Source organism: Pyrus communis, chromosome 11 (assembly GCF_041283825.1).
Source record: "Pyrus communis isolate YQ-2024b chromosome 11, ASM4128382v1, whole genome shotgun sequence".
NCBI lineage: Eukaryota > Viridiplantae > Streptophyta > Magnoliopsida > Rosales > Rosaceae > Pyrus > Pyrus communis.
The window spans coordinates 27628117-27699363 of NC_142575.1; the positions used below are offsets into that span (position 1 = coordinate 27628117).

At 36.1% G+C, this 71247-nt stretch overlaps 6 protein-coding genes and 1 pseudogene across 11 annotated transcripts in view; 5 read left to right on the forward strand and 2 right to left on the reverse strand.

The window, feature by feature from the left end:
* The first annotated feature begins 6083 nt into the window (after positions 1-6083).
* LOC137743319 (E3 ubiquitin-protein ligase RMA3) lies at positions 6084-8975 on the forward strand. 2 transcript variants are annotated; one of them, XM_068483185.2, is made up of 2 exons: positions 6084-6328; positions 8113-8975. In XM_068483185.2, exon 2 carries the CDS (start codon positions 8124-8126, stop codon positions 8877-8879), a length of 756 nt encoding a protein of 251 aa, XP_068339286.2. In that variant the 5' UTR covers positions 6084-6328; positions 8113-8123; the 3' UTR covers positions 8880-8975. The 2 variants fall into 2 exon arrangements, with proteins under 2 accessions (XP_068339286.2, XP_088535026.1); XM_088678900.1 differs by lacking the exon at positions 6084-6328 and adding an exon at positions 6354-6476.
* A 2753-nt stretch (positions 8976-11728) lies between these two features.
* LOC137741586 (expansin-A12) lies at positions 11729-13670 on the forward strand. Its single transcript, XM_068481282.2, has 3 exons — positions 11729-11927; positions 12540-12849; positions 13348-13670. The coding sequence occupies exons 1-3, from the start codon at positions 11789-11791 to the stop codon at positions 13661-13663; spliced, it is 765 nt and encodes a 254-aa protein (XP_068337383.2). The 5' UTR covers positions 11729-11788; the 3' UTR covers positions 13664-13670.
* Positions 13671-18594: 4924 nt separating this feature from the next.
* On the reverse strand, positions 18595-21906 carry LOC137743626 (pentatricopeptide repeat-containing protein At4g21705, mitochondrial). Of its 3 annotated transcripts, none has more exons than XM_088678918.1 (3): positions 21519-21906; positions 19850-21102; positions 18595-19077 (listed from the first exon to the last, which is right to left on the reverse strand). In XM_088678918.1, the coding sequence occupies exons 1-2, from the start codon at positions 21780-21782 to the stop codon at positions 19873-19875; spliced, it is 1494 nt and encodes a 497-aa protein (XP_088535044.1). In that variant the 5' UTR covers positions 21783-21906; the 3' UTR covers positions 18595-19077; positions 19850-19872. The 3 variants fall into 3 exon arrangements, with proteins under 3 accessions (XP_088535044.1, XP_088535045.1, XP_088535046.1); XM_088678919.1 differs by having other exon boundaries at positions 18595-18952; positions 21519-21888; XM_088678920.1 differs by having other exon boundaries at positions 21497-21872.
* A 544-nt stretch (positions 21907-22450) lies between these two features.
* On the forward strand, positions 22451-26273 carry LOC137742682 (uncharacterized). 3 transcript variants are annotated; one of them, XM_088679989.1, is made up of 9 exons: positions 22462-23106; positions 23227-23272; positions 23469-23518; positions 23666-23707; positions 24405-24518; positions 24849-24927; positions 25040-25111; positions 25200-25252; positions 26069-26273. In XM_088679989.1, exons 1-8 carry the CDS (start codon positions 22550-22552, stop codon positions 25245-25247), a joined length of 1008 nt encoding a protein of 335 aa, XP_088536115.1. In that variant the 5' UTR covers positions 22462-22549; the 3' UTR covers positions 25248-25252; positions 26069-26273. The 3 variants fall into 3 exon arrangements, with proteins under 3 accessions (XP_068338710.2, XP_088536115.1, XP_068338711.2); XM_068482610.2 differs by having other exon boundaries at positions 22463-23106; positions 26058-26273; XM_068482609.2 differs by lacking the exon at positions 26069-26273 and having other exon boundaries at positions 22451-23106; positions 25200-25539.
* Positions 26274-30494: 4221 nt separating this feature from the next.
* On the reverse strand, positions 30495-32912 carry LOC137743593 (linamarin synthase 2-like). Its single transcript, XM_068483516.2, has 2 exons — positions 32317-32912; positions 30495-31582 (listed from the first exon to the last, which is right to left on the reverse strand). The coding sequence occupies exons 1-2, from the start codon at positions 32870-32872 to the stop codon at positions 30669-30671; spliced, it is 1470 nt and encodes a 489-aa protein (XP_068339617.2). The 5' UTR covers positions 32873-32912; the 3' UTR covers positions 30495-30668.
* A 17809-nt stretch (positions 32913-50721) lies between these two features.
* LOC137742825 (uncharacterized) lies at positions 50722-53924 on the forward strand (annotated as a pseudogene).
* A 12000-nt stretch (positions 53925-65924) lies between these two features.
* The window catches only part of LOC137742857 (choline transporter protein 1), a 6707-nt gene continuing 1384 nt past the window's right edge, over positions 65925-71247 (forward strand). Inside the window, exons 1-8 of the mRNA XM_068482802.2 lie at positions 65925-66345; positions 67201-67559; positions 67775-67920; positions 68250-68433; positions 68971-69044; positions 69131-69244; positions 70080-70436; positions 70869-71129. Coding sequence (XP_068338903.2) covers positions 66161-66345; positions 67201-67559; positions 67775-67920; positions 68250-68433; positions 68971-69044; positions 69131-69244; positions 70080-70436; positions 70869-71129 — 1680 coding nt within the window. The 5' untranslated portion in view covers positions 65925-66160. The remainder of the gene's footprint in view (positions 66346-67200; positions 67560-67774; positions 67921-68249; positions 68434-68970; positions 69045-69130; positions 69245-70079; positions 70437-70868; positions 71130-71247) is intronic.

A 71247-nucleotide genomic window follows, 5' to 3' on the forward strand; every position in this document is an offset into this window, starting at 1 on the left:
GACTCACGTTCCATATGATAGTCATTTATAGAATTTGTTTAGCAAAATAATGTGGAACACGCACAACGTATCATTACAAGAAGCGGCGGAGTTAGACTTTTAGAGGTTGGGAGCTTCACCTACTCTCTACTAAGGCGTTTGCTGCAACGTTTTTTTTCAACTATTTTTTTTTATGTTGTGAAAATGGGAGAGGAAATTGATGATTCTTGAACCCTTCTGGACCTAAGGTGGCTTCGTCATAATATAAGATGTGTTGTCAAAATGAAATCTGAAGCACATGTTGAGGAAAAAAACCAACGTAATCGCTTCTTTAAGCAATGGTTTGAAACTTCGAGAAGTCTTTGCATCTCAAAAACTTTGAACTCTAGTCACAAGAAACTTGTGGAATGGCGACCCACACAGCCAAAGGTTTAGGGCATCAAAACCGTGTCCGACAAGCAAACCACTTGCATAGGGCAACTACTCGTTTCTTGCTTCTCAAACCGTGTCCGATAAGCAAACCACGTGCATAGGGCAACTACTCGTTTCTTGCTTCTCAAAATAATTAATTAGTGGCTAAGTCCACCTCGTATGTGTAGAAACTAAGACTAATTAGTGTTTTTTTTAATTAATTAAAGGCTTAAATGTTGAAGTGGTCCTATGTTTTATCTCTCCAACTCATTTGGTTCTCTGTGTTTTCAATTTCGTTAATTTGGTCACTGTGTTCAATTCAGTTAGTGATTGTGCTCTTTTCCGTCCAATTGTTGTTTACAAATTTACAAATATATTTTGAAATCGATTAAAAAATAATATAAAATAAGAAAAATGAAAAAAGAAAAAAAAAAGAGAGAATAAAATATAAAAAAATCTCACAACAAAAGATTGAAAGCTTCCTGCCTCATACCTCCATGAGGCTCCACCCTAATCCTAGCCACCACCATCACCGAACTGACCCAAGCCAACACCCCAACCACCATGAATACCCTGAGCAACCAGCCATTCTACTTATTTTAAGAAATCTTCACAACACCGTCCCATATCTGCCATCGAGTTTTGTTTCATTTCTCCATATATACGTCATCGTTGCCTCCATGGGTACGTCGCCCATACGTCGATCTCCACCTTCTTCTCCCCTGCGCCAGTGTTGACCCCATACGAACCCTACCTTCACACTCTCATCGACCACCATCCCAGCAGTGTCAGTTCCTTTTTATTTTATTTTATTTAAATCGTATTTTTATTTTTAAATTGATCTTTTTATATTTATTAAGTATTTAGAGTTTTAATTAATTTAAAATGAAAATTTTAACAGTAAATTAAACGAATGGACCATATTAACTAATAAAATAAAACACAAAGATTAAATTAGCCAAATTAAAAATCCTTAAACTAAATTGGCCAAATGAGCAAAGCACAAGAACTATTTTGACATTTAAGACTTTACTAAAATGACTAATTAGAGCTAAAGACAGTTGTAGATGAACTTTAATCCTTGAAGTTGATTAAAATTTAATAAAAATCTGGTGTTAGATTGGATATTGATTTTAGTCCTTCAAGTACTTAATTCAAATTCATATTATATTATTATTTTTTAATATTTAATACATTAAATTTTAAATTTATTATACCAAAATGTCCGTAGCTAAATATATTGTAGTGAATTAGTGGCACATAAAAAAATATGCAAAAACATAAGTGTACCGAAAATTTTGTATCTAAATATATGATACTAAACTAGTGTACCAAAATGTCAGTACCTAAATATATTATATTAAACTAGTGTAACGAAATGTCCGTACCTAAACATATTATACTAACCTAGTGTACCGAAATGTTTGTACCTAAATATATTGTAATGAATTAGTAGCACATAAGAAAATATGCAAAAATATAAGTGTACCAAAAAAATCTTTACTAAAATATTTTCTATATAAGATACTTACCATAATGAGAATTAAAATTTATAATTATGAACACCATAAAATTATAAATAAAAAAAGAGAGACATTGAATACATATGGCGGCATTAAATAGAGTTTGGGGACTAAAATCAAATTTTAATCTTGTATAAGACATTTTTCTAAACGTCATCTTATTTAAGGATTAAAATCTAAATTTCTATTGTAGATATTAGACAGGTCTAGTCAGCATAATCACCAACCCTATATTTTTCATTAAACTATAGTTAATTAGCTGGTCACATTCTTCTGGATGGTCAACGTGCAAAAGTAAAATCTCCATCGACTCCCTTAATCTTCATTAACTTCAAATTTTTACTTGCTTAATTGATTTGTTACAATTTTCCGCATTTCAAAAATTGTAAACAAATGAAAAGCTGATTTGGTCAAGAAAATGAGATGTCATGTTTACTGATTTAATCGTAGTTTCTAGTTGCACAGATTTTTGACACAAATGTGAATTTTGGTGCATGTGATGTAGCTATTTATATGGAAAGTGGTTCTATTCATATATAGCATTTTACATCTTACACATCTTATGTTGATTTATGTCATTTGATTTTTTTCAATTCATTTGAGCCGAAGGCCGGAAATTAAGAAAATGTATAAGAAAAAAAAAAAGGATGTGTGAATATCATCAACTTATTTGTAAGGACGTACGTGGATCATATTTTGTTCTAATCCAAGAGGCACTATCCCATTTTCTTCTTAAGAAGAATGATGAGATTACTTGATAAACAAGACTTGTTCTAGAAGGGGCTTTTTGACTCAAGTGCCCTTCCCCTTGCCTCTAGGGGGCTACTTCAGCTTGACTAGAAGTTAAGAGAGTTAGTAAGAAGTCAAGATATGAAATTTATTGAATTAAGTAATAATATACGTGTTTTCTGTTGTTGTAGTGCATTGTTGCATGAAATTTTTATTAAAAACATAATTGTCCTTTTTTGATTAATTAAGAAACAAAATTGTGTTATAATATGGCCGGTAAGTACTCTTTAGTATATGTTGTTTATTGATGCATATCGATATTGTATTCCTAGAAAGTATGCCAATGTGTTATATGACAATAAGTCTGCCATCTTTTAGGAATTGTTAGTTCTTAAGAACACATTAATGTAAACTATCATTATATGGAATTATAGGGAGAGGGATGAAGTGAAAGTCAACCACACAACCTTAGTAAGATGACGATCAATTGTATGACCAAAGGATTTCTCTAAAAGCAAATTTAGAGGAGTATGTGACTACAAGTTGGAATTATCTAGATGTTGCAGTCGGGGCATGCGGTATAGGCATTGGAAGGATTTCGAGGATGCCTGAAATGAAAAATTTGATGAGACTCTATCTGATTGGTTGGTCGGATAAAAGATATAGGGGCCCTAGCGAGGTAACAAAGCTATAACAGATCTTCTTGTATGTAAAATTGTCAAACACATCAAGTTCGACTTTGTATAATATCTTGGCGTATAATGTGTAAAGTCATGGATTAAGTGTATCGAGGAAAGCCTCATGATTGGTTTAGGAGGAAGTACTTGATCGAAATTTCAATGCATTTCAAGTTGGACTTGGCTGAAGTCGCCATTAATACTAGGTATAGATGGTATTTTCTTGGAACAGAGTAATGGTACCATTTTACTTGAAAGATTAGTAAAATGGAGTTGCTGGTACAAGTGTAGTTAGTAATAGTGGTCAAAGCATGCGCATTTATAAGCTGAACCACGGATTGAGGACAATTTACAAATATTTGTAAACTACAGTTGGAAAGTTAAGAGTACATAGGATTTGATACTTGGTAATGATATCCAATCTGTGTAGCCAACAAGATTTTATATCATCACAATCAAGTGGGAGATGTTAGAATATGATCACGATGATGTTGGCTTTAATGACTATGTGTGTATTTGATGTATGAAGGTGCACCGTAAGATTGGTGTACTAATAACATTTAACCAAAAATGTGATAAGAAGTATGACTTATCATAAGGGTTATCTTGCATAAGCAATGTGTCTTATTATGAATAAAATCATAAGACTATTCATAGAAATACAACTCTCTGGATTAATCCTCTAGATAAATCATTCAACGTGAAACAAAATTCTCCTCTTCCCCTTGGTGTGCTATTTCTCCCTTGGCACTACCACATACTAATCAATAGTAACGACATTAGAGTTCGATTCTGTGACAATCATGTGAAAGCCTAACGAAGACTATCTATTTAAACCAAATTTACAGACCATATGACGTAGTTGTTTATGATTAGATTATTACTTAAATGTTAATTAACGTGCTTATTTCATATTATTTTTTATTATTAAGATGCGCCGTCCAACCTGCTGTCAACTTATCAATTCAAAACACACTGGTCTGCTACTGCTAGGGCAACTACTCATTTTTTGCTTCTCAAAATAACCAGGCTGCTGATAATTAATCAGCAGCTAATTCCACCTGGCACGTATAGAAACTAAGACTAATTAGAGTTAATTAATTTATTTATTTGTTAAAATGACTAATTAAAGATAAAGACGGTTGCGGGTAACGGTCTAGTCAGCAAAACCTCCAACATCCAACCCTATATTTTTCATTAAAATATAATTAATTTGCAAGTCGCATTCTTCTGGATGGTCAATGTCCAAAAGTAAAATCTCCATCGACTCCCTTAATCTTCATCAACTTCAATTTTTCCCTTGCTTAGTTATAACCAATGAAAACCCTAATCAGCTTTGCTTGCTTACCAGCCAAATATTTTTCTTCGGTCAAGAAAATGAGGTTTCGTTTTCACTGGTTTAGTCGTAGTTTCTAGTTGCTTCTTCTAAATTCATAGCTAGGAACCAGGAACGTTCCTCTGTTGTTGCCGGCCCTTGCCAAACACCAATAGCAAGGCTGCACAGGTTTTTGATCTAAATGTGAATTTATTGGTGCATGAGATGTAGGTACGTAAGGACGTACGTGGATCATATTTTGTTCTAATCCAATTCAATGATCCGGTTCATAACAGATAATTCAGTTCAAGAAAAGAGACCTCCTAGAGTTTGAAACTCTTTTCTAGTAAATTACAATAATTTTAAAATAAAACATTGTCTTGTTAATGCGGATGTAGTATTTTTCATCCTTAAAAAATAATTTTAGAGATTTGTATAGACTATATTCAAGATATTCATATCCAGTCCACAATAAAAAATCGTTAAGTATACGTATCTTTAATCAAATACACAAAAAGTGATTGAAACAAGACCAATTAAAACTGAGCCAATATATTGACAAAAAAAAGAAAAAAATAGAGCTAAGAAACTGATTTTATAAGGTTACCAAAAAAATAAGTAGTTTACTTTTTACACAAAGAATTTAAGATCTTATAAGCTTAAACACTTCACTGTAAGCTCGTTCTAATTTACCTTCTTGCCACATCAATGACATGTGGCAAGAAAACTCATTTCTAACCTCAATCAAACCCAGGTTTTTTACTGTATTAGGAGATATTTTTCATGGTGTAGGGAATATGGCTCAGTATATTAAGTGTATTGAAAATTAAAAAAAAGTTTCAACCAATTATATTATTATATTAAGTGTATTAGAATGTGTTTATGACACATGGAAAAATTTCTCCTCTATTAGAAGACAAGCGATACACTATGTGCAATAATAAAGTGGAAGGATAATGAGAAAATATTTCTTAAAAGTAGAGAACAACTAACCTGACACACGTACATCGCAAATTGCGTCCCTTGCCAACAAAACAAAGGCATGTGAATGCTAAGGAGACTCTTAAAGTAAGACTCTTTATAGATTCTCTATTACTTTACTGTTTAACATTAATTCACATGCCAATATTATAAAATGTTGTACAAAAAATATAAGGTAATAGAAAGTCTATAAAGAATCCTACTTTTTTGAAATTTTCTTAACATTTCTCTTATTTCAATGTTACATAACATTACAATAACAATGTGATTATGTCATGTAAGTGTGTATCATGTTGTGCTCGGAATACATACAAAAATTCGTCCAAGCAAACAGAGAAAATAAAAGAGGGGTAAAGGAAAAAAAGGGATCATGGCGTTGAATTGATTTGAACTACCATAATAAATCCATTCATACGTGGATTGAAGAGCCGACGCGGTTGAACTCGTTGTAAATATATATATTCACATCTTGCATGACATTTGAGCCCCAAAACAACATTACACCAAAATACAATACTCAAAGATCTCTTTCTTGTTTTGTATTTATACAACCTACACCTCAACCCTTTCGCTCTCAACCATTTCACCTCTCCTCTCTGTCGCCAACAATCAAACCCACCACCTCTCTCTCTCTCCTCTGTTTCGTAACCTGTAAGATTCGGAGCTTGTTTTTGATTGCCACCTCGATCCCTTCCAGCTTTTTCTCTTCCTCGGTATGCATTATCTCTACCTCTCGCTCTCTCTTAATTTTCTTTTTCATATTATTTGTTTCTGGACTTTGTCTGTGAAAGTTCTTGAATTTGTTGGTTTTATTTGATGGGTTTCTCTTTAATTTTGATTTCACGTTTAGAACAATGATGGGTTGGTTCCTTTTCTCCTCCTTTTTTCTGTGTTGGGGTTTCAATTGCCATGTTTTAATGTGATTTTATTATGTCTGTGATTTCTAATCCCTTGAAAATATAACTGTTTCATGTAGTCCTGGATAATTAGGAGTTTTTGTTTTATTTTTTCCCCATCTTCTGAGTTCTATTTGCTTGGGAGAAGTTGTTTCTGGAACCTAAGGTTTATATCTTTGCATGTGATTTTCCATAGAGGAATTTATTAATGGAAGTGAGTGGCGGTGGCAATTTCTGCCATTGTAATTCTCCCACTGGCGATTTTTCGGTTTCAACTGATTTACATCCTACAAAAAAACATGTTTCAATTGCTAAACATTAGCTGTTAGTGGGTTGTTTGATCAATATTACAAAGAACTGGGAATTTTCTTGAAGGAATGTGTAAATTTTTTGTTAGGCTTACTTTAGCTGCCCTGAATCCTAAAAATTGAGCATCTTACACTATAGTTCTTATGAAGGCCAATCTTCACAAATGATTAGGCATCCTCATGGTACTAATTTGTTCTCTTGAAATTAAATTGTCCTCTAGAATTCCCTCTGAATATCTATAAACCTGTTCCGTTTTGGAGACTAAGCTTTTGAGTTTTGCTATCCTTGCAAGCTTAGAAGCCTTCACCTTGCACCCAAGGTCCTGACTTCAATTCCCCCCTCCCCTGTATCGTTTGTAGAAAAAAAAGAAAGTTTTTGCTATTCTTTTCGCTTTGATTTGGCATATGCGATTTCTGATTAATTTTGTGATCGTAAATCCCTCATAATTTCATAATCCACTCTTGCAACATTGTTTCTTCTTCCAAAACATTTTTTTTTTGTGGATACTTTTGGCTTGATTTGAAGTCCTGAATCAAGATCTGTAGGTTTTGGAACCTGGATTACTGAAATCTTTAATCTTGTAATCCTCTGGGGTTCTTAAGATCTATTCTTGAGAGTTATTTTATTTATTACTGAATCGTCAAGAAACCGAAATTAAACATTGTAGGCTTAACAGTTAACATTGAGTTGTTTTGGAGGTGAGAGGTGAAAAAGGGGGGAGAACATGATCCTGGCATGTTAGTCATACTCATCTTTTCAATTGTTTAGGATTAAGATGGGTAGAGGTCATTTATGTTCTTCTTATACATGATTAGTGGGTTTAAAACCCTTGTTCTTTTCGTCCTCCAATAGAGGCTAAGTGATATTTCTGTATCCTTCTGTCTTTGTCGCTTTAAAGTTAACTAAACACTAAACACTATTTTCTATGTTGGTTCCTTTGTTTTATTCATTTGTGGTTTTTCTAAATGCTTAGTGTCTATTTAGATAGAATTCGGATTTGTTTTATTCATTTGTGGTTTTTCTAAATGCTTGGTGTCTATTTAGATAGAATTCGGATTGAGGAAGTTGTCAGTGACATTGTTAAGATTGATTATAAAAGCTTTTAGTCGAGGTCATAAGATTTAGGGACAGTTTCTTTTGTACTCTCGAAATTCCTTGCTTGTAGTATTTATTAATGGAATCTCTCTTCTTTCTGTCAGATGCGCAAACATTTGCACGCACTTGAGTTGTTTTGTTTTACTGGTGTGTAATGGCAATTTATGCTTACTAATAAACAAACCCTTTTGTAACAGAACATATCGCTATGGAACAGAACTTTTATGAGCCTGAGACACACTTTGTTTCAGTTGGAGATGTTTCTGTCAAGAAGTGGAATTCAGTCTCATCCCCAACTACAGTCTCGGACAACGACACTGGCTGCTTTGAATGCAACATATGCTTAGATTCAGCACATGAACCTGTGGTGACTCTCTGCGGCCACCTGTACTGCTGGCCGTGCATTTACAAGTGGCTTCAGGTACCAACTGCCTCTGATGAACAATCCCACCTGCAGCAAACTTGTCCTGTCTGTAAGGCTAACATCACCCCTTCTTCAGTGGTTCCCCTCTACGGTCGGGGCTTATCCTCTTCAGATTCTGACGGAAAGAAATCTCAGTTGGATCTGGTCGTACCACGTAGACCCCCACCGATTACTGCTACTACCGCCACATCAGTGCCAAGACAGCAACTTCATCCAAATTTTTTGCAAAGGCATTCAGAGTCTGTTCACGATCAGTACTATCCCGCTTATGGTGGTTATGCTACAAACTCAGATTCAGCTTATCTCGGGGGTACAACGATGACAAATTTATCCAATCCAACGATTGGAATGGTTGGAGAGTTTGTGTTTGCAAGGATGTTTGGGAACTCAAACACTAATTTGTTTACTTACCCGTATCCGAATTCGTACACCCCAAGTAGTCTTAGGATGAGAAGGCAGGAAGTAGAGCTGGACAAATCTCTCAATAGAGTAACCATCTTTCTTTTCTGCTGTTTTATGCTGTGCCTTCTCTTGTTCTGAACATATTCTTTATATAGCTTCACTCTTGTACAGTTGTAAGAAATGACCATCATACAGAATATATACACCATATGCTGGTAGAGATTTTGTATTTTACTAGTATTATACAGTATAGCCCTTTTGTTTTTTGGATGCATCTAGGGGCCAGGCCCAAAACATCTTAGAGCTCTTTCGAAGTACTTTAATAAAAAACAATTTTGCTCGAAAGCGCTTTCAATAAATACATTTTTATTAGAAGCACATAGCATGTCTTGTATAAGGCACTACAGTTGCTATTTTTTAGTATGTAATCACTTTAAAAGATGGTTAAAAACATTTTTGATAATCTGAAATCATTTTTAGTCATTTTAAAAGTAATTTAAACCAAACTTGCTAAATCAAACCGGGCGTAGAAACCAAATATATGTTCAATAAGCGCGTGATCAATCTGTTAAGCTTCTATACTAAGTGGTTGACAATAAGGGAGTTATGTGCGGGCTGGTTTAGGAGTTGTCCAACTTGATCATATGGTTAAGGTTCAAAATTGGTGTTGTGTTACGAGTGGGTCAAAATGACCCATGAGACTACTCAAAATGACTTGAACGATGGTATTGGTACTATTTGTTTGTTTGTTTGTTTTTTTTTTTTTTTTCAAGTGGTAGAGAACGTTTATAAAAGAAAGTCCAAATGGGACAAAATACAACGTACGCAGTCCTCGAATGGTCGGCATGAAAAAATAAGAGCTACTTATACAAACAAAGTATGAGTAATGGTTCTTCTTTACAGCAATTTCAAAGAGTACATAAAAGAAATAACATAAAAGAGTTTTACCCCCCAAAAAAGATTATCCACAAGGTCTCAAATAGTAGAGGCCCAAAAGTGGCTAATAGAGAGAAACTTAGAAGCCTAGATGAGGGATGACTTGTCGCAGCTACCCGAAATCAGAAGTGGCCGACAACCCACATTGTCAATTCCACACCATAAAATTATCCATCCATACATCGTACCACATACAAACCTTCAATTGCCCCAATAAAAATCAATGGCAAACCACATACCAATAGCATCATAAAACCCAAAGCAAAACTGACAATTATCACCAATTAACTTGCAAGCCAAAAGAAGCAACCAAACCTCACTATATCCACTGCCCGGAGATCAGCAAGAACATAGTTCAAACTTCAGTGAAGTAGGACATGAATTCATAACCACAAAAGGAGGCAGGGCAAAACTTTGTGCCGAACTCAAATGCTTTTCGCACACCTTCAACTGAATGAGTGGCGATTCACCCTAGAGTGGGCAATGGGCACAGGAACTTGGTCAGACTTCTCAATTGAAAACTGGTAAATTGATGGCAAAAGAAAGTATTGAGGGTTGGATCTGTGGTATGGGTTAGGAAATTGAGGTTCATTTGGGGCTAAATGAAATTTGGCACATGTTGGAACCAAATTTGCACCGTCGTGAGTGGTGGCAGTGCACAAACATCGAGCAATTTGTAAAACAGTAAACAACCATGAGCAAGCTTAAGACCGAGGGAGGGGGTGTCAGCTAAAGGCTCTCCGACGGTCACGTTAGTGAATAATTTTAGACTTAAGCAGTGGACAAGTGAATTGAAGTGTTTAGATTGCGTTACCAGATATGAACACCAGATGAGTGTATTTATACTGTGTGAAAGAGAGCTTTTTTAGGATATAATCTTTGTTCTAAGCTAGGAGAATCTTAGAGGATATCTAGGAGTAGATATTGCACCCTCTTAGAAGTTTGTGATTACTGGAAATCCAAGACTTATTCGATCTGATTAAGTTCATATCAGGATCAGCTCGCGTGTCTTGCGAAACAAGCATGATCATCCGAAGGAATTGCTTGGACTCCGTCTATTGCCCTAGAATAGGGTGATAGTATCCTCGGTACTATCCAGCTCCGCCCGAAATTGATGAATCCACGACCGTCATTGAAAGAATTTATGAATCTGCCACATAGTTAAAAAGAGAGTTCCGGTAATTACAAAGATCAATATGAAAAACAATGAGCAAAATATCAAGGCAAGAAAAAGAACTTAATAGAGACTTAACTCATTTGTGACAATCATTTGATAACAAGAAGTTTGAGTAACTTGGGGCGCAAGTAATCAACTTAAAACACACTTGTTCTACATCTGCTATATTGAGATAGCAGTGGCATGCCTAGCACTTAGTTAGTTTTGATTGCAAGCTTCAATGCCTACACCTAAGGTCCCACAAAGGCACCTTTTAGAACTAACTTTGTTCTCTTCTTGTAGCATCTCAACAAGCAAGAGCCCGACTACACATCCAAAGTGCCAATCCCTTGAGAAGCTGTGCTGAGGTCCAAGGAGCCTTCTCTAGAGAAATCTTTACCTGAACACACATATTAATTAACCCAACTCATTTGAAGTCGCCACCACCAAAACATATTCATATTGTTCGGTTTAGCAGTAGATCGATCGTGCCCATATTCGAGTTTGTATTAATTAATAATGGTAAACTCATATTTGCTAGCTTCATGCATGTTTCGTATCATTGAATTTGATCACCGACAAAATCACCGACATGTTACTCTGAAAAAATAGAAGATCGCACAACTAGTTGTGATCACATGTATTTGCTCTATCATGTCTCAAAAAAACGTCATTCCCTTATCGTACACTGTCTTTCCGTACTTCATAGGACGTGGGAAAACGCGTTTTGCAAATACTAATTTTGTAAAGTAAATACATATATATACGATACCATGCATGCATTAATGCTAATTTTCATTTTATTTTAATTTAGTCACCGACGATCCTGTTTTGATCAGTCTATAAAATACTAAATGGAAGCCTGCTTCTTCAAGAAAGTGAAAGAACTTGAGAGTTTGTCTGGTAACAAGTACAGAAAAATCGATCCGGGGGTTTAATTTACAGAGAAATTATAATGGTGCCTCTTTTCTGGCATATTTTCTTGTTCGTTTGTATAGTTTTGGAGGGCATTATCCTCACCAATGTTGAAGCCGATGGATGGCTTAGTGGTCATGCAACTTTCTACGGGACCAACCAAGACCCAGCCACCCTTGGTAACTCACTTTTATTTTGATGAGAAAATAATGTTCCTTCACTTGTGTAACTTTACTACTTATTTCTTTATTATTTTTCCAAAGTTGTTTGTTGACGCTTTAAAAAAATGATCATGCACTCTTCCATGAATGTTCTCTTTCATGCTTTCACAAATGAGGAGTGCAATATAACTTTTCAAGTGTGCCAATAATATGTTTTCTTATTAATTTCTAATTATGTATTCTAAAAATGTCATTCTACCTCACATCTTTTCTTTTATATCCGTTTATATACCTAATATGTTATAGGACTGTCAATAACAAAGGCGCAAATTTTAGCGCACGTTATAATTTTTTTTTAATTAACTTTTGTGTACTTGACATATGCTCGAATTGGTTGTTATGGGCGCCACCATTTTTCTTTTGTTTGTGCAATATGCGGTGACCATCACTTAAAATTTTCAATTAAAATTGAACATTAATAACATTGTCAATGATTGCTGGTCTAGTGACATGCAATCTTCCTTCACTTCGTTGTAAGAGATTTTGATTCAAATCTCATATATTATAGTTCTAAGTTTTAAAGAAATGATCTTAAGAACAATATTGTTGATTTACATTATGTGTACGTAGGTGGTGCTTGTGGTTACGATAATACCATCCATTCGGGGTTTGGAGTGAACACAGCTGCCGTGAGTAGCACACTTTTCAGAGGAGGTGAGGCGTGTGGGGCTTGTTTCCAAGTAATGTGCAACTACAACACAGATCCAAAGTGGTGCCTTCGAGGTCGATCTGTGACGGTTTCCGCCACCAATTTCTGCCCCCCAAACAACAACGGCGGGTGGTGCAATTTTCCCCACCAACACTTTGACATGTCCATGCCTGCTTTTCTTCGCATTGCCCGACAAGGCAATGAAGGCATAGTTCCTGTCATTTACAGAAGGTAGCAACAATATTATATGGCTAAAATACATTATTACACAACATAACAATTCACGAGTTTATAGTCAGTGCCCATTCAAAAGTCCTAATATAGTAAATCCCAACATGCATGCACTATCTTTCCGGCCCGAACATATACTTGAGGTCTAATAAAGAAAATTTTATATATATGAAAAAGGAGACTCGAACTTGTGCAGTCTTAATTGTTGAATTATAATCTAATTTAATTTACATTATTGATCGATGTGTTGAATTGATATATTATGAAATCTGCTATTGGTAGTCCAAAAATGTTATTATACCGTACTTCTCTTTTATCAAAGCATAAGAGAGAAAATATACATGAATTAATGCATGATGACATTTTTAGACTATTAATAATTGCTCCCTATGTTATACATAATGTAACTTTCAAGTAATTTTTGGTGTGACGGTAGTCTGAAACATTATAACAAACCTTGATCATCGTCTTTGCAATTAATGTGTGTATGGACTAAAGAGTGTCCTGCAAAAGAAGAGGCGGAGTCCGATTCACCTTGAAGGGACAGTCGAGCTTCAACATGGTGATGATCTCCAACGTCGGCGGAAGTGGGGACGTGAAGGCTGCATGGATTAGGGGGTCGAGGATGAGAAGAGGAACGTGGCTGGCCATGCACAGGAATTGGGGTGCAAATTGGCAAAGCAGCGTTGACCTTCGAAACCAGAGACTCTCTTTTAAGCTCACACTGGTTGATGGAAGAGCACTTGTATTTTCTAATGTGGTTCCTTCCACTTGGGGATTTGGACAAACATTTTCATCCCGCAACCAGTTCTGAACTTACGTACGACTAACTAATTCATCAAAACAAGTTGGGAAACATTATTGTATTTGTATGTTTATTCAACCATATTAATAAATATATTATTACAATTACATTTCTTCTTTTGAATTTTTATGTACAAAGTTGCAACATCAATGTTCACCTGGTTGTGGTTAACTATTTTACCATACAAATGTCATAAAATCGTATCCTATAAGTTGAATTTATATATGGAAAACAATAAACAATAGATATTTAGAGTATCACATTCCATTTTAGCCTAAATACAGTAGTTATTACGACAATCATGACTTATCTGTTATGCATGAATCTGAACCATATCGCTTTGTCGAATGTCTTTGAAATATGAATACAGTGTATGGATCCTACTTAAAACTGGCCAACCTCTTAATTTTCAAAAAGACAACATTCTATAAGGGGCATTGCCAAAAATAAAAATTCTAAAAATTGTTGTATTGTTGTTACTTCGATCCATTAGGCTTACTACATAAGAATTGGCTCCACTTTTCATACCTTGCCCACAATTATTTGATCCCCTACAAAGTAAGTGCTAAAAATTTTCATGGTTGTTTGTTCAATGCTAGAACAAATTAGTGGAGGGACTTACGAAAAAATGAAACATTGTTTTTAACAAGAAAAATTTTAAATTATATACAACAAAACTTGGGCTCTATTCAGTTTGGAATCTGCCGTATGACTTTGTTGCGAAATATACATATTCCACTTTTAAAAGAGAAAGTCTTAAGTACAACGGCAAACGCAAAAAACTATCTACCTCTCAATTAGTTTGTATTTGTAAATTCATTTTCAAGTTTTGTGGATGCAGATATGCGCTAAACAACATACTAAGTCTAAGATTTGGGAATAAGGATTGGATGTGATTAAGTTTGTTTGATAATAGTTGCATCTAGTTATGTTGGTGGTAAGTCTTTTGAGTTTAGCGACACCTATTGTTTTTTATTCATAATTTGCTTGTGTTTTTGTGACAAGGTACAAACTTTAAAGAAATCTTTAAACCAAAAATTAAGACTCAATAGAAAAAATCAAGGCCAACTTCGCGAATCTAATAGCTATCATATTGACAGATTTGTATGTGTGACAAGTAGGAGAAGAAACAAAAGAACCCAACCATATAATTCCAAAGTCAAAAGAACTTCAATTATGACAACTAGAAATTGAATTGGTTCATAACTCGATACATGGGGATAACGCACAAAACTGCAACATAACTAATTAAGGAACACTCTTTGAATACAAATGATGACCATCGAGTACTATATGAGATGGATCTAATTAAGTTGGTGGTAATTGCTGAAAATTTATTGACACTTAATGTAAAAATTAAATATTTATTTAAATTGGTACGAAAAAATAAACACTAAAGTATAATATGACCTTCATTAGTGAATAGAAACTTAGGTAAGTTTAGGAGAGAGAAGACTAGAAGAAAAGATCAAATTTTGGATGAAAACTTCTATTTTTATCATCTATTTGTTTCATTATTTATACTATTTCTCTAAAAGTAGAACTTTTTTTTTTCTAATTGATACAAGTGATATTAATGAGGATCCTCCTTGTGAGGATCTTGGGGATCCTAAAATCATATCCGTTCATGCGGTTATAAATTATTTTAAATATTTTTTTATTTAAAATTAAACATGAACAACGAAAACTGACTACATGATGTACGATGAATGGATACGATTTATCTTCGGGATCCTCACAAAGAGGATTTGGAGAGGATCCTCATTCCAAGTGATATTAGAGAACAAGAAAATAAAACGCAAACGTTGACTCTTCATTGGGAACTTCTTTCGCATAAAATTTATACGCCTTAGTTGGATGAGCACCATGTTGAACTGATCCACTCGAAGCACTTGTGCTCCCAGTGGGGAATCGAATGGGGTAGGGCTTGGACAACTAGCACTCACAGTAAAGGGATTGTTCTGTCCAAGAAGATGAGTTGCTCTCAAACGTAACACTATTTAACCAAGTCAAGACCTGTAAAGGCTTGAATCTTTTCTCAAAACTTGTTGCTTCTTCCAGTTTCCTTTTTCTTGTATTGGACCTCATATGCCCCGCATGGCACTCCAGATTGCAAGCGTTTTGCCACACTCTGAAGCACTTACGCTCGCTCTCGAGTTGGGCCGGTGGTGATACCATTTTTATTGTTATTGCTGTCTTCTTGTTATTGTTGTTGTCTTCTGCTGTTGTTGCTGTCTTTTGTTATTATTGTTGTTGTTGTCGTCGTCGTTGTAGTGTTGCTCTCCTTAGCAGCAGGACGAGGTTGAGGCTGATGATGATCTTCAGCTTGGTTGGTAGCAGTTGTTGGCCTTCTGCCAAAATTTATATTGGATGAGATCAGTGATGGAAGTCTAAATCCAGTACTAGTCCTAGGCACGACATGATTAGGACTAGTATTTGGAAGATGATTGGTTAGCGATGAACTTTGTGGACTGCTTAGGGTTGGTGGTTGAAATGTTAAAGGATTCTGATTTAGTGGTGTTGTATGGAAATAATGGGCGGGTTGATGGTACTTGAATTGGATTCGATGGATTTTGAGTTCCCCCTCCCAAGTGTTGAGACAGCCCACGACCATCGAATATTCCAAAACCTGGAAAATGAGATGTGGTTGAAATATCATCGTGGGGAGCACTGGTCTATATGGATAGACGAGTACACCCCGACATACATTTTTATTGATCGAAGGTATCTCCGAAAGACACATTTTTGCTGGCATGATCTCACTGCAAGTCGATTGACGAGGCTAGCAGCTGGTTGTTGGTATTGAGTCCGTCGAGCATAAATGAGAGGGTTGTCATGGTACTAGTACTGAATGGGGAATGGCTGAGTGGAGATTGGTAAGGAGTTGGGTGAAAGAGACTTGAAAGAATGCGACTATGAAAGCATTAGCTACTAGCCATATGTGAGTATGACAGTATTGTGTGGCTAATGGTTTGTGCTATGAAGGTTTATATAGACTTGTGACGGGCCCGTATAGTTTTTTTCACGGGCCACGTGAACATAAAATAACGCTCAAATGCATGAAGGAAAATCTGGTTATATTTTATAACTTAAGGTAATTTTTACCCTAGAGGAAATAGCTTTTGGCACAGCTAAAATGTATGTATGCGAATTTCATTTTCTTTGTGATGTTACCATCTATGCCCATATTTTTCACCGTAATTGGCAGATAAATATCCAAATAATAGATATTTCAACATTGAGCTTGTTTTCGCAAAAGCAGTTTGCATTCTTGGTAATGTTACCATCTATGCACAAATTTTATTGTCTTTTTCGTGATTATTAAAGTATACGTAAAGTACTGACCAGTTAATAAGTTATATATAACAGTACTAACTACTTGTGGGAACTCATTTTACAGAGTTGTTTTATGATCCGAAGCGTTTTTTTTTTTTAGAACATCATTCAAAGATAACTTTTGAAAAAAAAAAGAAGTCACACCACAAACCGTATGACCATTTAGTTGTTCTTTTGAAATTTTTTACCTATACAAGATATTTGTATTCGTAATTTGATTATCGTTGCATGACTAAATGTGTAGCTTGATATAGAATATGGATATATACGAAGCGATTTTAGTTACATTTAAAAAAAAAAAAAATTTACTATCATAGAAAGAGGGAGAAAATTCAAAACTATTGCAATAATTTAGGAAAAAAGGGATTTTGAACTCGTGATGCATGAATAAAAATCCAATACTTTGTCTACTAAGATATTGGACCACGCCATTTTTAGTTACATTCCATTTGAGGCTAGATAGGATAACTATTATGACCATCATATGTACCTAGACACTATTTCAATTAATAAAAAAACCATTTCAATTAATTTAGAAACCATTTCAATTACATTCCAATCGAGACTGGATACGATAATTATTACGGCTACCATGAAATTGTCCATTTTTCTAAGAGTGCTACTAGACCCACTACAGTATTTTATTTCCTCACTCACATTATAATCTCACCCACCACAAAAAGTTAAAAACTTGAAATGTTATCTTCCCACTAACTATTATTCCTAAAATAACCTTTATATTGAAATTCTTTTTATTTTTAGTTTTATTGAGTAAAACAAAATCTACAAAGACACAATTCAATTAATCAAGATGCAAGAGGATCACATCTATACAATACATTTTACACAATTCCAGGCGTCTTCTCCATCCTCCAGCACACCACCCACCCCGAGAACACCGTGTTCCACTTCATCTGCGCCTGCCACAACAATCGGTATGTGGATTGTGGACAGACAAGCCTTTATCTTAGTTTTCAAGGCTATTTGCTAGTACTGACAACAAAAACAAACAGATCAAACTAAAATAGGCAAAGGTACTGGGGACTTTATTTTTTGAAGATTTAGAGAGGTGGGTTGTTCTAGAAGATGGTGAAGAACGAATCTGTCAACCTAGACAGCAGGGATTTTTCTGTTCTTTGGTCTTAGATGTCATTTTACAAGAGAGTAAATTTGGTATTAACTTTTTTTTATTAAAAGGTGGGTGGGAAAATAAGACAATGGAGTGGGTTTATCACCACTCTTTTCTAAACAATAAAAATGAGAATTGCTATTAACACTCCAAAAATCTCATTTTGCACTCCAAACTTTCCATAATTAGAAAGAAAAATATGAGTGTAGAATGAGATTTTTAGAATGCTAATAGTAGTTCCCATAAAAATACAACGTACCTATGCACTTCAATTACATTCCAAATACATTGTTTCAATTTGACAGCCTAATCTTGCTCTTCAAAATGAACCAAGAACATGATATATCTAGACATCAAAACCCTGACATATTCTTCGACATGAGATGAAACTCTCAATACAAAGAGACACCAACCCGAGATTGGCGGAGGAAGAGAACTAGCACTCACACGTTTTGACTCAAATTGCACGTTTACGTGGGCGTATAACTCCTTCAATCAATGTTTCTTACAGAATTACATGAACACATTGTTCTTAATGTCGAAACATTCCCAATGGAACACTGAACTAAACCAAAGAACATATGGACTATTAAGTTAGACAATTCAATAAAAGTTTCATCATGAATTTGATTCTAATTCTCCAACAATTGACACCTAACCAAATACTCAGTATTTAAGATCACTTACCCTTTCGGATGAATGTTGGTTGCAGCTGGGAGCACCGCCAGTACCATGTTTAGCTCTTTGTTGTGACCGAATGTGTCAACGATGAAGGTTGAGGTTATTTGTTGTGCATGAAAACCCCTTCCAAATTCACTTGAGAAAAGTATTAACTACACAAGATGTTTACATTATACAACAAGCGTAAAACTAGGGAGAAAACTTCTATTTTCTCCAATACTCTACCTAGCTATGCATGCTGTTCAGTTCCATACTCTCAGTCCGCCACCTTTTCCCTCTGTTTTTTGGGGAAATGAAGGACGTTGGAAACTTGATCTACAATCATTTAGCAATGAAATGTTTGTTTTTTACACGAGCAGTGCAGTTTGTGCAATTGTTTTACAATATTTACTTATGCAGCATTGTTATTAAGAACAATTGAATTAAATCTTTGGGGAAGAAGAACTATTACTTAAAACCAATTACTACCAAAATACTAAGTCTTGGCTCTTCTTTTCTATAATTCCCTGTAACGGGAGATTTTCCAAGCACCAGACCAGGTATACAAGCGATACTCCACATGTCATAATACAAGTGGAGGAAATGATACATGTTTCCGTGTCCCTCAACTTATTTTATGACACGTGGAGTACCCACTTGAATACTGGGTACTTCGAATACTTTCTCTCCCATTACCATCAAATCAATAGCATTGCTTAAACAATTACCATGCTGTCGACTAGCCTTGGTATCTCTTTACCTATGAATTAAGAGGTAACCAGACAGTTATTTATGATCACTTTGTGTGCAATATACATACTGATGATATTGTCTTCAAAGGTGAAGGAATAAGTTATTTTCCAATGCATTTACTTTGTTCGTAAGCCTATATTACGCATTTGGATACTGTTATGTATCACTAGTATTTCCAGAGACTAACTGAGATTATCTATTAGTCTTTATCAATTTTACTCAGATATCTGCTCAACAACATGCTAAATGTAAGAGTTGCATTAAAATTCAAGTTCTACTTTTACAAAATAGTATAGATGAGGGAAACTGAAATGTACCCATAAAAAGCCCTCATGTCGTTTCAGCATTGCGTCTGTCTTAACCTATCGATTTCCTCATCGGTCTCTATTTGATCTTCTTTCATGCTCTGTAATAGCCCTTCTACTTCTTTCCCGCTTCTGATGTATGCCTTCATTAAGGCATGGTACATTTCACTATTTACTGGAATCACAGTCTTCATTAAGGTCACAAAAGCTTCTACTTGTTCAATGTCTCCGTTATCTCCAATCCAATTCAATACATTTGAAACCAAACCAGATTTCGGATTCCATCCTGTGTTATTTGCCCGTACATGCAGAGCTTCCATCATGCACTCAAAAGCCTTCTGCATCTTCTGCTTGTCCACATACCCTGCAGCAAGAATAGACCAGCTATTTGGGATTGGAGTCTTGCCTCTTTTGACAATGTCTCGAAGAGTTTCTTCCGCTTGTTCAACCAATCCCTTTTGACAATATCCGATCAGGAGGACATTTGGCACTCGAAAATCATAACAGTGACAAGATGATTCCCACTCCTCTAGCAATTTTTTAGTTTCTTCAAGCTCACCAAGCTTCACAAGAGAACCAAGCATGGTTATATAGTCCCGGTTGATTTGCTTTTTGCACTTGGCTTTTTCGAGGTTCCACAACCTCATCATATGATCTTTATATCCAAGGCTTGCATAAAGAGTAATCAGATGGTTGTATCCAAGTGCATCTTTATTCACCTTCTCTTCACTCTTTCCCAGGTAGACCAACGCTTTGTCGGGCAGACCTGCTTTTATGTATAAATTGGCTACCATAGCATAAGTAATCCAATCCATGGAGATGTGCGGTTGGCTCTCCATTTCTTCCAAAACTTTCTCCATGCCGCTTAGATCAGACCTCGCCCCATAAGAGCTCATGCAAATCCTGTAGCTAAAACTGTCAGGAGAAACACCCTTCTCCTTCATCTCAAACATCACATCAGGGATTTTCTCGGGCTGGCCTGTATGCGTATATAGACACATAATGTCATTGTAGGTGAGAGTGGAAACATAGCCCAACTCTCCCATCTTCTGCATATGAGAAATAGACTTATCGACCAGGCCTTCTCTGACAAAACAATTTAGAAGTGCACCATAAACTTTGTCACTTTTTTCCTCATTGCTCAAGCTATTAAAGCGGCTCTCTGCAGCATCCAGACCGTGAACGTGACCAATGAGATCAAGCTGCACTGCGCAATCACCGGGTAAAAATTGGCACGAATCTTTATTACTCATCCATTCAGAAACCTGCACAACAACAAATGCAAGGCAGAAGTTGGAGTTACATACCACCTGAAAACTGTGGACAATATTAAATCTGCTTTATTGATCCTAAATTTCAAGGGAAAAAGAACACATATTTCGAATATCGAAACCTGAGCAATGAATTCTGTCAATTAGTCTCAACAAATACGAAAAAACAAAAGTAATACTCGTTTTGTGTCTGTAGTATTCAAAATTTCTTTCACATCTCTCTTTCTCAGAAACCAAACAGGGCATTGCAGGTAAAACAATCATGCAATTGAAATTAATAAGCTCTTTCAGGTAAATTATAGGAAACCCAACAAAAAACACAAGGAAAACAACCCCAAAACAGTTTCCTTTCATGCATTTTCTGAGCAACCAAAAGGGGAGCAGGGACCTTGCTCCTGGAATCGACTCACATCAAGGGCGTGCCGGAACCGCTTTCGGGCTCGGAGGTCTCGGACAATGCGGTGGAGCTCAAAGTAATTGACTTTCCGGCCCTGTTGAACCCACTCGTCGAGGACTGGGGCTACGCTGAGAGAAGGGTCACCCAGAGGACTGATTCTGGAGTAGAGGTTTCTTGTACTGGCAGTGTGCCTTAATCTGGAGAAATATTTTGTTGGGGTTGAATTTGCAGAGAGGCTTTGGTGCCTTTTCAGGAGTCTGAAGACTGCAGAAGCCATGGGAGGAACAAGTGGAGTGATGGAAAGGAATTTGGGGGGTTTAAGCGGGGGTTGGAGATGGCAGTGGAAGTGCCGAGTTGTCAGTGCGGCACACCCATCCTATCTCTCAACGCACCCAATTCTCAAAATTTCCGAGTGCAAATATATTGAGTTTTTATCTCAAATGGTCAATTGTTTTAATTCTTCACTTTCAAAATCCCTTAATGTCGTTTTTGGCATCCATTAGCCCACATCAATTTGATCATTTTATTTAGATTTCATCAATTATTATGTTTGTTTGTATGAGAGACACACAAAATAAGAGTTTTTATTGCAAATGATTTCTGACATTAATCCAACTTCTTATTTTTGTCACTGAGTTTCAAAAATCGATAAATTTGATCCCTTATTTTTCTATTGCACATTAATTTAATTATTCTGTTAAAATCGTCAGTATTTTTTATTAGTGTGCTGATGTTGTCCCACTAATCCAATCTTCAATTTTTTTTTTTTATCAAACAATAAATTTGTTAGATTAGAAAGCTGATAGATTCGTTCTTCAAATTCTATTTGTTTATGATAATTTGAAGAGTAAAATTTATTAATCAAAGCTTGTCCACTGGATTTTAACTTAGAGTGGGCTGCAGATCCGTAATATAGGGCCTGTAAGCCCATATAAATCTCATCACTCATCAGAAGAAAACACAGAAACGTAACCACTGTATTAGCTCTCCACCTCCATCATCGTCTAAATTCGCTTCTTTCCCTCTCTCTCCCTGAACAGCAAAATGGGTAAAGATCGAAACGGCAGCGTTTCAGAGAGACGAAGCAGGAGCTCCGAGAAAGAGGAAGAAACCGAAAGAAAATCCGAGAAAGCGCGACAAATTTCGGATTCCGAGGCCGACGAAGACGGGAAGCGCAGTAAATCCAGGAGAAAAGCGCGGGAAAGCTCGGAGTCCGGCGATGAAAAGCACGTGAAAAGAAGGAGGAGGAGGTCGCGGAGGCGGTACAGTAGCGAGGAGTATACGGATTCGGAGTCCGAGTCGGAATCGGAGGAGAGCGGCTCGGATTCGGAGTCGGAGAGTGATAGTGGTAGCGAGAGCGACGGCGACAGGAGACGGAAGAGGAGGAAAAGGAGAGAGAAAGATGATGATAGAGAAAGGAAGAGGAGGAAGAAGGAGAAGGAGAAGGAGAGGAAGAGGAGGAGGAGAGAGAAAGAGGAAGAGATGAAGAAGAAGAAGGAGAAGAGGAAGAAGAAGAGGAAGGAGAAGAAGGAGAAAGGAAAGGTAGGAGCGGTGACGAATTCGTGGGGAAAGTATGGGATCATCAGAGAAACTGACATGTGGTATGTTTGCTGAATTTTATACTGTTTTAGGGTTTTAAGTTTCTGTTTGGCTGCTGAGAAAATGTAGGAAAAAGAAGTTTACTTCTCCCACTTGAATTTGATGATTACTGTTGTGTATAGGAACAAACGACCAGAGTTCACAGCTTGGTTACAGGAAGTAAAACAGGTAATTCCTTTTCAAACTATTTTACCATCCCATGAAACCATTAATTTGCAGAGTGGTTTATTTCAGTCATAAAGTTTCTAAGATTGTAGAGTTTACCTTTTGATTTGTATGTGTTTCGAAGCCGTGTGTTGATCCGTTTCCAAATTGCAGTCGTCGATATGATAGTTCTAATGGTAATTGTGTTATCTTTCATTAGGTGAACCTGGAACATCTGGCAAATTGGGAAGAGAAGCAAATGTTCAAACAGTAAGTGGGTGTGTGGATGTGCGGATGCATTTAGTTTATTTTCTCTGAAAGCATCTATATAATGACGATAACAGGAATTTGCTAGGTATTTTCCTTCTAACTTTTGTATCTTACAATCTGAGTAGAAATTTGTTTCCATTTTAATAGGTTCATGGAAGATCACAATACAGCTACCTTCCCTTCGAAAAAGTAAGCTTCTATTCTATTGGCTTGGGTCATTTCAATTTATTTGTCCGAAAAGAAAAAGTTACAAAGGTTTGTTCCTGCTGTTGTGGTGAGGTTGTGGTGCACACCTTTTAGGTAGAAATTTTATCTTAATGTGCTTAAGCACCTGAATTACGCTAGGCCTAATGAAATGATATGCTATTTTATATAGATCAGTCTCGATATTTTTGAACCTGCGGTTGTGGTATAGACACTTTTCTCTTAGGATTTAGAGGAGAATGCAATGTGTGTTTGATTTAATTTTAGTTAAATATCCTTCTTGATTTGCCTGATTCTTTCAAGTGTTGCCATAAATGTGTGATTGATCATAGTGTATAACCAATATACTAGACAGCCATTGTGTTGCCAGATTTTGAATCAATATGCGTGATTAGGTTTACTTGTGTCTGAATGTGCGATTTTGGCTCACAATTTGGCAGCAGAACATGCCAGTTTTGTGTTAATTAGAGATGGAAACAATGGGGAGATATTATCTGAAATTAAAAAGAATTGTGTGCTTTTAATTTTACATGCGTAACCTTTTCTCTGTTGGTTGTAAGGGTTCGTAAGGGTGAGAATGATTGTATGTTCTCGCTTTTTCTGGTTTTTTTTTACTCGTTAGATTCATCTTCAAGTAATATCACAGAATGACAAGTAATTACTTTAACCTTTGTGGTTGCAGGTACTACAGCCTTGATAATTATTACAGGAATAAGATGGAAAAGGAAATTAAAAGAGGTTTTAAGAAGGTTGCGCCAACGGAACGTATTGTATTCAACGATGAGGAACAGAAAAGGTATTGTTTTTATTGCTATCTGATTTCATTTTATGGACTAGTTTTGGCAACATTCAGTTTTAGTACATTCATATGATTTCCATTGATAGCTAACGCGTCAACCACTCACTCCACATTTTGTCTAATAACTATACTATGTACAATGAGAAAAAATTATATTTCACCTGGCTGTACTTATTTAATAGTATTTTGGAGACAAAAGGAAATAATGTTCGGGCAACTTTTTATATAGAGGATAGGAGAAACATAATACCATTTTGGATCTGTTAAACCATTTACATTCTTGGGTTTGGCTAATAATATTATATTATATTATATATTGCTATTCAGACAAGAAATGATGCAAGTGCGTGAAAAGCAAAAGGAAGAAGAAGTAGAGGCTCTGAAGCGCTCTATGCAGAGTGGACTGGTACATTTCTGTTTCATTACTCATGAAAACGTTCAATTTGTTTATTGTACATAAACTCCGTCTGAAGTCAAAGTTGCACTTTGTCATCCTTTGATTCCATTAAAATTTCCAGGCACAAGCAATGAAAGAACAAGCTCAACTCCGAGAAGAGATGGCTTACCAGTACAAGATTGGAAACATGGAGGTGAGGATAAGTCACTGAGCTGTCTTGGTGTAATTCTTAAAAGTCATTTCTGGATTTTTGTTTACAGTATTACCCCTCTTATTTTCAGGCTGCCGCTGCTATTCAGAGAAGGTTGGACCCTGATGCTCCTGTGTGAAAAAGGTTCAGTGTAATTCTAGCATTTAATTCCGTTAGTCCCCTAGTTTAAGAATTTCAAGTGCATACAGATTCATAGTCAGACCGAACAACTAAGGGTAGCCTTCTGTATCTGTTGTCCACTTTAGCCTCATTGTCATACATTCTAGGCTGTAATATTTCTTGTCGTTCGTTCTCCTCAGCGGTTTAGCCATTTTTGCAGATGCATAGAAAAGGCTGTATTTTGTGACTGATTTCGTAGCAAATTGATTGATCATGAATCTAGAACACTACTGTGCTTGGTTTTGCACTAAGTCTTCCCCGTTAGCTCCATGTACTTCATATCTAGTCTCTTTCAAAGCCTTCCTAGGTGTTCCTCTGCCCTTTGTCTTGAGCCTTTGTCTCATAGTCGCATATTCTAACCGGAACATTTGTAGGTCTTCGGTTCATGTGTCCTAACAATCTTAGCCGATCTCTCATCTTATCTTCAATTGCCACTCGTAACCTTGTTCTTAATCCTATCATTTCTCATGTGCCCACACATCTAACGAACATTCTTATCTCCACTACCCTCATTTTTTGCATGTGCTGTTATGACCGCCCAACATTCCGTGCTATAAAACATTATTGACTGTTACCGTCCTATAGAACTTTCCCTTGAGTTTTAGTGAAATGCAATGAACCATCCTATAGAATTTTCCCTTGAGTTTTAGTGGAATGCGACGAATGCAGATCGCATAACATGCTTGGTGTACTCTTTCACTTCATTCATCCAGCTTGTATTTTGCGGCTGAGATAATAAAATTACAATTTTGATCTCCTATATGGCTAGGGCTGTAAAAGACTCGGATCCAAACTTGGTGCAAGCTCGAGCTGTTTCAAGCCGATTTACAGCCTTATATGTAACAGACTCGGAATTTGAGTCGACAGATGAGCATGAATTTGAAAGATAATTTAACTTCAAATTTTCATTTTTTTTAAGTTTAAATTATCTCCGCTAAACATGCTTCTGAAGCTCTTGGATATTCCAACGCTTCTCTGAGCCTCATCTCTGGTGTTGCTTTTTCTTGGACATGGATTGTAATTTTATGCGTGCAGAAAAATGAGCTCCAAACGCGTAAGGAAGGGAAACTTCAACCCGAAATTTCTCGACCGGAGCTGCGTGTGCAATTTCTTCTACGTTGTCCAGTCTCGTGGAAATAGCTGACAGCCTTGACATACAAAACATTCAAAAGTAACGAACATCGTTAGTCACTAAATACTGCATAAAAGGGGCCTCACACCTTGTGAGGGCCAGTCTTGGTGTAACGGAATTGTTGTTCGTTTATAATTGAAAGGTCACGGTTTCGAGGTTTAGGCACTTACATTAAATCAAATAGGTTTAGGCTCTTACACGCGGTTTAGTAAGAGTGCGAGCCTTGGCGGGAACGTTGAACATTAGTAGCCAAAAGGTCACGGATTTGAGGTTTACTCTCTTACATTAAGGGCTGGTTTGGTATTGCTGTGCTTTGAAAAAAAAGCTGCTTCTGCTGTGCTGTGAGAATAAGCAGCTGTGAAATAAAGCAGCAGAGTGTTTGGTAAACTTTTTTGTAAAAGTGCTTTTGAAAAAAAAAAAAAAAAAAAAAGGAGTATTAGAGTGTTTGGTAAACTTTTATGTAAAACAGATGTGAAAAAAAGCCGGTTTTTCAAAGCTGGGTTTTGGAGCTTCTTGTTTTTGGCTTTTTTTCATCCAAAACTGTGAAAAAAAGCTGAAGCTGAGTGTTTACCAAACACAAAAACAGCTCCCAGTTTTTTTTTATAGCAGCTTTTTTCAGAATCACCTCAGTACCAAACCAGGTCTAAATCAAATGGTAAATAGAATGTAATTATGACTAAATTTTGGTAATTTGGACCTCATATTTATACTATGTTTGGATAAAGAAATTTAAGATTACTAAGGAATTTAAAAATGACGGAAATTGAAATGACGAGATTTTATTTTCTAGAATTTGTAAATTTTCTTGTTTGGTTAACCTAAAAGAACAATAGAATTGAATGCAAAATTTGTTACTTTTAAACTCTCAATCATAGAAATTAGGAAATGACATCTATTTACATGGAATTTGAACTTGGGAATTGAAGGTCCCAAATTCTAAGTTTTTTTTTTCACGCGGAAATTCTAAATTTCTATGTTTATGAATCCAAACAAGGAAATTGGTCCATGTTAATTTAAAAATTCTGACTTTTATCAAAATTCCAAGTTTATTTCCCTTATCCAAACATAGTGTTAGGCAACTCATTCGTCTAAATTCATGGTCTAAAAATTTTATTCACAGGAGCTGGCAAGAGACTATTTTCGTAACTCAATTAACTCATACGAATATGAATAATATACCGTGAACAAAAACTCGAAAGCACGACTTGGGCGGTTTACCTGGAAATAAAGCTCTAAGTTCACCATAATCTGCAGAAGGTTTTCCGATACGAATCTTCACATAATCAAGAACTTCAAATTCGCAGCGATTTTATACTTGGCCAAGAAACCATCGCAGAGCTCGAGGTTTTTATGGTTCGGGGCAAATCAACCACAAAGCTATACTCGATATCGCCATTAAAATTAAGCACCAGACATTCAATCTTTAACTCTTGAGTGCATTAGATTTCACCTTTAAACCACTTCCCTTTTCTGTTCAATATGTCGCCCTCTATGAACAAATCTTCAAGCACACGGCAGATGTGGAAAAAGCTTCTCCTTAAAACTAATACCATCTTCTCTACAAACCTTTATCCAGCGAACCTTGAGGCTCGGAAACCACATTTTTTCCGGAGGAAAATCCAGCGGTAAGTTCCCATTTAGGTTAAATACGAGAAACGAAGTGCTGACATACAAAATTTGAGCAAATTCAATCGGGTTTTCTGTGTAAAAAATACCGATCTCTACCGCAACTGTATTGGATGTGCATGCGCTAAGCAACCAAGAATTTATGCAATTCAGATTGTTAGGGTCGGAGACTTGTAGCAACATAATGCGAGTTTTCGTATGCATGGAAAGTTGATGAGGCGGAGCACGTTGATAACGAAGGTGGCAAATAGGGAAGCGTAGTTGTAAATGGTTTTGGAGCTTTTGTGGAGAAGCAGCAACCGGTCATCAAGCTTTAGTTTTGTGAAAGAAGCAAAAGGTGCTATCTTTCAAATACTCTATCACCTCGGGATGTGTAATTGGCAAGAATGTGAGAATATGGCAGCAAATATCTTCCGGTAATCTCTGGTGATCATGTCTTCTTCTTCTAACTGGATGAGAAATTTGAGTTCTTACCCAATAGGAATCATGGAAAGTACTTTAGGGTTCCGTCCTCAATAGGAACTGCGGCTTTAAAACTTGGTTAGCAAGTAATTACCTTTTAAGGGACTTTTAGTTTAATTCGTTTGTTGCCTGAATGACGCTAGAATTTGCTCTGCTTACATGTTCCCTATATTCGTAATCCTCTATGTGTGATTGTTTGCTAGATTACTCCTAATTAATTCGTAATCCTCTATGTGATTATAGCCTGTATTATGGGAATATAATTACCGATTGTAATTAGTGTAGGATTCCTACCTAAATAGGAGTTAATGTAAGTATTGCAATATTTTCCACAAGGTAGGAGTCATAATTCTGTCATAGTTAATCTAGAATCCTCTCCGTGATTGTAGGCGTATTATAGGAATTTAATTTCCAGTTGTAATTAGTGCAGCATTCCAATCTAAATAGGGATTAATATAGCCCTATATATATTGTAATACATTAACCCAACAAGCCATAATTCTACAGTTTCTAGCTCAACCGTTGCAAAACTCATATAAATTGAGTCTTGTGCCAATAGTGAACACAAATACAAGCTATTAGTCATACATTAAGAACAATGCTCATGGGCCATTTTAAACATGAAGTTATTCATCCTCTGTTAGCTCCTCGTTAACATGGTAGAGCTAAACTCCAAAGCCAACGCTGAAAGGAACCGCATTCACCCCGGAGTCCTCGACCCATGCAAAAGACCAGGAGGGCCACATCCTGGTTGTAACGGTGACGTCAAAAGTCCACCCCAACCCGGGAACCCCTATAACCACGGTTGCTCAAAGATTTATCGGTGTCGCGGTGGTCATGATAAGGTTGATACTCACAAGGGTAAATGACGATAACGAAGCTGAGTTAGGTGGATGAAGATTGAGGGAAAACATTTATATATTTATGTTGCAACTATTACCTACTTTGTTTCTATTCTATAGTGAGAATAAGGGTGATAAATCTTTTAGGGTATATTACTATTATGTGTATCGTATAACAAAATATTGATCAAAGTATTTTAATTTTTTACATTGCTAGTAATATTTTTACTTATAAATTATTTATTAGGCTAATATCTAATTACTTAGTCCAATTGTGCATTATCTTTTTAGGAAAAATTACACTGAGTATACTTTCAATACTTAATTATATATTGAGACAACACTTTTTAAACATTTTAAGAAAGGACATTTTTTAAACCCGTGTAAGATGATGTCATGTCCGGTTTTTCCGTTAGAAACGGAGTTACGTATTTTATTAAATAGCAATTTGCAGTGATTTGAATCATTCAAATTATATTTTTGTTTCTTTGCTGTTTTTCTTTCTCTCTGAAGTTTATCTGTTCCGATTTATATTTCGTCATCTCCCTCAATTATCTCTCGCCATAATTTGTATTGGAATCATTCAAGTTTTCTTCGAAGGTAAGTGTTTCTCTCAAGTTTATCTCTCTGAATTTATATGTTCCGATTTAGATTTTCAAAGTGTTGTGTGTTTTTGAATTTATTTCTGTTTAGATTTTGAAAGAGTGTCTGATTTTTCAGTTTTTTATTGGTCGCATTGAGTTTTTTTGGATTGTTCTTGTTTTTTGCAGTCACGGTTTTTTAGTTTTGAAGATTTTGATTCGGTTTGACCTTATTTGATCAAGTGTTTGGCAAAGGTGATTTTTAGTTGTGATGCTTTTGTTTTTCATTAAAGTTCCTTTTGGTTTTTGCAGTGTAGTTATCATATATATTTATTAGAATTAGAATGTATTATGAGTTAGTTTAGCATTTGGCGAAAGTTATTAATATTTATGCAGATCAGTTCATAGAATCGTGCAAAATCAGTTGACATAAGTTTTTGAAATGGGTGGGGGAGGTTGGGGGGGACCCCCCACATAAACATTTAATAATTTTCAGCGAAATACTTGTGCATCATCAGTGTGCAGCATTAGTCTTATATAAACAATAATGTTTAACGTAATACTTGTGCAATATCAGCTCATAGAATGTCATTCTGTGGTCAATAAGCAAACATAAGCAATAAAAGGCAACACTAAATATGAAAATAAGATAAATCCTTGGTCAATAAAAGCATATTTGATAGTTCATGAAAAGGGACCAAACGTGTTCCTCATTCTATAGCAATTCATTCACCAAGTTAGAGTACCTCCTTAAACAATCTCTCAAAATTATTGTACGATGATCCTACAACATCAGTAGCTTCAATAGCTTTTTTCTTCCATTCCTTTGCCTTTTCCCTCTTCTTTATCCCTCCTTCTCCTTCCATCATTTCCTTAACAAGTGCTTCTATTTCGTCACGCTTCACATCGGGGCTCACCTCCATTCCAATCTCCCACGTTGTGCATGAGTACCGACAATTTGTTTGTTGCTCCGCAAAGAAAGGCCAGCAAATTACAGGCACACCGTGAGATATACTTTCAATGGTAGAATTCCAACCACTATGTGTTAGGAAAACCCCAACAGATGGATGAGCTAACACTTGGTCTTGTGCACACCAACCTGCAATATAACCCCTATCCTTAATCTCCTCAAAAAATTCATCAGGTAAAATTGGTGAGTCACCTTTTACCACGTCAGCCCTAACTATCCATAAAAATGGTTGCTTACTATTTGCCAGCCCCCATGCAAACTCGACTAAATGTTGGTCTGTCATCATCGTTATGCTGCCATAATTTACATACACAACTGAATTGGGTTTCTTTTTATCAAGCCATTCCGAACATTTTGCATCTTCTTTCCATAAGTTTGAGTTAAGTGACTTGCTTTCAGGGAAATGCCTGCCCAGCAAATTAAGGGGGCCAATGGTGTAAATGTTGGGAAACATTATCGATATTCCCTCTAACACTTCGTGTTCAAATTCATCAAATGTGTTGAAGAGGATTGCAGAAGAGTTCAAACAGCTTCGTGCCTCGGATCCCAAGTAATTAAACAATATGTCGCTGAGATCAGTAACTCTAATGAAACTCGGGATGTCCTTGAGTCGAACATTTTTCATGCCTGGGATCCAATCAATTGGTGTATCGAGTGTGCCATCATGCATGAAATTCTCATCTGAAATCCATGGAAGGTGAGCACGTGTGATGATATTTAATTATGCTCATGGTTATAAGAGTAAATTTCAAGATCTCAAATATCTACTTTATTTTGCAGTTGATAAAAAAAAAAAAAAAAAAAAAAAGAGATATCATATTTTTACAGGTGCATGGTGCAAAATCCCTTGATAATTTATTCAACATTTATTTCAACTCGGTCAAGACTAACTCTTACAAAATGAAGACTGATTTTATTAAAACCAAGTGATCACTACAAATAGATTAATCTTCCCCAATAACATAGAAGAAATTTTTTCTAAATAAAAAAAATTAATAGAAAAGTCTAATTCCATTTAACACATCCAAAATATCAAAATGCAAATTTCTCGCTCTTTCACATCTTTAATTACAAATGCTAGTAGTGGAACAAAATATACTTCGATATGATGTTGGACTAGATCCAATGACACTGGAAAGACTAAAGAGTCCAAACTGGGTTATCTTATCATTTGGACATGCTGGAGTGCTGAGAGGGTAAGAGGGGAACAATGGAAAGACTAAAGGGTCAAATATGTCATGATAATTTATGTAAACAAAGGAACATATACTTGGAAGGGATGTGCATGATTTAATTCAAGTGTGTCATGATAATTTATGCATACAAAAATGTTCATATACATAATAAAGAAACTGATTAATTATATATGCGACCAAAGCGTAAAAAACAAAATCATCTAGAAATTAAAGAAGTACCTTTGAATGGAATCATGCCACGTTTGACGAGTTCGTTGTATTGCAAGTACCCCATGAAGCCACAAGCAGAGGCAGTCCATAACACAACCTCCGGAATGCCTAATTCTCTAGCAACTTTGCACCCAAAGGTCATGACACCATCTGCAACTATGCAAGTAACTTGTGGCACTTGAGATGAGGAATTGATCTTAGTCACTAGCTCTTTAAATGGACCAAAACAAGTTTTCTTAATGGAGTCACATAAAGCTGGAATATCTTGAGTCCCATCCTTATCCGAAGGAGGCAACCCATCCGGTATGGTCTCGAACACAAAGTCTGGTATACCCTTAACGGAGTCGGGACCGTTTGACCGGATTAAACGGTTGTGGTTGAACTCTGTGTTGACAAAGGTTATGTGGAAGCCCCTTGAATGAAGAAGCTTGGCTAACTGCATCATGGGGTTAACATGGCCTTGTGCTGGGTATGGGACAAAAACTGCATGCCCTTTTTTGGTTGCTTGTTCTACTGAACTCATCATCTCTCTTTCGTATTTGCCAAAAACTTGGAAAGAGCTCATCAGTTTTGAAGTCTTTAGTCTTTGTGTAGTGAAAGCTAACTTGACCTTGTGCTATTTATAGAAAATGCGAGGCAACCTTCTTTGAAAGAACTCAATTCAGTGTTTTTTTTTTTTTTTTTTCCTTTTTTTTCATTTTATAGTATTCAAATTAAAAAAAAAATGATAAATACATGCATTTTTTTTTTTTTCCATCTTACACACCCTTCAATTTGATACTTATAAATAAAGAAAAGCACGTACAAAGAATGATGATAAACCCATTTTACTGTTTTATTAATTCACCGTATTTTTTAATAAAAAATTTGGAGATGTTGGGTTCAGATTATCTCTTCATCATCCCTTCAGTTGAATTGAGAGATGTCGGATCAGATTATCTTGAAAAATGCACCCACAATTGTGGAGAAAGTGAATTTGATAATTGAACAAACTTTGATTGGAAAGGACCCAACATGGCATATTCTCAACTTGGAAAAAAAAATGAAACCAAAATGATGAGGAGTGAGAGTATCCGCTTTGGCTCTTCTCTAATCACACTAGTGGTCCCTTTCTTCCCTACCCTTTATTCTCTCCCTGGACTTTTCTCTACCTCTCTGTCACTTCTTTCTTCCTCCATCTATAACACCACCATTTCATTTATGTTCATGTCCTCTCTCTCTCTCTCTCTCTCTCTCTCTCTCTCTCTCTCTCTCTCTCTCTCTCTCCCTCTCAAATTTCACACTCGTTTTCGAAGGTGTCTAATCATGTGATTTTAGATTTTTGCAAGTGCAAGCAGAGGAGGAAGGGAGGATGGAGGGATATATTATAGCATATATATATACACATATATTAAAGGTTATTTTAGGAATAATAGTGGGTAGGAAAATAACATTTTTAATTTTTCATCTTTCTGAGGTGGATGAGATTATAATGTGGGTGGAAATATAAGACATTGAGTAGGTCTAATCAGCTTCTTTTTCAAATGTCATAACAAGAAACTTTTGTCAAATGTCTAATTTTTGCTGGAAATTATTTTATTCACACACCTTTCTATTAGTTTAATTATCCAAAAAAGAGTCTGTTAGACATGTTGCTTGCGGGAGAGTTTTTTGGAATTGGCATGGTTGATTTCTTGGTCGTTCTTGCGTGCTTGGATGACTTTGTCCCTCTTTGGTGGAATATGGTTCTTTCCATGTTTGTACCTCCTTGGCCTCTTAATTTGTACACACTTGTTAAAAGTTGCTTGATAACTATTTTCTGTTTTAATTTTATATGAAACTTTGAAACGAATTTTTTCTTTTAAAGGTAAAATTGTCAAATTGAGGGTTATAGAATGAAATGGCATGTGCTTTGGTGAATTTTGAGATGGTTGGTCGTGAGGCTAGTTTCAGGGTTTGAATGCTCGAATCGGATCCATTGTCATTGCAAGATTCGAGCGACCGTGTCCATATCGGAAGCCCTAATATACAAGGTTTTGATATGGAAGTGCGGTGCATGTTTTGTTGCGTATGATTGATTAATATATGAGAAAGAAGAGAGAGAAACAATAAAAATAAAAACTAAAGGACGTGAATGTAGAGATTTAAAATTTGACATGATTTTAAAATTAGTAAAATGAAGACTTAAAATGGCTACGAAACAAGTTTCCTTTTAGCACAAGGGAAATTCAAAATAAAAAACTCAAAACAAAAATATTATTAAAAGGTTGCCACTCAGTAGTACGGTTTGGTGGTATTCCTCCTCATTTTGAAGTGAGAGGTCTTAGGTTCAAATCTCGTGAATGGCGAATTCGATACCTTCGATACCAAATTAGGTTGCTCATAGTGTGACTTAACTAAACTCTGTCTTCTCTTAGTGTAAAAATATCGATGTACTAAAAAAAAAATTATTAAACGTTTGGATAGCTATATCAGGAGTAACTAACAGTCCTAAGGGTCAAAACTCATCTCTACTTTTCTCTTATGTACTAATTAAAAATGCTTAGAAATTAAGAACTCCATTCATCTCATCTTCTTGTCTTCTCGTCTTGTCTTCTGGTCTTCTTGTCTTCCTATTCGCATAAGCCAAGTTTGGGACCAGCTCATCAATATTCATACCTTTATTGGCATATCGCTTTTCTCTTTTGTGTTTTTTGTACCCAAGATAATTATTGAATACAAATAATGAGAAATTCTATTCAAACTTACGTGTTCCTCGTTGACGTTACGCATCTTTAGCACAACTGGAATCGATCCTCACCCCAGCTCCACGTCTTTGCGTCTCTTTCTTTTCCTCTTCAATGCACGGACATATCCCTCAGCTCCCATCACCGTCCCGATTGCGGTCTGCATGCAAGGTGCCTTTTTAACGTCCGCACCTTAGAAATGCCCTTGCCCTTTCACGTTCTGCCACAGGCCTATCCAGTTTTGGCCCACCTCTTGTCCTGCGGCTTCTTCTCAGCGCCCAGGTCTCTGCGCCTAGATCATTTTACAGCTTAGGTCCGTATATGCTTCTGGGCACATGCCCATATCCAACGGTCAGGGTTAAAAGGCAACTCTTTTGCTTCTTTGTTTTTAACACTTTGCCCATTTTATTTCAGCATCTCATCATGAAGCCATAAAGTGTAGTGAGGTGAAAAATGTACATAAATTTAAACCTAAAAGTGTCTAAATGGAAGAGTGCACAGGTGAGCGAGATGAACTCAATTCACACATAATGTCAGAGCATAAGTAAAGTACAGTAAAGTATAATGAGAATTATATCGTCGGAGGTAATCACCTATACCAAGATTTGTCAAGAATCCTTATCGACACAAAAGCTTTGCTACTAAAACCTGGAGGGGCGGAAAACAAAGGTGAATGGGCCTAAAAATAAAGTTTTGTAAAAATCTTTTCAAAAACATAATAACCATTCGCCGTAAAACAAGTATAATTTCCACATATAACATATTACATATAGTATAAAATAACTTACTGTAGCCAGCAATATATCAATAATGCAATATATCACGACATTTCATAACTAAACATCTAACGTTTGGTAATCACATAATAAATTTCGCATAAACAAACATAACAGATCAAGTGCTTATCGATAACTTATTCGCTGGATTCGTTAAATAAGTGAGCAAGTAGGTCCGTCTACGTTAGTATTTTTATATATTATTTAATTATTTATTTATTATTTGGGCTTGATCCAAAGATACTACACACATATCTTTGGAGTACGCGACACTACAAGTGCATAAGTGAAAAATTATTTCTATGTTCAATTTTGATTTCAATACAACTATTTTAAAGTTTACATTATTATATACGTATTTTTGGCATTATGTTATTATATATATATATATATATATATATATATATATATCTATTTTTGACGTTATGTTATTGTGTTGAAGGAAAATGAAAGTTTGAGTTGGAGGCATGTAAGAGGAATCATTGCAATCCGATCGTGACGGAATGACATTCTCTTTTATGCAACTGTTCTAACTTGGTTTCCTTCTCATATATATATATTTTCTTCCTATCTTGTGAAGTATTTTATGTCTAAAAAATAAAAAGGCGTGAACGTAGAGATTTCAAAATTTTGCTTGATTTTGAAATTATAAAAAATAATAAAAAAAACTTAAAATGACTACCAGAAAAAATATATATATCAAACGGTTGGATATCCTGCATGATGCAGGAACTAACAGTCTCAAGGCATCATGCAGGAACTAACAGTCTCAAGAGTCAAAACTCCTCTCTACTCTTACATACTAATTAAAAATGTACAGAAATTAAGAAATCCTTTCATCTCCAAAGTCCTATCTTCTTGTATTCCCTTTCGCAGAAGCTAAGATCCCGATCGGCTAATAAGTACTTATACCAGTACCGATAGGAACATCTTAACCAACAGTCCTCTCTGGACGTATTACATGAGGTGTGTCTCTACTGTTTTTTTATATCCAAGAAATTGATAAATACAACCAACAAGATAAGAACATGTAATTGACTTACATGGTCCTCATTGAAAGGTAGGCATTCGTAATATCACTTAAGCTACCTATGTACCATTAGAATGAGAGCTCCTTACAAGTAAAGAGCTTTAATCATTGAAGATGGGTCAAGTACATACAGAGAACAAGTGGCTTGTACCCAAAAAAAAAAAAAACTAAAAGAGTTCGAGAATCATTTTTTTTTCAATTTTTTTATTTTAAAAAACTAAAACTTGTTACAAACATTGTATTTAAATGTGACTGTGTAAATCCTAGATTAGATTTGATACTAGTTATTATTCCCTATTAAGACTTGTATTCCTTGGAGGAGAAGGATTTTTCCCTCCCTTATTACTATAAATAAAGGCACTGGGTGGAATAACACATCATCTACACAACCCTACAAACACATCTCTCTCTACTCTCTCTCTGTTGTGCCCCATCTCTCCCATGTCAGATTAAAATAAGCCACAACACGTTATCAGTAAGCTCCCACCACTGTGCTTAAGAATCTGACATAGAAGTTTTCTGTATCAAACCAGTTCATCAATATCATAATGCAATCAGGTTATTCCAAAACAAAGGTTTTTATCTCGATATTTTTGCAGCCCTGATAGCATGAACATTCACTATAATGCATGATCTAACTTTACATTTTTTGAATTTTAGATTCTACATAAAATACATGCTCATGCATTAAATTATATGTTGAATATGCATTGAATTACAAAAAAAAAAAAAAAAATTAGGGTTTCGTTGGAAACCCAACATGCGACGACTGGAAGTTGTGTTGCTAGGCTCCTTTCCCCGAGCCAAGAAAACCAACCATAACCATGGAGCCATGGCTCTAAGCCCAAGCCCTAAACCCGACACCTAGACGACATCACATCTATTGAACTGTCATGTAGCATGGCTTACAACCATACCCAGCCATTATGGCTACCTCCCCAACGCCTAGGGTTTCTAGAACGTTGAGAGTTTTTCACTCTCCGTTCAATTTTATGGTTGTCGTTGAACTCACGACCTTTGCCGTGATTTTTTGTGCCACAACATGACCACCTATAACAGTGGTGTTAGTCTACTTCTTTGGCGAGTTCATCCAGCTTGAGTTGAGGTGTCTAGTTCGAAACCTAAGCCCGTTTGGGCTTGACTTGTTCTCGGTGAGCACCAGCCTTTTGGGCTTTGAAGCTCCTCTCGGCCTAACACCGACCTCCTTGACCACAGTGTTCTCACCACACCTGATCCCAGCCCTATAATGGTTGCAGCATCATTGTACCATACTGCACAGGATTGGCACCCCTATTTTGGGCCTTTGCCATATGGGCCTGCATCTGTAGCCCACTTTTGTGCACACGGGCTTATTGCCCAAGCTTGGCCCTCAAACAACATCAACCCAAGTGGGCTTTGGTGTATCCCTGCCTCATGTCGCACTAAGCAGGCTTATCATATATATATTTGTTAGAATTGGAATGGATTATGAGTTAGTTTAGTATTTGGCGAATGTTATTAATATTTATGCAGCATCAGTTCATAGAATCGTGCAGAATCAGTTGTCATAAGTTTTTGGGGATGGGGGTTGGTCTGGCCTATAAACATTTAATATTTTTCAGCGTAATACTTGTGCAGTATCAGCTCATAGAATCTTGTAGAATTTGTTGGAATAAGTTTTGGGGTGTGGGGGGTTAGGGGGAACCCCCCTAAACATTTAATAACTTTCAACGTAATACTTGTGCAATATCAGTTTTATATAATCACAAAGAACCGCTTAGGATTGGTTTATTGAAAGGACAATGGATTAGCAACCAGTTAATGGATTATTTAATCATTTTTGGCATTTTGTGTAGCATATGTGTTACAGATATTTGTGCAAGATCTGTGTTTATACATATTTGTGTAGCATCTAATTATTTATGTGCAACATCTGTTTAACTTTATGTTTTTATATTTTTTGGGTGTAGATCATGTCAATGTTGAAATGTGTATATGAAAAGTGTGCAGTAGTTGTGCCACTTAATCCGCATACTAGTTATGAGGATTTGTGTAGGCAATTAACTTTTAGGTTTCCAAGTTTGTCATCAGGAGGCTTTCTATTGAAATACTCATTATACGGAAGCGAATCAAACTATTTATTAGAGTGCAATGAAGATATTCAGACACTTCTATTGGTGAATAATTTGATTTCAAATCTAGTAGTATGTTGTCTTGCCTAAGTGAAGCTACTAGTATTGGAGATGAGAACCAATGTTTGGGTAAGTATGGCTCTTATGGACCTCACCATTATACAACAAATGAGTGGCAAAGTTATGAAGATTGTGCAATTGAGTTTCGTAGAAAACTTACACAATACTCTATTGAGGTTGGGTTTGTTTTCAAGTTCATTCAGAATGATTGGAAGCGTGTTACTGCTGTTTGCTCAAATAAACTGTCGGAGGGGTGTCAAAGGCGTGTTCATGCTGTTATGCAATATTTGTTTTATCATTAAAAAATTAAATAATATTCATACTTGCCCTGGACGTATTCGTCAAAAGGAGAATAAAAGGTTTGGCCCTTCTGTTTTGTCCACTTTGTTGGCTGCCAAGGTTCGTTCAAATCCGTCTATTAAGGCAAAAGATGTTATGAGAGAAATGAAGGAGAGTTATAATCTTGATATTAAATACCAATGCAGCTTGGCGTGGCAAAAAGATTGCATATAATGAGGTTAATGGTGATGAGGTTCTTTCTTTTGGATTTTTGTCTTGGTACCTTGATGTGTTTGTGCGTGCCAATGATGGATCCTTTTGTGCACTAGAACTTGATAATGATAGTAATCGGTTTGAAAAGTTATTCATATTTTTTGGAGCTTTGTTAAAGGATTCTGATGGTGTAGACCAATGTTGTTCCTTAATGGTACCTTTTTTAAGGGAAGATATACCGGTACTCTTCTTGGTTGTTGTGCTAAAAAATGCAAATAATGGTAAGTTTTTTTAATTGTTATAAATTGTAGATTTGTGAAATCGTTTTGAATTTCAATATTTGTATATTTTGGAGAATCAAGTTATTCTTTTTGTGTATATTTGTGTATTAAAGTGCAACATCAGTTTAATAGTATACAACATCTGTTTATTAATGTGGAATGGATTAGGAAGCAGTAAATGGTTCATGAATCAAGTTATGGGAGGGGTGGTTGCCCTCCCCCCAAATATACATCTAAGGATTTGAAGTTTTAATTAGCATTTGTGCATCATCAGTTTTTACAAAACTGATCAACATCAGTTATTAATTTGTAGCATTAGTAATATTATGTGCATCATCAGTTTTTTGATATAACTAATTTTTTTTATTTTTTATACAGAGATTTTCCCTGTGTGGTATGGTATTGTTGATATAGAAAATGAAGACAATTGGACGTGATTTGTTGAACATTTGGCTTGGATATTAAATTACCAAAGAAGGAAGATCACATTTATTACCGACCGACATCATGGGCTTTTGAATGTTATTTGAAAGTACTTTCTTACTACTTCTTATGGTTTCTGCATTATACATTTGAGGGAAAATTTAGAAAGGCGATATGCAGGTAATAAGTTTTTGAAGGATCAGTTGAGTGAATATTTCAAAAATTATGCATATGCATGTAGTGTTAAAGATTTTGATAAGAATATTGAGAAAATGAGAAGTGTTGGTGAATATATTTCTGATTCATTTTTAGATGATCTTCCAAAAGAAAATTATTCTATAATACATTTTCGAGGAAATTGGTGGGATGAAATGAGTAATGCAACTGCAGAATCATTTAACGCAATGATTTCTGAAGAGCATCAGATGCCTATTCTTGATTTGATTGAATCAATTGGGGGGAGGTTGATGGTCATGATGTTCGATAGGATGCGTGTTTTAGAAAAATGGTTTTCTTTGTTATGTCAAAAAAAAAAAAGATGATCTTAGAGATTTTGTTCAAGAAGGTAGTCATTGGATTGTTAGTAGGTCATCTGATGATGTGTTTAAGGTTTGGGGGGATATGAATTCTTTTGTTGTTATGTTGGATCAACACCAGTGTTTATGTGTTCAATGAAAGTATATAGGATTTCCTTGTGCTCATGCTTTGTAAGTTATTCTGCATGATCATCGTGATATTAAGGATTTTGTGGATGACTACTGGAAAGTTTCTTCTTACAAGCCCACTTTTGATCTACTAAATGCTCATGTTAAGCCCTCTCTTACAAGAAGATCAGGTGGTAGACCATGTATTCATCGTTACAAATCTAAAAATAAGACAAGATGTGTAAGATGTAGTCGTTGTCATCAGATTTTACACCATAACAAGTAGACATGTCAGACTTTAATTTGATTTTTATTTTTATTTTTATTTTTCGGGTGTTAGATTGTTTTTGTATTATGGAAGTTTATTATCAGTTCAGTTTTTTGTTATTTTTTGTTTAGAATAAGTTTTTGATTTTATGCATAATCAAGTTATACGTTTTGTATGTAGCATCAATTTTTTGTATTTTGCAATTTTTGGTCCCCCAATTGATGAAGAATCAATTTTTAGCAATTGAGTTTATGTTTTTATGGATATGAGACATAATATTTTTCAATGTAATACTTTTGCAACATCAGTTTTATACACTGTTGTAAAAATCCCCGCCTAGCGCTGCCTAGGCGCTAAGCTGATGGTCCCCAATTAATGCCTAGGCATTTGAAAATTAAGAAAGGGCGCCTAGACCTACTGAGGCGCCCGCCTATCCCGTCAAGACCCGCCTAGGTTACAACTTACTTAGACAGAAAATAGATAACTTTCATTTTGTATTTTTTTTTCAATAAATTGTAAGAGACTTGTTGAGTACTTAAATGAACACACATTATATGTTTGTTTCCCATGTTTTTCATTATGTTCTAATAGCTCATAATATATATTTCATTCTATTTTGTAGTTTATGATGAAATTATATATATATATATATATATATATATATTAAATATAAATAGATGCTTATTTACACGAAATATAATATATTTAATTAAATCCGCCTAGTCCTCCTAGGCGCTAGGCCCTAGTCTGCCATCTGACTAGCGCTTAACATCTTTTAGAACCTTGGTTTTATATAATCAACGTAATACTTGTGCAACACCAGTTTTATATAATCAAATGTAATACTTGTGCAACATCAATTTTATATAATCAAATGTAATACTTGTGCAACATCAGTTTTATTAAACATTTATTTAAAGGATGATGGATTAGAAACCGGTTAATGGATTATTTAATCATTTTTAGCATTTTGTATTGCATCTGTGTAACAGATATTTTTGTCATTTTGTGTTATATACATGTTTTTTATAACAAGGAGTTATTGAGGAGAAACTTGTTGTTCCTAATTTTGCACATTTTATATCATGGAGAAAATAAATGAACAGATTGAAAAAGCTATGTGACATTTTTGAAATTGATAGATTAAAAAAGAAATGTAACATTCGAGAAACATAAACATATGTAAATTTTATTATTATTATTATTATTATTATTGCAAAAGTGAGTTATAACAATGTAATTTTAAACATCAAAGTTCATAACAATTGCAATGTTAGAAGTCCAGCTTCTTTTTTTTTATTGGTTTAAGATGGTTTTTGTTTGTCTTTTACTTCAGTTGCTTGTTTTTGCTCCTCAAACTTCATGCTCCAGCTCAATTTATGATGCATTATTTCAAATGCAATATCACGGCGCACATAGTTGACTTCCTGTTTGGTTAAGCACTTTTTGATCTTTCCGCCTTTTGCTATATTTCGAATGTAGTACAGCACACATGCACCATAATCATCTCTGTAAAATAAGTTTGCACAATTAGCATGCAGCATCAGTTAAAGCATACTGATGCAACATCAATTAAAGCAGACTGATGCAGCATCAGTTATGGAAGAAGTTAAAGCAGACTAATTATACAACCTGAGTTATGGAAGAATATATTTTCAGTATGTAACATTAGTTATAGTAGACTCATTCAATATGCATAATTATTATTTTATATGGAATGTAGTGATTGGTGTAGAATCATTTTATCACTGAACATTTATCACTAAGTATCAGTTATACCAGACTTAGTATGTAGCATCAGTTATATCAGAATTAGTATGCAGCATTAGCTATACCAGACTTAGTATGCAACATCATTTTACTATCTTATTCATTGAAAAAATTAGTTTAACTTTAAATATGTAACAAGAATAGCAATTCAATTAAAATAATCAAAATACACAATTATACTTACGATCCAAGCTGAATAGAACATTGTTTATCTTCATCCATCTCAAAAGTTGCATTTGTAGGGCTCATTTGGATGTAGTCATTTGTTGAACTTTTCCTTCATTTAATGGCAAATGGAATAATCTGTCTCTGTTGTTGTGCCATTCTTCAACCATTTTGACATATATACAAATTAAGTGTATTTTGAAAAATGTATTAGAAAGTCACTGAAAATATAAGCGATAATGAATTTAGACTTACCACTTTATATGCATTGTCATTATGGATGTTTGTTTCACCTTCTTGGAGGTTTTTTCTATTAGATTTGTAAAAATTGAAATGTCTCTCCTCTGTGTCGAACACAAGCAATGTGTAGTGTTCGTGATTTAGAAAATGTATAAAGACTTTTCGTGCAACTCCCATATCTTTGTTTAATCGTGCCTTAATTCTTTCATTTTGGATTCGTCATTTTCATAGTTGGTGAAGTTTATCTGTTTATTCAAAACATAATTAGTATATGGACAATCAGTATGCAACATTAGTATGAATCATCAGTGTGGACATGTGTATGAAACAGTAATATGCAACATCAATATGCAGTTTCAATGACATTGAATATATTTTGTCTAAATTCAATATTTATAACTTACAAAGAGATTGGCCGATAAGTAAAAGTTTTGATGATTTAAATTGCTTTCTTGGTCCCTGAGAATGTGGTTGTGTGCATCAATCACAGTATTTATAACTCTCTCATCTCCCAGGAATCAATCCATATCATGTTTCATCACAAAATTATCATAACAGCTGAACTCATTTGCAGTTGATAACCAATATATGTCCCTGAAATACAATAAACATAGAAATATGTTAATGCAAAACAAATATTTTGAAGTATAACAGAAATTATAGATTTAGTTGTAAGTTTTTCTTACAATGGTGCTTTTTCCCAAAGAAAGGTTAATGTTTTTTTTTGTCTATTGTGGGTATGTGAATGTATGCTGGATGACCTTTCCACTCATTTGATTATCTTGTTTTCTCCATGACAGTGTAATAGAATTGCATCTTTTTTTTTTTTCTTGATGCGCCTAACCATTGTTCAAGTTTAAGGTTGAACAGGTGTTTGAGATTTTGTTGATATTTCTTTTGGAGTTTGCAGAATTTGTTTTTACCGGATATTTGCCTTTTGATCAGAGACGATTACGATTTTGTCCCCAGTTTTAATAGATTCGCCTTCAGTTGCATAATCAAAAGTAGAATCTTGATGAACAAGTTTCTAAGTTTTCTCTTCTTTTTTTGGTTCAACCTCATTGATGAAACCCAATGTCTTGTTTAGCTCAGAAATTTCTTTTTGTTGCTTCTTCACCAATTCTTCAAGAGAAATCTTCTCAGCTTTTAGAATTTGAAATTTCTCTCTTATTTTTTCCATTTTTTCCTTGTTTAATGCATTTAGCTCACACTACTTCTTGTAAGATATTTCTTGCTGCCATTCAGGTCATTCTTCTTCTTCAGCAGTCCCTTGTTCTTTTCTAGCAACTCATTTTTTTCTTCTTCCCATTTTTTCTTTTGTTGCTCTAATGCAGTGTTCTTTTTCTCGAGTTCAGTTTTTTGTTTTTCCAATTTTTTTCTTCTCTTTTTCCAACTTCTTATTTTCTTTTTGCATGTTCTTATTATCGTTTTGCAAAGCATCATTCTCCTCAACTATTTTCTGAATAACATAATTCTTGAAGTGGCATGTGTTGATAGCATTATTCAACATTTGAAGCCGAAGTTTCGCCTTCCTTTTCCAGCATCTGTTTGGCTTTGAGAGAGCTATTTTTGTGTTAACTCCTCTTCTGAATTTTCACATTACCATTTTTCTTAACCCGTAAATGGAGCAAAAAGCCATTCATAAAATGTTTGTTGCTTCCTTGTCTTGATTGTTGACTTTTCGGGGTGAACTGGCAGTTGAGGAATAAATGTTGCATTTCCTTCTTGTTCGTTAACTTTAACTGGCAGTGAAGGGACTAAGGTGCTTGGACCCACTATTTTCACTGCCTTTTCTTGCACTGTAGGAACTGATTCTTGCATTGAAGTACTTGGAGGCTTTTTTTGTACTGCCACTTCTTGCACTTGAGGAATTGATTCTTCAATTGAAGTACATAAAGCCTCTTTTTGTACTGTCTCTTCTGCTTGAAAATTAACCACATTATTGATCACTTTATCAATTTCAGTCGCATCCATGTCTGTGATGTCCGCATTTCTTTATTCATTTTCAACACTTTGATAGGCATAATCATATGCAATATTTTGGTCATCTTGAACTTACTCATTTGGAATTTGGGTGCCAAAGATATTCTAACTATCAACTGGTGTGTCAAAGTGATCTTTATTTTCATTTTGTTCTCCACCCTCTCCGTCCCGATTATATTCAAAATCAAGAATTAAATGACAAAGATTTAGTATGCAACATTAGTTATGAATTATAATGACAAAGCTTCAGTTATGAATTATTACTTATACAAAGATTTAGTATGCAACATCATTTATTGATTATAATGACAGTTTCAGTTTTATAACAGAATAATTATGTAGCATCAGTTATGGATTATAATCACAAAGCTAAAAACTTAGTATGCAACATCAGTTATACCAGACTTATATAAATTTTTAGCATACATTATTACTTATACAAGAATTAGTATGCAGCATCGGTTATACCAGAATTAGTATGTAGCATCGGTTATACCAGAATTAGTATGTAGCAACAGTTATACTAGACGTATATAAGTTTTTAGCATGCATTATTACTTATACTAGAATTAGTATGCAGCATCAGTTATACCAGAATTAGTATGCAACATCAGTTATACTAGAATTAGTATGCAGCATTAGTTTTACCATACTTAGTATGGAACATCAGTTATACCCGACTTAGTATGCAGCATTAGTTATAATCGACTTAGTATGCAGCATCAGTTATACCAGACTTAGTATAAGTTTTTAGCATGCATTATTATTTATACAAGAATTAGTATCCACATCAGTTATATCAGACTTGGTATGCAACATCAATTACCAGAATTAGTATGCAGAATCAGTTATACCAGACTTAGTATGCAACATCAGTTACCAGAATTAGTATGCAGAATCAGTTATACCAGACTTAGTATGCAACATCAGTTATACCAGAATAATTCAGTTAATGGCATTTTATTTTTTTAATAACAAACTCATGATTTTATATAAAATATAAACATAAATTTTAAGTAGAATTAGCTTGTTTGGATTTACCATTTTGTCTAATGGGTCATCGTCTTGACTTTTTAGCTTATCTTGGCTCTTTGTTTTGATCATCTACGCATACAGTGTCATTTGAAATTCTTCATCATCTGTTCGATCATTGCCTTTTTCCGGCACATCTGACACAGTTCTTTCATCATCATCATCTTCTTGCCGTTGAACGTCAATCATCTCATCATCAGCATCACCTTTTAGAAGTTTAGGTGCCACTATGGCTTCATCATTATTGGCTACTTGCTCAGGTCGCACTACCGTTTCAACTTCTTCAGGACCTTCATGTTGAAGCACTAATTTTTTTTACGCTTTAGCTTTTTTGACTTTTGGTCCCTTCTTAGCTACTTGCTTTTCCAATTTCCTCTTTTTTGATGTAGGTGGAGGATCACCAAAATCGTCATCATCATCTTTTGGGTGTTGTTCAACTAACTCCTCAATTTGTTTTGCATTGTCCATTTGTGAAAAGTTAAAGAGTTTTGGTTTTTGATATTTTGTTTGAAAACAACACACAACAGACACATGCATAATATTTTTTTCACACAAAATACATGTAGAATCATGTTTTACATAAAAGTATATGCAGTATCAGTTTTACCTCCAAATTTTCATTTGCTTCTTTATAGATTTTGTTTGCTTACCAGTAAAAGTACAACATTGCCACTGACGGTTGATTGTTTGTCTCTTTTTCTCTTATGTGTTCTATCGATTGATTCCATCAAGTATCTTGTTGTTTCCTTGGCCTAGTTGTACTGATTTATGTTATCGATGAAGTTGCAATTCTTGACCAAACTCCAAGAAAGTTTCCCCACTTAGCTCCCAAGCAGATTTGTGTTGAGCAAATACAGAATTATAAGACAAGCTGCATCTTAATCCCCTTCTGTTGTCCCAGCATCAAATGCAACTTGAATTACTTGTGCAATTTCTCTTCTACCAATTCTTGTCATGTCCGAGAAGTATTTATCAACGAATCTGTTTTCTTTCGGATTTCGGATTATTGAGTCTCTTGTTGACTTAGGGGCTTCTCTGCCTCGGTTTGGGATCCCAAATATGCGTTAGACATCATCAGCATTTACTTTGCAATATCCATTTTTGAATTTGAACATTCCCTTTTCAGTGTCATACCAATTTACTATATGTATGACATCCCAGCCCGATTTCTTCATTTGTAATTCACCTTTTATATAAGATTTCACTAGTTTGCCAAAAAGTAACTTATATATGAATGCCAAGACTTCTGGTTTTTTCTTCAAGTTTTGGCTTGAGCTCTTGTATTAGTTCTGCAAAGACCAAGAGATTGAGTCTTATTTGAGCATAGTTGTTATCTGTTGCCCGATGCTTTATAGCAGGAGATTTTGGAGGTGATTTCTTTTTTATTGCAAAATGTTTTACTTTTGTAGTCACCTTCATTAAAAAAAACAAAAAACGATCATGAGTATAATAAATTATTAAATAATAAGAAGTCAAATAAATGACAAACCAGATGCAAATGACAGATGCTTAGCACACAAGCTATATGCATCATCACTTAGGACGCAACCTATATGCAGCATCACTTAGCGCGCAAGCTATATGCAACATCACTTAGCAAACAAGTAGATGCAACATCACTTAGTGTACAAGTAGATGTAGAAATGGTTGTTAACGCACAATGTAGATGCATAATTGTTTTAACTCAAGCTTGATGCATATTCTATTTTCTTTTTCTGCAACATATTTATGTGCAGAATCAATTTACAAACAGAAAGTAGAACCAGAATTAATTCACAAAGTGCAACATCAGTACACAGACTATATGCAGCATCACTAAGCACACAAGCTATATGTCGTTGGGCTAAGGTGGAGGAGGAAATCGGCGGAGGATGACATTGATCAATTAAGGATGAAAATATGGACTTCTAGAAAGTAGAAACGTAAGGGACCATTTAGTGATAAAATCTTATTCCAAATTCTACTTTTAATTCATATGGAATTAAAAAGTATATGAGTCTCACATTACATTTGGCAATCCATTACATTATAAAATAAGAACTAAGATTCGATTGAGTTGAGCGTATCTCATACCTATTCTTTCTCTCTCATATTCCTGAATACTCATATTCAGAACTTCCTCAATCCAAATTAATATTATGGCATGTTACTTAATAGGAATAGGGAAGTAGGAATCAAAGAACTTAAGAAATACAAGAAATAAGGAAAGGAAACCGATGAACGAGTCCCTCAGTTGATCTTTCTTTAATTTCAGGTATTGGATTACAAATCTTGATAAGGAAAACTCACACTATTTCTAGTTTAATATGTATTAGGTAAACACATAGTAAGGTTAAGAACTGAAGTGATTCTAATATCCATATTTAAGTTTTGAATCCATGTTTTAGTAAACGCAATGCACTCAAGAATCAAATTATACTAAATTTGTACATCAAATTTAGGTAAACACTAAGATATATTAGAAATCAATTCCTTCAAATCCCAAGATCCATGTCAAACCCTAGGCTTTTTAAAAAAAAAAAAAAATTGCATATTATTGAATTAGAAGTCGACAATATTCATCAATGTATAGTCGTAAACCAAGTGAAACAGCCGTCCCAAATCGTTTTTATATATCCTTGTCCAGTAATTTGTGGCCAGATTCACCCGATGTTAGAAGTTGATGGCAACAATCTGCTGAGAACTTTTTTACCTCTAGTTAAATTGTAGAGCTAAAGATTTCGTTTTTACACTGATCAACTGTAATATTTCTTTTGCATGCCTCTGATTGGTTATCGTTAGATGGCGAAGGTGATAGGATTGCAAGTACTGGCAGTACCATGATTACTGCTGCAGTCACGAAGAACCAAATTGTAATATAATTTGATAAATATTCAAACTTGCCATTGTGTTTAGGATTTTCTTAATTTTTCTTTTGATGGAAAATAATATTTAGGGGAATCGGAGAATAATTAACAAGAAAATGTTTATATATAGGCATGTGCACTGATGATTAAACAGTTTTGTTAAACAGTTTTACCATCATAACTCATAACTACACGTTAAAATTGACTTTCTGCTATATATTAATGATGACGTGTCTTCATTCATGTGGGTTTCTTTCTTAAGTTTACTAACACCAACATAAAAGAAAATCCAAACCATGTGAGCCATGCAAAACATTCAAAAGTAAGCGGAACGTAAAGGAGCAACTTTTCTGTTGCACCAAGGCTCGCTCATTTACTAAACAATGCAACGGTGGAGTCACTAACCCTTCTCAAGAGGGGCCTTTTAGACATATAAAAGAAACCAGACCAAATATAGCATATAATTAATTGGAGAAAATTTTAAGGTTTTTTTTTGTTTTTTTTTTTTATGGAAAATTATGAAACAAGAGTGATGAGGCTTCAAAAATTTTACAAAATGTATTAATGATTATATCATAAGGATAAAACTTTTTTATGAGCTTTAATAAAAAAGAAAGATTTGAACAAAAATGTAAGATCATAACTTAAAACTATTACCTTGAGATATTAATTTCAACATAATTAATTGAACTTTACTTTAACTTGTATAGAACTTGTCTTATATGAAGAGACTAAAAAAGGAATTAGCTTTTATATGGTGAAACAAAAGGCTAATTGTAAGGTTTAGTTTAAAAAACAAAACAAAAAGTTGTTTATTGCCAAACCTAGCAGACAAAATATATATATATGTGGCTCCGCCCCTGAAACAATGCATGTAGTAATTAAATAAATAGTAAGCAGAACATAATTATGACTAAATTTTGGTAACTTGGACCTCATATTCAGGCAAGAATGAATCTACACAATCGTCTAAATTCATGGTCTAAAAAGTTTATTCACAAGTTAGCTGGCAAGAGAGTCTTTTCGTAACCCAATTAACTGATATGAATATGAATAATATACCGTTAATGTAAAGCTCAAATGCACGATTTGAGTGGTTTACCTCGAAATAAAGCTCAAGTTCACCCTAATATGCTGAAGGGTTTCCGATACAAATCTTTGCATAATCAAGGACCTTCAAATCCACAAAGATTTTATACTTGGCCAAGAAATCATCGCAGGGCTCGAGGTTTTAAGGTTCGGGCAATCAACCACAAAGCTATACTCGATATCGCCGTTAAAATTATGCACCAAACATTCAAACTTTAACTCGTGAGTGTATTTGATTTCACCGTTAAACGCTTCCCTTTTCTTGTTCAATATGTCACCCGCTATGAACAAATCTTCAAGCACACGGAAGATGTAGAAAAGCTTCTCCTTAAAACTAATGCCATCTTCTTTACAAACCTTGATCCAAACACATTAAGCCGGATGAAAATCCAGCCGTAAGTTCCCCCGGTTTAGTACGAGGAAGGAAGTGCTGACATACAAAATTTGAGGAAATTCAATCGGGTTTTCTGTGTAAGAAATCCTGATCTCTACCGCAACTATGTTGGATGTGCATGCGCTAAGCAACCAAGAATTTATGCAAGTCAAACTGTTAGCGTTGGAGCAAAAGAATGTAGAGTTTTCGTATGCATGGAAAATTGATGAGGTGGCGCAAGTTGTACATGGTTTTGGAGCTTTCACGGAGAAGCAGCAACCGGTCATCAAGCTTTAGGTTTGTGAAGGAAGCAGAAGGTGCTATCTTCCGAATAATTTATCACCATGGGATGTGTAATTGGCAAGAATTTGAGAGTATGGCAGCAAATATCCTCCAGTAATAATCTGACGATCATGTCGTCTTCTTCTTCTTCTAACTGGGTCAGAAATTTGAGTTCTTGGTTGTTCTCCGACGAATCATGGGAGCTACTTTAGGGTTCCTTCCCCAATAGGAACTGCGGCGTTAAAACTTGGTTAGCAAGTAATTACGTAACCTTTTAAGGGACTTTTTGTTTAATTCGTTTGTTGCCTCAATAACGCTAGAATTTGCTCTGTGCTTACATGTTATATTCGTAACCTATATGTGATTGTCTGTTATATTACTCCTAGTTAATTCATAATCCTCTATGTGATTGTTGTGGAGCCAAAAATAATCACAAGGCGACACGTGGATTTTTGGGTAAAAGAGGACAAAAATACCCTTGAGGCATACCGAGATTCCTACGCGCGAGCAGTGGACAATCATCCGTCAATTAAGTCAAAAGTGTCCAAAATAGGTAACCAATTCAAAGATATTCTCATCCATCCTCATCTTAGGTAATTATTTTATAACCTACATAACATTCCATTTAAGTGGAGGTTAATTGGCTAATTAATGGATTAATTCCTAATTAATCCATTAATCACCAATTAAATCACTCATTACACCCCAAAAAATACCCAAGGGCCGGCCACTCTTTCTTCCAAAGAGGACCGGTCATGCCCTATATATTGGCTTCCATTTTCACCAAAACCTAGTTCCACACTCTTGCTAAAATTCTCCAAAACTCTCAAACACTTTTCTCTCTAAATTCTAACTTTGGCATCGGAGGTTTTTCAGCCAAAGCCCCCCATCATTCATCGTTGGTGCGTGAGGCTCTTGGCCTTGACCTAAGGTGTTATTTGTTTTGTAGGTGCAATTTTGTCCAAGATCAAGGAGGAAGAAATTTGTATCCACAAATTGGTGCTTTCATTGAGAGTTGAGATCCATACTCGTAGAAGACTCTTGCGTAAAAAGGTTTTTTCTCTATTTTTTCTATTTTCTAGTCCCCTTGTATTTTTCATACGTTCTTATTATTAGAATTTTTTATTTGCAAAGATTCTTTGATAAAACGTAAAAGAGGAATATAATGGCTAGAAATTTAGAAAATTCCACAAGTGAAAATTCCAATACTCAAGAAATGGGATCGCGATGATCTACGAGGCTAAATGTGGTCATAGATGGAGTGACACCACCACTACGAGGTTCCATCATGGCCCAAGTCGTGCCATCCAAGCTTGCACGGGCCCGAGCCTAAGCCTCACACTCATGTGCGCCACACACCGAGCAGCCCACTCCCGTGGCCCAGCCTGCTCCCGCCGAGCAGCCCACTCTCGTGGCACAACCTGCTCCCGCTGAGTAGCCCATTACCGTGGCCCAGCCTGCTCCTGCTGAGCAGCCCACTCCAGTGGCCCAACCTGCTCACGTGGCCTTTTTAGCAGTCCAAATCAGTCCAAGATTAGTTCAGTCGTCCTAGCTCTAAATTTCTGAACTGATGATCAAACCGGAAGCATTTTCACCACATTTTTCTGCGGATTTGACATTTCCCAACTCAAATCTCATGCCCAGAGTCTACCACACTTCCACTGCTCAAGGAGATATTCCTTCCAAACTCTTCCAACCTAAATGGAAAACGACACTTGTCTCGACAAGTCATAGAGTTGACGAGCGCCCTCGCACAACAGACGACCTTGGTGAACCAGCTCTTGTAACACACCGAGATACAACGTGCCCCAGACGAGGTGTCCTAAAGTAGGATAAGGGCAGGCGAAGAACCTCTCTAGCAGCGTCCCGGCAAGCAGCCACTTGACCAGCCATGAACCAAGTGTTCGGGCAATGTACACTCCCGATTGGGCCCCCGAGATAACGTATACTCCCGTCTTAACGGGCGGAGAAGCGTGCAATATCGACTAGGCCCACAGACGAGCATACATTCACGGTTAGGGTCACACTCCGTTAGTCAACATGAGCAACTTTCCAGGCGAAGTGTTCATTCGCGACTAAGCCTGTAAGGAGCATCATCCACCTCACATCAGAGTAAGCAGAACGACGGATGGAGAGAAGTAGTCACTCAATCCGGCTCAAGTTCAACTGACAGCCTGCGAAGAACTCGCTCGCCTGCTAGGAACGTACCACACTCACAACATCCGCGGCATAAACGAGCCAAACACATGGGAGAGCAGCCTAGACTAGCAAGTCATGGTTGGGGGTAGCCGAGAGCTCCACTACCCCAACAAAGACAAATCCAGGAAGAAGTAGATAGACTATTGACTAAGTGATTGTGTGATTTTCAACGCAAAAAGGTCACCAACGAGGCACTACGACAGAACATGACCAACATAAATAGGTCATCCTTCACGGATGAGATTGAGCAGGCAGAGCCTCCACGCAAGTTCAACATGCCATATTTCACATCTTTCAAAGGGGATGAAGACCCGGAGAGACCTTTAAAGAATTACCGAAGTGCAATGATGCTCTATCGAAGCAACGACAATCTTTTGTGCAAGATATTTGCCACCACTCTACAAGGCAAGGCGCAAGATTGGTTTTACACCCTACCACCACAATCCATCTGGAGTTTCTATGAACTTTCTTTGATTTTCACCAAAGAATATTCATCATATCGCTCGATCAAACAGAAGTCCGACCATTTGTTTAATGACAAGAAGAACCCAAAAAAGTCGCTTTGTGACTATGTGAAGAGGTTCAAATCAGAGAAGGTAAGTATAGTCGGATGCAACGACTCGATAGCTAGAACAGTCTTCCAAAAAGGACTTCCAGTAGACTATCCACTATTCGAAAAATTAATCATGAAAAAAGATCTAACTCTGGCAGACTCTTTCACTCTAGCAGATAAGCATGCACTTTGGGACGAGGTTCGCCAATGCACATTCAAGGACTTGAAGAATTACCCGACATCACTTCCCAACTATCCAAACCGGAAGCAGAGGAAGACTGATTCACATGTTTGATGGTATCTGAAACAGCAATAAGCTCTACCATCATACGAGAAGAGCTGGGGCCCCGACTACCTGTATTCCATAGTTCAAAAGCTCTCATCGATTCTATCAGAAATTCAAAAGCTAACTTTGGCGATAGTTGTTGTAACCCGAAAACTTAAGTTTTACCTTCAAACACACACAGTCATCATCATGACGCATTATTCCGCCCAATCCAAACGTGCGATGATAAAGGCGTAGACCTTGACGGATGCAAAGTTTTCTAACGAAGGCAACAACTCGCCCAAAAGACACGCCAAGTGCAGATGAACACTGGAAGGACACATTCGGAAGCAAGTTTTGTCCTCGTTGCCCCAAAAGATTCTACATAGGAGCCACATGTACCGGCAGTTGAGCACTACCTCCTGCTGCACGTCACACGACCCTAGCCGACCCTTGCTTCATTATTTAGCTCTAGAATGGTCCAATACCGGCAGTTGAGCATCTCCTGGTACGTGTAACATGGCCCCTGCTCCACAACTCCTTACCATGCACCAAGATGCTAAGAAGTTAATACAAAAGTGTGACTGCTGCCAACGCACCAGCACTGCCTGCCAGCGAGCTACACCCGCATATGAGTCATTGTTCGTTCATACAGTGGGCAATCGACATGGTAGAACTTATGCCGCCTGCTACTTGAGGCAGATACATGATGATCATGGCAACTGACTACTTCACCAAATGAGTAGAAGCAAAGCCCAAGAAGACCACGACTCAAACGAACATAAAGCACTTCATATGGAGGAACATAATTTGCCGATTTGGCATCCCATAATCCATCATCACTAACAATGGCCCGCAATTCATGGGCAAATGTATGACGAAGTTCTTTCAAAAGTATGACATTAAGCAGCACATGTCCACACTGAGATATCCTCAAGGTAATAGGTGAGTCGAAGCATCCAACAAGATGATCCTCGACTGCCTCAAGAAATCCCTCACCAACAAGAAGGGAAAAAGGACAGACAAACTCCCCAGATGTCTACAGGCATAACGCACTACTAAAAGACGAGCAACCGATGAGACTCCTCTTTTCGGCATTTGGCTCAGAAGCAATCATTCATCCCAATGCCATCAAGTCAAGTGTCACTGTTCTACTACCAAGCATTGAGCAAAATAGTAAGAAGATGGCCACAAGCTTAGATCTGGCAGAGGAGAAGCGCGAGCAGACCATCACCTGCATCGCAGCTTACCAGCAATAGCTCATCTCCAGCTACAACAAAAGGGCCAAGATCCGGCAGTTCTAGCATGAAGATCTAGTCCTAAGAAAAGCCTTTATCATTTCCCATAAAAAAGGCTCCAAAAAGATGAATCCCATCTGGGAAGGTCCGTACAAGATCAGCAGAGTAGGCGGCAAGAGTAATTACACCCTCACCACCATGAAACAACAAAAAAGATCGAAAAACAGTAGGGTACCTATAATCTGAGGAAGTACCATGTGTGACCTGCCACTACATCAAAGCCTGAAGACTCAAACAGCTCGACGGGGACCACCTCACAAGCCGATGACTATCCAGTTGTTATGCAGTTCCTACCTTACAACTAAGTTCTTGTTCGTTTCGCTAGTTTTTCAATGAGGAATTTAGAACCAATCACAACTTGGCTCGACTGCATGCTTACAACAACTGATCATTCTTGCACTTCAAAAGAAGACCGCGCCTTTCTTAGGGATTCATCGTAGGAATTGCGCCTCCTGAGGGATCAACCATGCTCTCCAGTGCGATAGGGTAAACCAATTCCCTGACACCCATATGGGCCAGCTCTCTAAGACAGGAGGATAAATTCTACACTCCGAATATCCAGACGTGGATGAGCCTGGTTGCTCTAGTATAACTATATGCACAATGGTTTGAGCCAGGATTCCTAAAAGTAGTCACAATGGTCTTTTTCAAGGCTTAGCTAATTAAAGGATTTTGGGTCTCTTGGCCTAATTTGTGGGGAACCGGGCCCTAAAGACGAAGGGGGCACATTACGCAATACATCTGATGGACAGCTGCCCTGGAACCCTAAAGTTGCTATCGAGTACACTAAGGTAGCCTACAGTTTCCAGAAGACTGCTTACGGCTTGCCTTTCGAGCAGTAAAGCCATGCTAGACTTATACAACCGCACATTCTTGTGAAAGGTTAAACAAGCTAGCATGCATATACGAAGCTTTATCCATTGCCGACATGCTACGTAGTCGATAAGCTTCACCTCTGCCAAGCGCGAAACAACTTACACTAAGTCCTAAAGTGCTGTGATACTTGCTACGCAACCTATGGAATTGGAGAAAGCCAAGGTTAACAACCTAGTGGTTACGCGGATTTGTCTGTTTTTGTAAGTAAGGCATCCGGTTGTCAACCCTATGGCTAACAACTTTGCAAAGTTCTATACCAACACCTACGGCTGCATAGACTACACGGGCCTGTCTGCTTATAGAAAAGTAGCATGCCTATCATTGGTCTATAAAGTCTAAAGGTTAGGGCATGAACAAAAAAAAGTGAAGATGAAGAAAGCAAAGGAAAAATGTTTATAAACAACTAGCAAAGGCCGAATGAGTTCAAGCAAAACAAGAGCTACATGGAAAAACAAAGAAAATCCTAAAGGCTACCTAGAAGACTACACTTCAGCAGTTTGGACATCCTATGACTACTCAATCACTACACCTTCAGCAGCAACGACGTTCTTAGCAGCAGCATCATCCAGCGTTTCACCCCTGGCTGCTCTAACCTGGGCACCAACTTTTTCAACTACTTCACCAATGGAAGCCTCAAAAGTAAAAGCAAGCAAGTTTTCCGAAGAAATAGAGAAGGTCTCGAAACCTCGAGCCCATCATTCTCACCCTTCAGCTGCTCATTCTCCTCGAGCAGACCAACACAGACGCGCTGTAACTCATCCACTTCCTTCTTCAAACTTTCATTGATCTTCAGTACACCTTGAAGTTCCAACACTTGGGGTTCAAGCTTATCGACGATTCTCTTGAAGTGGATCACTTGATTATAAGCAACAATCAACTCTTCATCCTTTGCATAAACAGCTAAATGAAGCTCAGAAATTGCAAACTTAAGATCTTAAATCTGAGGTATGTAACATCCAATCTCCTTCTCTGCACTTTCATACTTAACTTGGATCACGTCAAGCCTAGTTTTCAAGACAACGATCTCTTGGCAAGCGGTCTTAAGCTGCAGAGAAGTGGGGGCAGAAATATTAGACCCCTTCAAAGCAAGGAGCTCAGAGTCTAACCTCTTGATCTCCTCGGACAAGGAATAATCTTCAGCTACCATAGGTTTCACCACGTCCTTGGCAGCCTTGCTATATATGCATCATAGCAAGCAAAGCAGTCATTCTATATTGGGTCGTATGCTTCACAAAGGAACTTGGGCAAACAAACCTTTCTAACGCCATCAACAAACTTGGCACAACTGTCCATGTCTTCAAGCAGATCTGGTTTCAAGAGCACACATATCTCAATAGCCTCCCTAGACGTAGGCTTAGTGGATTTCTCACGGCTGCCCACGCGAGCAGTCTCCTCCTTCCCAATAGGCGAATCAGTCTCAGCAGCAGAGAAAGTAGGCCTTAGTGCTACTTCAGCAGCAGAGCCCACCTTATCGCTCTTCATAATAGCAAGCCTTTTCGAATGAGAACCGAACTTAGCTCCCAACGGACGTCTTGGCATAGACCTCGGCACTAGGGGTATGACAAGACCTCTACAATGAGCAATATTATCAACAATTGAATTAGCCATTCTCGACATAGCAGACGCCACAGGCTCAGATTTAGCAGCCTCATTTTTCTTCCCATTAGAAGAAGTCATGTCAATCACAAGCTTCTCGACAGCAGGTGGACCCTCACTAGTAACGGAGGAAGTCTTCAGTTCTTTCTTAAGCAGCATCTCTTGAGCAGACGGGGAAGATCTCTTTTTTCCACCTTCATTCACAGTAGGCTCCACAATAGCGATTAGACGAGCCAAAGTATCCGCCTTGGTCTTCTTTACCTTATCTCGAGAGAGCAACCCACATTTCTCCCGGTAAAGAGAACTAAGTAGCCAACGATATTCACGGTACTCAGTAGGGGAACTCAACCCATATTGGTTTTTTCCTCATTTTTTCTCTCAGACCAGCAGGCAAGAAGCCTGCATGCCCAACATTTCAGCAGCCCATGAGGCCCTCGACCTCCTCATCTCTCTCAATCGCCAGCATGGCCCGTGTCAAGTTCAAGAGCCCAAAGGACATGAGCTACGCAACTCGCCTAGCATTGCGCCCCAGCGCCACAATCCGTGACCACAGCCGCACAAACTGCCTTTTGCTCTAGCCAAGCCGAGTAGCCTAAAGCAGTGGTCCCTGCCACAACACCTCATCGGCCCATGTCGAGCCGATTCCTGGCCCCTGCCAGCCGACGTGCAGCACCACCCCGACGGCTGCCCCATGACAACACTATCCAAGAAGGAGACAAGAAGAAATTAAGTTTTTATTACACTGGTGTGGCACGGAGAAGACGAAGAAAACAACGAAAGACGGTCCTTTGCACGGGCAAGATGTAGAAGAGTGCTAGAAGAGGGAGAACAAATATCCTCCAAGCTCTCTCTCTTTTGTAGGGTAGAATAAATCACTCTCCAAAGTTGATTTAATAACCCACTTAAGGTGGACTTAAATAGGCTTTGAGAGAAATTTATTTCCCTTTCCTAGAATGATCTAATTTCATATTAAAAAGGGAATCTACATCAAAACAGGAAGCAATCCTAAGTTTCCTAGAGCAAGAAGATCTCTACACCTGCTGCTCTTTCCTACGAGCAGCCCAGCAGGTGTGGGGGCATTTGTGTAGCCAAAAATAATCACAAGGCGACACGTGGATTTTTGGGTAAAAGAGGACAAAAATACCCTTGAGGCATACCAGGATTCCTACGCGCGAGCAGTGGACAATCATCCGTCAATTAAGTCAAAAGTGTCCAAAATAGGTAACCAATTCAAAGATATTCTCATCCATCCTCATCTTAGGTAATTATTTTATAACCTACATAACATTCCATTTAAGTGGAGGTTAATTGGCTAATTAATGGATTAATTGGTGATTAATGGAATTAATCCATTAATCACCAATTAAATCACTCATTACACCCGAAAAAATACTCAAGGGCCGGCCACTCTTTCTTCCAAAGAGGACTGGCCATGCCCTATATATTGGCTCCCATTTTCACCAAAACCTAGTTCCACACTCTTGCTAAAATTCTCCAAAACTCTCAAACACTTTTCTCTCTAAATTCTAACTTTGGCATCAGAGGTTCTTCAGCCAAAGCCCCTATCATTCATCGTGGGTGCGTGAGGCTAATATCTAATATCTAATTATATTTTTATTTATAAATGATTTATTAGGCTAATATCTAATTACTTAGTCCAATTGTGAATCGTCTATTTTATTGAGTAATTATATATTCAAAATCACCCTGATATATTTCGTCGGGCTAAGCTGGAGGAGGAAAACCGTGGAGGATGACATTGATCAATTACGGATGAAAATATGGACTTTAGAAACGTCAGGAACCATTTGGTGATAAAACCTTATTCCAAATTCTGCCTGTTATGACTCATGAGTAAGTGACCAATGGCGAAAATTAAAAATATCCATGGTTTCCTGGTAGAATCCCATGTTGCTCAAGTTGGTGTGAAACTGGAAAAAAGAAACGGTACTTGTTTTTGTGTTCACTAATTCATATGGAATTGCAAAGTATACGAGTCTCATATTACAATTTGTAACCCATTACATTGTAAAATAGGAATTAAGATTTGATTGAGGTGAGGGTAGTTGATCTCAAACCTATTCTCCTTCTCATATTCCTGAATACCCAGATTACTTCCCTCCATCCCAATTAGTATTATGGCATGTTACTTAATAGTAACAGGGAACTAAGAATCAAAGAACTTAAGAATACGCAAAATAAGGAAACAAAAATCGATTAATTAGTCTTTTCTTAGTTGACCTTTCTTTAATTTCACGTATTGGATTACAAATCTTAATAAGAATACCCAAACTATTACTAATTTTTCATGTATTAGGGAAACACACAGAAAAGTTATGAATTGAAATAATTCTAAATTCATATTTAAGTTCCGAATCTATATTTTAACAAACGTAGTGCACTCAAGAATCAAATTATGCTAAATATATATGTACACCAAATTTAGGTAAACACAAAGATATATTAAACAAAATTCCTTCAAATTCCAAGATCCATATCGAACCCTAGGCTTTTTTAAATGAATTTGAATATTATGGAATTGGAAGTACACAATATTCATCAATGTATAGTCGGAAACCAAGTGAAACAACCATCCCAAATTCTTCTATCCTCATCCAGTAATTTGCGGAAAGATTCACCTGATGTCAAAAGTTGATGGCAACAATCTGCAGAGAACTTCTTTACCTCGGCTTGGATTGTGGAGTTGAATATTTCGTTTTTAAAGTCAATAGTAATATTTCTTTTGCATGCCTCTGATTGGTTATCGTTAGATGGCGAAGGTGATAGGGTTGCAGTCACTGGTAGTACCATGATTACTGCTACAGTAACGAAGAAAAAAATTGTAATATTAATTTGATAAATATTCAAACTTGCCATTGTTTTGAGGAGTTTCTTAAACCTCTCTTTTGATGGAAAATAATATTGAGGGTAATCGGAGAATAAGAAGAAAATGTCTATAAATAGGTTATGTGTATTGATCGATGAAGGTTAAACAGTTTAACCATCGTAACTCTTAACTAAACGTTAAATTAATTGCAAGGCTAGCCCAGGTTCAGTGTAGGCAGGGCGACTGTCCAGGGCCCAAAAAAATTGGGGGCACCAAACTTATTAGGATGATGTATTTATATATGTTTTCATAAGAATATAAATTTATAAAATTTGGTTCAATGGTAGTTTTGTCATTTGAAAATAATGAGGTATTTGGTTCAAAACACCACATGTGCTTGTTTACTTTCTAATTTTTACAAATTTCTTTTCATAAGAGTATAAATTTATAAAATTTGGTTCAAGGATGAATAAGTTTAATTAGAAGCAATGGTTTTTGTTGTTTAAAATTAACGAGAGGTCATAAATTTGAAATGCTTCGTGCATGTTTATTCTTTCCAATTTTTACAAATTTTGTTTGGTTGTTAATTTATTTTTAGTTACTAGCTAGTAGCCATGTGAGTTGTTATTTTTAAATATTCGTTTCAATTCAAGTCTAATATTCAACAATGAGTAAACGTAAACCAAATTTTTAGAGCAAATTTGCAAATTATATGACATGTCATCAAAAGGTTTAATTTAGTGCCTATTCATTTCTAATACATATCAATTAAAGACTCGAAAACATCATTACGTTTTTAGTCCCATATTGGCAAGGTTAGTAAATAAGAAAAAACATCTCACGATTTATACAAAAACACTTTCAAAGTTCAGATGGAAAACAAAACTCATCATCTATCTACTTGTAAGCCTGGAGTTTTTTGGTTTTTTTCTCTTGATACAAAATAAATTAGTCTTTCTATATTTCTAAATTATTGAGTTTGAAGTGTTTTTCTAAGTATAATTTTATCGACGTCTTACGTGTGAAAATAAATAATAGGGCACTTTTTTTGGCGTCGCCCCGGGTCTCAAAAATCTCTAAGTATAATTATTGAGTTTGAAGTGTTTTTCTAAGTATAATTTAACAATGAACCTTATTTGTAAGTGGTAGATTGTCATGATGGACAGAGACCTTCCGCTTCAATTCATTACGTTTCATGTTCAAATTCTCCATCTTCTCTTAATCTAACGCTTAGAGCAGTAATATCATTTTATAATAAATAATAAAAAAAACCTTATTGATCTAATTTTTAATTAAAGGAGACACAGTTAACAACATAATTTATCCTTTAATTAGTGTGATAAAAATGCACTCAAAGCTGTAAATCATGGTTACGAATAAAATACAACGCTTGAAAAAGAAGCAGACGTACGGTCTCATTGAGATTTTTGAGTTGCTTGAGCTAACAACTTCTCTTTCATTATTGATGTGGGGAGGGGATTCAAAACTAAACTTTAAAGAATATCTAAATTGCTAGGAGTAGCATGTTCGATCTTGAGTGTATATATAAAGGGAGAATAAGTGCTCTAACTAATGTACGTCCAGTTTTACATTATTAATGTCATTTAATTTTAATGTCACCATTGAATTTTTTTTAATTATAATTAAGGGAGGCCGAAAGCCATCATGCCTACATGCCTGGTGCAAGTACGATCCTCATTGATTTTTCCCTTCCCTTATGCTCAACGGCATTTCTCTACTAAAAAGAAAAAAGAAAACTAATAAAAAGGGTTTGAAAACTTTAAGTTTTAATGATAAAGACAAAATAAAGGGTAAAGTGAATAGTACCATAATTGACTTTTTAGTGTAAAAATATAATTTTTCGTTAAAATGAACAGTGCCGTGTGCTTTTCGTTAAAACTCCCAAAAGAAAAAGGAAGGCTAAAGGAAACTAGCCTTGACGTACATAACAAAAATCCATCACTAAGATGTATATATAGTAAAATAAAAGTGTTCAGAGATTAAATTTTAATACTCCACGTATTTTTTGTTTTCTAACCAAACGAACTAGCTTAACACACATCTGCAATTTTTATACTCCACGTCAAAACCTCCTTTTTACTTTGTTCAAGTGATCAACCATGGAACTAATTATTATCCAAAATTATTTTTTCGAAGTTGGAAAACAACCTCTCCAAATATTCCAACTATTGATCTGAGCCTGCAATTTCTCGACTTTAGAAAGAGGAGCTTGAAGAGCTCTATCTACTAATGCTTTGTGGCAGTCATGCCCCATTTTTTGAAGACGACGGCAACAAGGTAAGCTCACTTGGTCTGCATCTCTGGGTTGGAAAATAGCATCATGTATTTCTTTTCTACACTTAACTGTGATAAAATCTCTGCATATCATCCCACGGCGAAGGTGCTAAGGTTGCAAGTCCTGGTAAAATCATCGTCGACGCTGCGATCACAACCAATAAAATTGTAATATAAATGTTCGACCTTGCCATTATTTTTCAAAATCTTATTAATTATTATTTTTTAAATGTTAAACGGTTTCGCATGTTTTTTAAATGTTAAACGGTTTCGTGGTCATAACTGATTTTTTTTGTTTTTTACTTTTTTTTTTCCAGTGGTCATAACTGATTAACTATACGTTAAATTAATTTATTCAATCATCTGTTAGATATTAATGATGAAGTTTCTTCCTCCTTTCTTTTTTTTCTTCTTCCACTCATAACAATGTTGAGAATTATGTCATTAAGACAATTTACGTTATGCTATTGTGCTCATAGTTGATTAACACTTGTCTCATTTATCTCTTATCTTTAATTTAGACAAATTAGACACTATGAACGTCAATTTCTTGCTTCAACATACATTGAATCTAGTGGATTATCCAACGCTATCCCAAACGCCAAACAAAATTGAGAACCACAATTTTGTTGAAATTTTTCAGAGACCCGCGTATAATCTCTATCAATATACATAACATTCGCATGCTACGGTGAGGATGAATTATTTATAGATTGACAGACATAACGTCATCTATTCAAGGAAAAAAAAAAAAAAAAGCATCTCTTCAAATCTTGTATTTTTATTTGCTTTTTTATATACATGACATCGAGAAAGATGAAACGAACCTACTGACCTTGCATTATAGAATTAAATGCATTTAAGTATTTAAGCTAGTTATGATTGCTATCTTATTCATAAATAGTTACAACATATAAAAATATAAATTTCATTTAAAAATAATAATTTAATTCGACTTTTTGGAGAGTTGGAAGAATTTGATTGCTAAATTCAAGGGGAGGGAGGATGGAGATGAGCTGCTGCAGGGGGTGGTTTTGGATATGGAGGTTATGGAAGTGTAGGAATGATAATAAGATTTTAAATGGGGTATGTTGGCATATCCATCTGATGCTCTCATGCTTTGGAACCGTAGCCTGGGTGAATATCGTGAAATGGAGATGCAAATAGAGGAAGAAGATGTGGGAGGGAAGGCGAAGAAAGCTGCTGATGCAGTGCAACCGAGTCGTCAGAAAAAATGAAAGAAACCTCCTTTCGGTACAGTGAAGATAAATTGTGATGCGGCGTGGAATGCCAAGAGGGGGACTGGTGCTGTGGGGTGGGTGATTCGTGACTTCGCGGGATTGCTGAAGGCGGCGGGAGGTACGACTTTGATTCAAGCATCTAATGCTCAGATGGCTGAGGCGGTGGCGGTAAGGGATGCGCTAGGGGGTTGCAGGAGAGAGGGATTTACAAAGGTAATTATCGAGTTAGATGCTCAGGTTAGGAGCTTGTTCGTATGATTAATCGAAGAACGATTATTGATGCGCAACTGGAAGGTATTTTGCATGATATTTGGCACCTTGCAATTGGTATAGAATCCGTGGAGTTTGTGTTTTTTCATCGAGAAATCAACATAGTTGTTGCAACTTCCATGCAATTTGTAGGGAGAATTTTTATTTGGAATTGTATTGGTTCCGATTTTCTTTTTAATATTCTTGATGAAGATATAAACTTATCAATTAGATTTGATTGAATAAAATCTATCGTTTGATATAAAAAAATTTGGGGAATGTTGAAAGAGAAGAGGTTGGAGTAAAAGGCTACATGGTGATTCATATCGGGATATGAGCGAGGGAACAAGTCTAACGGCTGGCACAGTGAGAATAACGAGAAAATTTTCATTGTGATCGAAACACGGATGGTATATTACATGTTTTTATATAAATGATAAAATTTTTTATTTTTTAAGCTATTAAATTTTTAATATATATATTTTACTATTTGCATAATAACAGCTAATATATCATTCTGTGTTTCAATCATACTAAAAAAGATAATTTTTTTTTTTTTCATACTAAAAAATATCTCGAGAACTAGACTATGCCGAGGAGCACCGCAATCGCGCGCACATATTTCCTTGTCAGTGTCTCTGTCATAGTTTATTAAATTATTACCCGCTAAGCGGCGGAATTACTGGATTTAAATATAATCAAAATTCTAATTAGATTATTTATTAAAACTTAAATATAATAATATAAATATACTCACCCAAGCTGGCTTGGTTTTGTGCAGCGGCTAGGAGTAGTAGGAGCTGCTTAACTTTTAACGGCTCTTTATCTCTATGCTGCTTTTTCTTTTTCTGCTTTTTGACCAAATATAAAACAATGAAGAGTCACATATTAATGTTGAATCTCACTCCCACAAACTTTTTGAAATTTTAATTGGGAGAAATAGGCGTTGATTTATTTGCAAAAGTTGATGATTTTTTTTTTTGTTTAACATGTCAAACGGATGTTAGATGAAGATTAACATTTTAATGGTTAGCGATGAAAAGTAAATACATATTTAGATCTGTTTGAGATGAGGTATGGCTCATCCAAACTTCTAATGTTTAATCTTCTAGACAAAGACTTGTATGACACACTTACACTAATAGCAGGTCTGTTGTATCGTGTGCCACCCACCCTAACATTAACCTCACTCAATGAGTCTAACGCCGCATATGAAAAGGTTAATAGTAGAATGTCTTCATTAACTTTTGTTTAATAGACGCGTTAAAGTATTTTGTGAGGAGTATGATAAGCTACAATAGAATTAAGGAAGTGAAATTCACACATCTTTTTCTCTCTCTTTATACAGTGTTATTATTTGGTCATTAGATTTAAAGAATCAAAAGATAATTAATAAACATAAATGAACAGCGAAAATAATTTTTCTAGAATTTTATCTTACCAAATTGCAATCATATATGATAAATTAGAAACTTATCAATGTAGATTATCACACCACAAACTTAATTTTTTAGAACATTCATTTTTACACCGAAATTCTAAATTTAATTATCTTTCAATCGATATTCGATACGCATAAACATAAGAGACATTAGCAGCCAATGAGCCGTAGTGTAAGGCTATAAGCCGAGCACTCGACAAAACTAGAACGAAAGTGATATCTTTGTCTTAAAGTCGGAAAAAGAGAGGAAGAAAGAGAGAGGACTTCATTAAACAGTACTCCAAATCTTCAAAAACCCTCAGGGGACCTTCACACACTCCCAGCGACACTCCCTCCTCCTGCTGTCTTTTCATCTCTGTCTCTCCCTCGCTCTCATTGTTGAAGAAGTTTGACAGAGAGAAACAATCTCTCTGTGTCTGCGAGTGTGGTTTTCACTGAGAAAAATGAGGGGTCCTATGGGGGCAGTCATAGGGAGGTACCCCCCAAGTGATGGTAGTGCTCAAATGGGTTCAATCATTAGGCACAACAGGAAATGCAGGGATCTTGTCTTCCTCGTAATCTTCATAGCCTTCTGGGTTGCCATGATTGTTAACTCCAGCTTTGGATTCAACCAAGGAAACCCTTCAAGGTTAGAAACTTAGCCACACCCTTTCCTTTTTTTTTTTTTTTTTTTTTTTTGTTTGTTTGTTTGTTTTTTTGTGTTTTTGTGATTTTTAAGGTAAGAATCATCGGCTCTCGAATGGGTTCCTCTTTTAGCTCAGAAATACGAGGTATTGCAAAATGGGTATTTATATTTTTGGGGTTGTCTCCATATACACACTGTTACTTATCTGTTGGAATAAAATGAAACCAGAAATTGCTTTATTATTTGGGCTTGGTCCCCAATTGTCTTTTTATGTATTTATTTATTTATTTTTATGTTTAATGCACCAAGGAACTACCTTAAACATATGATGTTGTTTGGTGGTTGTCAGTTTTTAGCAACATTGGTATTTTTCTCAATTGGGTTTGTTCTTAGCAATAACATCTTTGTTGGGTTTTCAGTTTCCCTCTGTTTTCCTTTTCTAGAGAGCTTTTGCTGCTGGAGGGAATTTTGGCAAGAAGCTGAACATGAAAGATTGAGTTTGTGTAATTTGTGATTTGTTTGTAGAAAAACTAGGTGTCATTACTTTTTCGAAAGCGGAAATGCTAATTTAGTTTTGGTACATTTTCTTATGGCAATTTTCCTTCTTTATGTTTAGATAACCATTACCGTATCTTACTTGGTTTGGTCTTTCTTTTTGGATTTCGTGTAGTTTTTTGCAGTAGTTTTGTTTATATTTGGCTACATTGTATGTTTCCTATATGTTGGCTTCATTTTGCTACACTGAGGTTACATTTCTTTTTTGCATAGTTGAATTCTCTTTAGTTTTCCATTTCCTAGCAACTCAAGGCATGTTATAAAGGTTTCATCATGGTCATTAATGGTGTTGTGGTTTATTAGGCTCACTTATGGACTGGACTACAAAGGAAATGTTTGTGGTGACAAGCATGCAAAACCTGGTCTTAAGGAGCTGGAACTCAAATATTGGTTAAATCCTAACCAGGTTTACCTTAGTGGTTTAAAAGACAATCAATTCAAGTTGGCCAATGCTCGGAGTATATGCTTATTGGATTGCCCTATCCCATATGAAGATTCACTAAGTTGGGTGTGTGATTATCCTGATGGAGATATCCGTCTCTCAATGGATGATTGGATCGACAGGAATTATGATTATTATGAGTTCCTTACACCAGAATTGAGAAACACCTCTCTTCAACTTCAGGGTCCTTGTTACCCTGTCATATTTCCCAGTATAAATGGTAAATGAACTCACTTCCGTTAGGAATTATTGAACTTTTTCATGTTTTGGATTTATTGCTTGCATATGTGATGTTTGTTGTGTACAATGTACATGTGTTTACTGTTGGGAGAAAACTTTTGACATACAATGACGATCTGGAGTCCCTGTGTGCTTTCATTACCTGTATCTTTTATTCTTTCATTGTAACATTACTGCAAATTCTTCCGTGTACAGTTTATTGGACTTGCCAATTTATTGCTCGTCCCTCCAACGTATCTTTGACGCATTGGCAGCAAATGGGTGGAGTGAAAATCAATGAGGACATTATTATAGACAAATCTATTCACAAGGCCATCAATTCTCGGTCATCTGTCTTAAAGGTCAGGCAACGTTTGTTACTACTTTTACTTCTTTCTAACGAGTATAGTTCCTAAATTCTGTGAAAATGTATAAAGTTCTCCGCATTCGACTTTGTTTGCAATTGGCATACCAAATTAAAAAAGAATATAATTTGTGGCTAAAATTAGTTTTTGATATACCATGTTGCATTTTCATTTATAAAATTAATTTAGTAGTTTGGCTATTAGTGCTATTTTTGGTAGTTATCGCGAAAGAGCTATCTTCATTGACAGTACCTACGCGCATCTTTTTGTTAGTAGTACATTTACTGTTTTCATATTCTATAGCTCTAAAAGTTCATTGTTGACAGAGATACATGGCTGATATTGGAAAAGCATGGCCGGTGCTGATTGTTTGTGGAGGAATTTTGCCACTTTTTCTGTCAGTGATTTGGCTGCTTCTGATTCGTCATTTTGTTGCTGCAATGCCGTGGATTACAGTCGGTCTCTTTGACATTCTGATGATAGCAGTCACAATGTTCTTTTACTTAAAAGGTCAAGAGCTATCTCTCACTGTGCTTTATCCTCTTATTTGGTAAACCATGCTGTAAGGTTTAAAGTCGCAGTGACCTTGAGTCCTGCCTTCCTCACCCCTTCTCCCAGTTAGATCTTGTTCATGATTAGCTATCCATATTCATGTTGTTAGTTTGTTACAGATTTTGACAGTTCTTACATACGAAAAAGGTAGAGGGGAAGGGAAATTAGTATAGCTATGGTCATCAAACAGATTTTGTTGTGAACATGGGAAAGAATGTCTAGGACTGTGTTTTGTCAGTGTTAATAACTTTGTTCTCCATAATTTGGTATCGAAAAAGACTTTTCCGAGTTTTCATACAAGTGCATCTTTTTGTTTCCTCTTACTCAGCATTGTTGGGTCCTGTTTCATCATATACACTGATACTTGTTCGAACTCAAGCATGTTGCTTCACATATTCTAGTTGTCTACTTGTTTAGTTGAGTTTTATGCTTGTATGCGTGGATAATATTCAACAAAATACAATGATGAATTTTATTTTTCTTGCTTGGTTTTAGCCGGATGGATAGGAAATGATAGCATCTCCCCAATCATTGGTGAGCACGATCCATACATTCGCATAATTGGAAGGGTGTGTACCTTCATTAACTGAGCACTCCTAAACCTGGAAGCTGTCCGTATGTATCTTCAACTAACTCAATGGTTTCAATCTTTCAGGAATTACATCATCTCCGTGCTGTTGCTGTTATTATGACCTCTATTATGGTTGTTTCTGTCCTTACATCAATAGCTATAGTCCGCCGCATCCTTATGGCAACGTCTGTCCTCAAGGCAAGTCATGTCCAATTAATCATTTGAAATTATATGAACATATATATGGTGAAAAGTTGATGATACTTAAAGTCGTAGAGACCTTTTTGTTTGAAAACTGTTATGGTTTCTCTGATTTGAAAACTAAATACTCCAATTGGGTGGAGCTGCTCCAAGACGTTGTAGGTCATTTATTTAAAGTAAAAGTCTGATGCAGGATATTATGGGTATTAGCCCTTAAATTAGTTTAGACTAGTGTTTCCCTCTGAATATTTAGTTTTATGTTAAGAAGAAACATACAAAATGAAAGAAACATTATACAATGAATAATCAGCGACCTATATATACATTTAGACATTGATTAGGCATAAGATTTTTCTCATGGGTTGTGCTGCAAATCCACACTTGGAGTTGCATAAAGGTACTAACACTGGAAGCCCAAAGAATTTTCCACAAATCCATATTTATCTTTTGATGTCTTGAACTTGTTCAAGTTGTCAAATAAAGAAAAGTTATGATGGTCAGGAATTTGTATAAAGCAGAACTAAGAGTAGCTAATATGCATCAGAGGTTCTGTTGAGCCTTGTTTCCCATATTACAAAAAGACTTTATTAATTTCTGGAAGAATGCTGATTATTTAAGAAAGTGAAGTAATTACATATCATTTGTGCATATATTATTACCAAACTTTCACCGAAGCAAGTGCTGGTGTCGCCAGGAGCACACCCAACATGCGCACCCTTCCACATCTGGGAATACCAGCACTCACAACTTTGTTTAACATAATACCGAATAGTCTTCTTCATCAGAAGTTTTTACTTAACTTTAATGGCTCTACACATTAATCTGTATGCAGGTTGCTGCAAAGGTCATAGGAGAAGCTCAGGCGCTCATAATATTCCCAGTCATTCCATATACCATCCTTGCAATTTTCTACATGTTCTGGTTTTCAGCTGCTTTCCATCTGTTCAGTTCTGGTCAGGTTGTCCAGAATGACTGCAATTTGAACTGCTGTGCTTATGATCTTGTGTCAAAACGAGTGAACTGTGATCGTTGTTGCGGTTATAGCATTCATTACACTCCTCATATTGGAGTTGCCATCCTTTTCCACCTATTTGGGGGTTATTGGGCTACCCAGTTTTTCATAGCATGCTCTTCCACAGTTATTGCGGGTGCTGTTGCTTCTTATTATTGGGCTCGTGGTGAAACTTCAGTAAGTTACTAAGCTGTATGCATAGGTTACCACAAAGTTGCTCGTAGGTCTCTGTTATAGGTCTGGATTTCATCATTGTATTTGGATTGCAAGAATGAACAATATAGGTATATAAACATGAGACTGGGTGTTGAAGGCTAGGTTTATATTATAGCATCAAATAGTTTAGTAATATTCTTATTTCATAAAACATAAGGTTCCATCGTTAGGCGACATGCGTGCCTATGTCTGCATGTGCTTATATGTTGAATTTATGTTCGGGAACTGTCAGCCCAAACATAGGTAATATCTGCTGGAGTCTGAATATTTTGGGTCTTGTTTAGTAACTTCCAAATCAAGTTACCCGAGATTTTCTTTCTGAGGACTAGTTTTTTATTTCACCGTGTGCTAGTTTTTTTTTCCTTCAATTTCTCATTATCTTCTTCAATGCAGCCAGAAATTCCATTTCTTCCAGTCTTTGCCTCCATGAAACGCCTTGCACGCTATAACCTTGGGTCGGTTGCTCTCGGCTCCCTGATAGTGTCATTTGTGGAATCAATCCGCTTTATGCTTGAGTCAATTCGTCGCAGGCTAAAAGTGGCTGGAACCACACCCGATAACTGGTTTGGAAAGGCCGTGTACCATACTTCTAGATTTTTCCTGAGGTGTATTGAGTGGACAATCAAATCAGTCAATCGCAATGCCTACATTATGGTAATTTGACATAACTAGTACCCTTCATATTTTCATATATAGAGTTAATCATGTTTTTGTTCATATTCATTCATCCTAATATGGCGACTGCATGGAAGAGGAACTTATTTGTTGGCTT

What these genes read in the sequence shown, in the direction of transcription:
- LOC137741586 (XM_068481282.2), top strand. Translation starts at nt 11,789, where the DNA reads ATGGTGCCTCTTTTCTGGCATATTTTCTTGTTCGTTTGTATAGTTTTG. An exon ending in CCAAGACCCAGCCACCCTTG is followed by an intron (nt 11,928 to 12,539) that starts GTAACTCACTTT and finishes ATGTGTACGTAG; the next exon opens with GTGGTGCTTGTGGTTACGAT. An exon ending in GTTCCTGTCATTTACAGAAG is followed by an intron (nt 12,850 to 13,347) that starts GTAGCAACAATA and finishes TATGGACTAAAG; the next exon opens with AGTGTCCTGCAAAAGAAGAG.
- LOC137743626 (XM_088678918.1), bottom strand. Translation starts at nt 21,782, where the DNA reads ATGGCTTCTGCAGTCTTCAGACTCCTGAAAAGGCACCAAAGCCTCTCT. An exon ending in GGTTCCGGCACGCCCTTGAT is followed by an intron (nt 21,103 to 21,518) that starts GTGAGTCGATTC and finishes GTTGTTGTGCAG; the next exon opens with GTTTCTGAATGGATGAGTAA.
- LOC137742682 (XM_068482609.2), top strand. Translation starts at nt 22,550, where the DNA reads ATGGGTAAAGATCGAAACGGCAGCGTTTCAGAGAGACGAAGCAGGAGC. An exon ending in GCTACCTTCCCTTCGAAAAA is followed by an intron (nt 23,708 to 24,404) that starts GTAAGCTTCTAT and finishes TTGTGGTTGCAG; the next exon opens with GTACTACAGCCTTGATAATT. An exon ending in GCTCTATGCAGAGTGGACTG is followed by an intron (nt 24,928 to 25,039) that starts GTACATTTCTGT and finishes TAAAATTTCCAG; the next exon opens with GCACAAGCAATGAAAGAACA.
- LOC137743593 (XM_068483516.2), bottom strand. Translation starts at nt 32,872, where the DNA reads ATGAGCTCTTTCCAAGTTTTTGGCAAATACGAAAGAGAGATGATGAGT. An exon ending in TGGCATGATTCCATTCAAAG is followed by an intron (nt 31,583 to 32,316) that starts GTACTTCTTTAA and finishes CATGGATTTCAG; the next exon opens with ATGAGAATTTCATGCATGAT.